Source organism: Watersipora subatra, chromosome 7 (genome assembly GCF_963576615.1).
Source record: "Watersipora subatra chromosome 7, tzWatSuba1.1, whole genome shotgun sequence".
NCBI lineage: Eukaryota > Metazoa > Bryozoa > Gymnolaemata > Cheilostomatida > Watersiporidae > Watersipora > Watersipora subatra.
In genome coordinates, this window is record NC_088714.1 from 56155983 (window position 1) to 56228071 (window position 72089).

Genomic DNA, 72089 nt, shown 5'->3' on the forward strand with positions numbered 1-72089 from the left:
TGATGAAAATCATATAAATTGCTAGTCTGTGCTGCGAGAAGGGCGAGGCATTTGACAAAGGGCAGATATTAGCATACTTAACTGTTTGTCACACACTGCAGTTAGTATTGTCCTGTTTTCCCCACTGATAGACTTTCATTTTGTCTTTACATCTTAAACCAAAGATTTGACAAGTTTATGTCTAGTTTGAATAAAAATTATAAAGTGCAGCTCACAAATACAACATTGTTTAATTTTAATTCAAGTTTTAGTAGTAGTTAAAGGTTTGATCTAGATAGCTGAAACAGTAATGTTAACACATATGATGTTAACACATAACAGTGATGTTAACACATAGTTGTAATACTAGTAAGCTGATGAGATAAAAGAAAGTTGTGATGCCCCATTTATAAACCACACATATTTCTCTGCAAAAAATTAAATTGGTAATGATGGTATTTTATTTGGTCAAACCCGAAGTCTGCATAATAAATTTTGTTTAACTTTTTTTAGGTTACATTTCTTTTAGCAAAAAATGTAAACTAGCTCAGTGGCTATAAGCCGCAGTGTACTTTTAATTTCAACTGTCAGCCAGTTTATAATTGCAGTTTTTTCCTTGATTCCATCTTTTTTCTTATACAAGCAATACTCATGCGTTTGTTGAATATAAATACTGACAACCATTATTTGTTTGGTCTAATTTAAAATGGGTCATGTACGGACATTGAAAAAGTCCAAACATTTAAACTGAGCACTGTACAGAAATGCACATTAAAGAGCTTATATTGTCTTGCGCGAGTACTTTTACGCTACAATATTGCATGATATGAATATACAGTATACATGATAGAATAAAATGTGGTTGCACTTGCAAAAGGGTGCAGTATAATATTAATAAGAGTAATAATAACAAACAGAAATTACTGTGAAACACTGCATTGTTTAAAGTTGTCATTCTCCTGACAAATACCGCTGTGTCAGACAATGTGTCAACCGTACTCTGAATGTTGTCCAGACGATTTAAAGTCTGGAAAAATAAAACACAAAAAAGAGGGTAGGTTGAAGCTAAAAACTCGTTAATACAGAATTTTTTGTGAAAAACTTAGCTTAGCTATCAACTAGTAGCACCTTTTAAGTCTTCACTGCTATACACTATGTATAATGATAAATACATTACCATGAGTCTGATAATGTTTAATTTCTGTCTTGTACAGGTGTAAACACACTAACACGCTTTCTTTTTGGTATCTGAAGGTGATATCAGCTCGAGTCTCTCTCATCCTAATTTGCTCTACTTTTAGGAAAGATACTTTAACATAGAATTCTTTAAGTTTCTAAACCCTCTAATTAGTTTATGTTTTGTAAAAACTTCGAGTCACTGCGTCATAGCTGCAAAGAAATGTTTATTAACAGTTTTATCAAAATAGTGATAGATGATCGACTGTTGTACAATCTGAAAAATGCTAAATGCAAATATACTTTTGTAAAATTTACCTCCTAGGAAAAGTTTACTGAAATGCAGATAATGGTGCATCATTATGTTTTGCTCTAAAAGAATATGGATAATTAACAAATATTAATAAAAAGTGCAACAAATAATAATTTTTTGTTTTATTGATTTGTAATTTTCGGCCACTTAATTTTGCATCTGTTCATTGAGGTTAATATTCTCCAAAATTTATGCTCATCTTTTTTAAACAAGTCACAAAACAGCAAGCGAACGACATTCTGTTAATTTTTCTCTAGTGAAGACATGTAGAAGTAGGTTAGTGACTGCTTGAGTAGTCGCCAATGAAATTAAGTACAGTACATCTGTCTAAACGTGTGTTTAAATGTGCATTTTTCTGTTTTGCCTGGAGCATTTGCCCATGCGAGAGTCCTAGCAAATCTAAAATATGGGCCCCATGCGAGAGTCCTAGCAAATCTAAAATATGGGCCCCATGCGAAAGTACTAGCGAATCTAGAGTATGTGCTCCATGCGAAAGTACTAGCGAATCTAGAGTATGTGCCCATGCGAAAGTACTAGCGAATCTAGAGTATGTGCCCATGCGAAAGTGCTAGCGAATCTAGAGTATGTGCCCATGCGAAAGTACTAGCGAATAGAATATTTTTTAAATTTAATAAAGAGTTCAGTAGTAGTTAAAGGTTTGATCTAGGAAGTTAGCTAAAACAGTGATGTTAACAGATAGTTATAATACTAGTGAGCTGATGAGCTGAAAGCAGAGTTGTGATGCATTAATTATAAAGCACGCATATTTCTCTTAAATAATGAATGATGGTATAAGATGAATTATAAGTTACTGGGTTTATACCTTAGCTAAATTGCTAAATGCCGCTACTTTGTTCATCATTTTAGTCATATACAACGGTGGTTTGATAGATACAGATAGCTTTCTTAAAAGTTCAAATACTATTATGATACGTGCATAATTTTTGAGAGCTATGTTCTTTTAGGTGTTTTCTTCACAATTATATATTTTTTAAATAATTTTGAAGCTATACATTTTAGAGACTATTTTAAAATGGTTACTCCTTTTAAAATTTGCTGAAATGTTGAACTTAACTTGAACTTGATTAAAAGGATCTTTACTTATTGAGTCGGTTTTATAACTTCTATAATATTCATACTTTGTCGTATGACCTGACAACAAATAGGTAATGTTATATTTAAAACCACACTAATGTTAAATCTTTTTGGTTATATGCAGATACAAAGAAAAATTTGGTTTCCCATTTGTCATCTGCGCTCGAAAAAACGTCGTTTCAACAATATTTAACGGAATGAAGGCCAGGCTGGAGAGAGACAAGGATTTAGAGATAGCCACTGCTCTTGCAGAGATTCAAAACATTTGTTGGTTAAGACTAAATGATATAGTGAAAGATGAATCTGCAATTCAAGCTGTCTATTAAGCAGATAAAAAAGCACTTGACTCTGCATACATATGCTATAAACCTAAACTTTGCTTTACAATATTAGCAACTTTGTAGTGTTTTAGCTCACACATTGGTTCAAATCTGCATCAAAGGCAACTATGTTTATTTAGGTTGATAACTTCTTTTGCTTTTTTGTTGCTACAATTTAATGCTTTTCTGCAATATTATTAAAAGATAACACTACATTATTATTATATAACAACAGTCTTCCATAATGTCTAATGACTTCGTACATAACTTTACTAACAGTGCAGTCTAAATTGGTAGCCTCAGTTCTCATTTAAAAGACTGCATGACTAAGGTTTTTGTTAAACTGGATTCATTGTATGCGCAGCGTGAACTAAATCTTTAGTATAGTGCATTGTGCAAAAACATGAATAGCTGTTAGATAAGAAACTCGTTTGTAAGTCTTTGTTTGTTTTTTCCAATACATTTATTTATTTTTTATTCTTCACGTTGCTGTTTACAGTCACCTTTGTGTGATTTTGAGACTTAGTGTTAAAGTCAGCACTCGTATTTTAACAAAGACGGCTATTTGTAATATCTTTAAAGCTGTCATTTCTTTTTCTGTTCGCTCAACTTGGTATTTTTATCTGTAATCTATATTATTGGCACATAAATTTTCAATTGCTTCAATACAGTTTTTTGATCGATTAATTACTTTGACAGAATAAATAAAGTAGTCACTGGTTACTTTCAAATATGCAATCGGAGATGGATAAAGAATGAAAAACATGACCTCATAGTCCACCCAATGAGCAAAATAATGTTTTGCTTTATGAGCTCAGAGTGTCAATGATAACTATGTTATCGACTTGCTCATGCTCAAATGATATCTCATTTATTCACCAAAAGGGCATTTTCATAAAATAATTGCACAATGTTACACTGTCGTAGACTCATTGTCTAGCAAGACTCTACCTCAGTCACCATGTTGTAAAATATTCTTTTTTTCTCTATGGCAGTTTTCAGGTTTGCTATCAACCCAGGCTAGCGAAAATGATGCCAGTAGATAGCGATGATTGAATAGATGTACATGTAAATTTTTGTTTGATGACATTTACTTATTATCTGAACTGCTGTGAAGTCTTGGTTTGCCATTTCAGCTTGCTGATATAAATGATGCGACTTAAAAATTGCTAATGCAGAATATTAATTTGTGACACGCTGTAAAAGGGTTTAAAAAAAGACTGACCAAGAAAGAGTAAGAGCAATCGAGATACTACCCGCCATCAGCCAATGAAATTGCCCAGCAACGCCAACCAACCCAAAGCATTCAGGACCGCCAAGGCGTTATCACAGGTGTGATCCTGTCACATTGGTTAAGGACAGGCTGTATAAGCAAGCAGTAATACTTCACCTTATGATGAAGGTGCCATCCAATGAGCTGGGCATCCAGGCACTTTGAGACACTCTGGGCATGCAATGAACAGCTCAATGCAACAGTGTGCACAATAAAAATATTTCTCTACAATCTCAATCCTCTATGAGATAAACTTCAACATAACTTTGTCACAAACTATGATTGTGAGTATTTACACCAAGTGTACTTTAGATTATTGCTTGTATAAGCAAAAAGAATGTCACAAAGAAAAAAAAAGACTTGTAAACAGGCTCACAGCTGAAACAAAAATTCAGCTGCTGCTTATAGCCACTGAGCTAGTTTAAATTCTTTGGCTAGGAAATTTAAATTTTAAACACTGTGGTCTGCGTCTTAGCTCACATAACAGAAGCCTCTTAAAAACCAATAGCTAAGTGGTTTGAAGTTTATCAAGCAGACCACAGATAGTGACAGCCTGTCAGACTATTTCACCCTGAGTTCATTGGCCAAGCTGAAAAAAATGATAAGGTCAGATGGTGGCAAAAAAGCAGTTCGTTTGCCTGTGTAACCAGGATAAAGAAGCATTAGCTTTAGTTAAGTACGTTGAACAATTTCAGATTAGCATCCTAGGCAAGGAACCTACATGTAGCTTGCTTACTGATTGTAAACCTGTATATCTCACTTTTAAAAGCCACCTTCCGAACCTGTAGTCCTTATAGAGCGGTAGGCATTACCAGCTTCATTTATAAAGCATATCGCACTGAATTGAATTCCGCTGGAGTGTTGTAATTTGAGCTCATTAGCCAAAGTCAACCTTAAGAATAAGGACAGGCATACTGCAGTCAAATTCCAAGTCAGATCACTTCATAATCACACACCTATGAAAACTAGTACAACTGAAACTATGACTTGAACTGTCTCAATTTATCTCCTAGCCGTCTCTAGCAGCTTCAAGAGTGATACTAGAAATTCAGGTATATTTCTATGTCAAAGGTCTGCCCAAGTGCATGTTGGACAGAGCAGCATGATCTGAAGCGGATATTACACAGAGTAGAGATTAACATACTCATTGACTGATGAATCACTGCACTAGCTGGGATGAAGTTTAACCTGTCTTGTCCTGTCATTAAACTGGTGATTTCTCTTGTCAACTGTGAGCTGCTAGCAATACAAAGCTATTAGCTCATTAAATCATTTATCTTACAGTATTCATGAAGTAGAACAGACTGGAAATGTTGGTTTAGACTAAATTAAACCCAGTTGTTGTCTCAGTAAAAAATAACTTTAATAACTTTTTTATTTAAACTAAACCGGTTATCTGTTACTGAGACAATAACTGGTTTCAATTTAGGCTAAACCAGTTATCCGTTCCTGAAACAATAACTGGTTTTTGCTTTCGGCTAAACCGGTTATCTGTTACTGAGACAATAAATGGTTTTTATTTAGGCTTAACCGGTTATCTGTTACTGAGACAATAACTGGTTTTTATTTGGGCTTAACCGGTTATCTGTCTTACTGAGACAATAACTGGTTTTTTTTGGGCTAAACCGGTTATCTGTTACTGAAACAATAACTGGCTTTTGCTTTCGGCTAAACCGGTTATCTGTTATTGAGACAATAACTGGTTTTTATTTAGGCTTAACCGGTTATCTGTCTTACTGAGACAATAACTGGTTTTTTTTGGGCTAAACCGGTTATCTGTTACTGAGACAATAATTGGTTTTAATTTAGGCTAAACTGGTTATCTGTTACTGAGACAATAACTGGTTTTTATTTGGACTAAACTGGTTATCTGTTACTGAAACAGTAACTGGTTTTTGCTTTAGGCTAAACCGGTTACTGAGACAATAACTGGTTTTTATTTAGGCTAAACCGGTTATCTGTTACTGAGACAAAAACTGGCTTTTATTGAGGCTGAACCGGTTATCTGTTACTGAAAACAATACCTGGTTTTTATTTAGGCTATAACTCTGTTTCAACTTTAATGTTTGCTACCAATATAGATAATTGGTAGCAAACATTTATGGAGACAAGGGTAAGTATGGTGAATATAGCGAGCCTAGTACCCACACAGTCTAAACTAAAAACAAGTAAAAATGATTCTAATGATTACTACAGTTGTGATAGTAATTTATGAACCACTTATAATAAACGCTTTAATTGTTATTAATTTATACTTTGTAAAATACTTATTAGATGAATTATGGCCATGGAAGCATTAGCTTTGGTTAAGTGAAAAATCTTTACTTAACTTAATATCTTTCACTGATATGCATATCAGTGAAAAACAAGGATGTTTGACACTTGATCCTGTTAAATGCCAACCGATATCAGTCTTTTTCAATCAAGTTTTGGTATAACATAAAGCACATGAATGGTGTATCTGAACATTACGGCAAAACTACAGTAAAAAAAGCTTACATTTGTGGACAAAATTGATCAAATTTAACATGTATTTTGGAAATTATGAAAGTGTACTGACTTCACACTTATGGGTTCGGCATAAAGTCTGGTGCAAATAAAAATTTCACTTCAAACTTCAAGCGAGATAATATATTTGAGTAAATTACACTGTGCATTTTGCAATCACGTGTTAAAGACTGGCTCTTTAAGGCTACAATGGTTCTTTTATATATAAACTATAATGGTATGATTGATGTCAAAACATAAACATTGCCAAACACAACTTCATATATGTGACACACAACATTAGCCAAAACATACATTTTATCTTTTAGACACAAGTGACACAACCACAGTTTAAAGACAGATAAATCATAACGTTGGTTTCGAGAATAAACCTTGAAAACAGACACAGGATGAGATTGTTCATTTTAGGCAGAGTCCATAGCAATGCATGTCAGCAATGAATGTCATTTTAAATCAATCCTTAAACATTGCATAGCTTGTGTAAATGAGGGGCTTTTCTGGAAATGTAATTGCAATGCTGCTATGACGAGATAATGGTTGTCAAATAGATTTCTAGCGTGCAATCGCAGGGACTGACATATTCAGGTCAACACCGACGAGCTGTTAAGAATGAGTCATTCTTCTTTGAGATATCTTCATATTTTACACCTTCCTTTTTTGAAAAAGTTGGAAGGAATGAGTCACTGAAAGATATTTGGGCGGGAAGAACACAGCTTCAAAAGGAAAAACAGAACATACATTCTTCAGAATTCAGAATTCCACAGAATCCTTCACAAAAAAACAAAACATTAAAGTTTGGCTACTCTCTCCTATAATTTTTTTCTAGTTCATGTGATGTTTGATGCATTATGTGTCAACATCTGCTTTGGCGCCGGTGTGTTTAATGAGTATCACAAAAGTTCGGATCTCTCATATACCATGTTGTCGATAACACGTTAGTTGTGGTGCTCTTATGTAATTTTGCCTAGCAATGGATAAAGATATAACATAATGTGCAGTAATCCTAGTGAATCTATAAATAAACATACAAATGAGTAGCTCCAAACTAGATAAAACTTTACTCTACTGTTCAGGTTTCCAATTATTGCTAGTACAATAAAAAAGTACTTCTGTTTGTTCTAGATGCAACAGCCTCTTTTATGTATAATCTTTTCAAATGGATAATAAGTAGCATATCAATTAATATTACAATGCCTTGTTGGAAGAAGGAGAGGTTACGTAAAGAAAACTTGCAGCAAGCATCAGTTACTTAAAATAAGGCTGCTGCTTGACCGAGTTAAATGTAACATACACAGCTGCAAAAAAAAAGAAACATAAACAACTTAACTGAATTGCTGTTCAGTAGTGATGATCTAAAGGAAGATAAGCCGTATTCCTAGAAGAGTGGCGTACGCATCAGCTTCCACTGTCAACATGCGACACTGTTAGCAGACAACGATGGAGGCGTAAAAATTACTCCATTCACACGCGCCATGAAGCTTGTTAGTAAAGCTACAATAGAAAGTGGAAGGGGGAGGGGGGTAAAACCAAATCAGTGTGCTAAGTTCTAGTAAACTTGAAGTCTATAGTTTAGTGGCTGCTGTTTTTGAAGGCTCATTTTGAGTATTTGCTAAACAGATGAAATTTGTTACTGCTATTGTTAAATTTAATTGTTTGATTCTTTTTTTAAAGAAAGCAAAGATATGCTAACCAAATCAAAAAAGAAAATAGGCTCAAATTACTATTATCAATGTTCCAAAAACAATTAGGAAATGGTTGGTTTTACAGGGAGTACAACTATTGTCTGGCTTGAATGTGGTATCCGTGAGTACGCTTGTCAGGGTCAGAAGCCGATGGTGTTTTGGTATCCCCATCACTATGCTTAACTGAGTTGTAAGTTGGTCGTTGAAAGCCTTTGGTCAGTAAAGGCCTGCTCTTCATAAGTGTCAGAAACAAGTATGCTAGTCAGAACAGATAGGACAACTAGGAAGCCGGCTCTTCTTGAGCTATCAGGTGTGCTTGCATTCATTCTTGACAATGGTAATAAATGCAATTTACCAGTGGATTAGTATAAGAAAAATGTGTCCATGTGTCCTATTGTCTATTCCTAGCATCAAATGACAGTAGCATTTAGGTCTAACGGATAGCCTGGCTCTTATTAGCATACAATGTATTTTGATTGCACTGCACTGGTATATAAACTTCTCCTATGCAATTGACCACATTTCCACTTACTGACCTAATAGCTCAAACTGTTTCTTTCATTTTAAACCTTAACCAAAAATAATCACAAAGGGATTTTGTATGGTAGAAAATTGAGCTCCACTATTGATAAGGATTGATGCAAGAAGTTAAGACACACAAGAAATTGCACAATGCTGGCTGTTTTAACTGAGAAAGGTGAGTAAGACGACTTGGGCGGCGACTTCTTGCAATCCTTCTAACAAGTGAGCCTGATGGCCTGCTGGTATTACTTAGAGATGCCGGGTTTGTGTGGCATATTGCTGGTTTGTAGTTTCTACCTGAATGCATTTGTGGTGCTGACTGCAAAACTTTAAGCTTTTTGATTTTATTAGTATGAATTATTCATAGATCAGACAATTGAGATTTAACAGTTTGTTTCTCTACATACATTTCATCAATTTTCCTAATCACCGTTTCAGGAGCGATACTGTCAGGTGGTATGTAGGGTGGCAATGATTGCAACATAGGAGCGCGGGTGCGCAATGAAGACCACAGAGATATCGCTGGCGTGTGCCTAAACACACTCGAGCGATTTACCAGCAAACGGTAATGCGGGCACGCTCACAAACTGCCAATAAAGCTCTGTATCATCAGTTTATTCTGAGTGGTCAATAAATTTAAGTCAATATGACGCTTTCTAGACAACGATGTAAAGAACTTTCATTTTTGTTATTAGGCCTATCTTGTTTTTACGGATTGTACACTACATGAAGGGCAAAGAAAAAAATGATTTTTGTATTCTTAACAGTAATATTTTACGATTTTTATATAATTTAATTTTTAGTAAGTTTTTTTAATATAAATATTTGTCATTCTCAAGATGGTCAACCTGCACAATGATTGACTCCCAAATGTTGGTTTTCAACTGTTTTTTTTGTAATTTTGGTGTGTTTAGTTGTACAGGACTGGGTGTGCTTTTATTGAATCTATGACTAATTCAGTGTGCATTTTGATGATGTTTCAATTGTAATAAAATAGCCAAATGTGGTTGCTGTCCATTGGTAAACATCGCTGCAAAAAGAATTACCAGTCGTAGAGTTGAATTCTGGGAAAAACCAACTGATCGAAATCGCTCTGCATGAGCTTGCTGAGCGAGTTCTAGCGCTGATTAGCGCCTTGGAGCGTGATATTGCACTAAATACCTTCTCATGCGTTTGCGCCTTGAGCGTTTCAGTTTGAGCTACTTGAACTGCAACTGTCTCAGCATTATTGGCCTTCTCAGCAGTTTCACAAAGGTCATCAAGCTCTGACAATTCAAGAATAGCTTTGTTTTCAGCATCTTTAAAACATGTAATTTCGTACTGAAATGCTATCTCATCATAACTGTTCTCAATTATAACATTTGTAGAACATGCAAAACAGTACAATTATCAATTGGCTCTGTTTTATTTTCAGTAGACACATTATCCTGATTATTATTACTGTAAGCAACAGATGAGACAGGGTTAGTGGCATGGAATTCGTAAGGTGTTTGTCCCATTTCCACGGAGGTGACATCCATAGGTAACCAGAAATTGGTGGCTGCTGCCTCAGTGGTTCCCATAATTGAGATGAGTGGCTATTAGATTAGAAAGCACCTGTTTGTGGTTTTTTACTCTGAAAATGACTTATTGCAAAACCTCTGTTTGCGCTAAAGTAATTTTTTGTATTCGGTTTTCGAATATGGCATTGGAAAAACAAATGGTTTTCATCTCCACATTCAAGTTATTTTATGCTACGCTAATAGCGGCTTACAAAAGTTTTGGCAGAGATTTTCCTGCCAAAGCTAGCACGCTTTTTCGAATTTTTGGTCTCAAGCCTTTTCTAAAATGAAGTAGCACAAATTGGCTTTCTTTTTATTCTTTACCTTGGCTCACGATTTTTTTAAAATCTTTTGTAATACTGTTTCACGGTTTTACCGTTTCACTTTCACCCTGTTAAATTAAAAAGATTTTTATAGTCACCTGCTCGGCTCCCTGTAAAGTGATTAGCTTATTTTTTAACAAAAATTTTAATGTACCATAATTAACAGGTTCGCCTTTTTCTCTTACAATTTTTCATCAATATGTAGTAGCCAAATCATTTAGACAAACTGACAAAATTACAGCGTACTCAGTTTCATGAACATCTTTTAGTACGCAACACATTTCAAATTTCTTGATAAACGTTTCAAAAGCTCTGTTAATCGATTTACCTGTAAAGAACAAGTCAAATTTTACCTGCTTTTCTTTATACTGGCTGACATAGTATTAAGATTGTGCTTACCTCTACTTTTTTTAAGCCTATGGAAAGAAACTCTTGTGCCGGTTGGCTCCTTCCTGTCTTCATAATTTTCTCGGAAACCATGGAAAGCAGAGCTTGTTATAGCTAGCTCCCCCCTGGCTTCATAACTGTCTCAGAATCTACGGAGAGGAGAGCTTGCTAGTGGTGACTCCTTCCTGTCCATATTCTCAACTTTCTCCGCCAAAGACGCTAGCATATCCTCCAAACCTCTGGTCCGCTCATCCAACTGGCATTCTACAACGTCTGCAAGCATCCTGCATGTCTCATCTGCATACAGGCGGGCATATTCATGTCTTTTTTTCAACCCTTTTCTCTAATGCTTATATGCAAGCTATGCAATGTTTAAGGGTTTACTGTATTTATATTGACAGTCATTACTGTTATACTTGTGTTATAAGTAGTAATACTTGCAAAGAGCTTAGCATTTTGGTTTGGTGGTAGGAATAATTATATTTTATTAAACACAGAGCAGCACTTATATATCAATGGTGGTATAACAGGAAGTATTTATAAATAGTAAGGTGACATCATGGAGTAGTAAACAATGAATCATTTGCATACGGAAGGTATGCTGACAAGGTATATAGACAGCACATAAAATGATACAGTGTTATTAACAACACTACAACCCTTTCCTTTTTTAGATAATAGACATATACGATAAAGTGCTGAATCAAGTCTTCGGTAAAACACATGCATAAAATATTACAAACTAGTCTCAGTACTTTTATAATCATAGTTTGAATATATCAGCGTGCACATAAGCAAATAACAATATTGCAAAATAGTACTGAGTACGGTGATGGTTGAGGTGAAAGAAGTGCAGTATAGCTTATGCAGAACCAGGATGCCCCAATGCGTGAACTACATAATCTTCAAATAGTTCTGGCAAATTACGAACACGCTGCAGCGTGTTCAACGCTTTCATGAAAGTGTTGAACTGGTATTCCACCACTGCGTATGTCCCTGTTGGCCATTTCAGAACCCTGGGTATTTTTGGCTATAGATTCTAAAGTATTAGCAATAACCTTCACAAACGTTACATTACATCTTGTTGCTTTTCCATACTCATCTTGACAAACAATGTCTGAGCCCAACTTAGCAATTACTTTTTGTTGTTCTGATGAAAAATTAGCATCTAGCTTTTCCTTTTTCTTTTGTCTAAGTAAAACTGAGTCACCTACTTCAATCGAAAGTTCTTTTGCACCCCTGATTTTATCTGCACATTCTTCAGCCCTAAGCTTGCTTGTTTCATTGTTCTCTCTAGCATTTTCATCCACAGATGAATCTACTTCAACCTCAAGAGATGGTAGTTTTGTAAACATATCTTTACCAAAAAGCAAAGTGTATAGTGCTACACCTGTGCTAGCATGTGGAGTCGATCTATACGCTACCAAAAACCTTCTCCGCTCAGCCCCTAAGTATAACCTGTTATAGTGAGCAAAGTTCAACACCCTGACTAGTGTTCTATTGACCCCTCCCGACTTCACCTTTAGCTTGAGGCAACAACAGACTGGTTGACAACCATATGATGTTATTTGATCTTAGATAGTTTTGAAATTCACTAGAAAAAAACTAGGGACCATAATGAGTTCTTAAAATGTTGGGAAACCCCATCCTAGAAAATACTGTGTCCATGAATACTATGAAATTAGCAGTACTAGTCGACCCTAGCATAGCAGTTTCAAGGAACCTGCTGTAATAATCAATCAAGACAATGCTGTGCTTTCCATTTGGTAGAGGTCCCAGCAAGTCTACACACAAGAATGACCACACTGCAGTAAGAAATTTAGTCACAGACAAAGGAAGGGATGGATTAGGAGCGCTAACCTGAAGGTAATCTATACATGACCTATGACATATTTTGTTTGCGTCCCTATCTATTCCTGGCCACTACACTTTGGAGCTCAGTCTTTGGTTATTTTTTTACATATCCTTGGTGTCCCTCATGTCCTAAGTTAAGTACTTGTTTCCTAAGCTAGACTGGCATTACAACTCTGTTGCCTTTTTTTACATGGCCCCCTTCTAACCTAGACAAAGTTTTCTGGATAATTTACTGAAACTGCTAAGCGCCAGAGTTAGCCCCATGCTCAATTGTTTGTAACAGTACAAACCGTATGGCGTCACAAAAGTTGTGATGTCTATTGAACTTTCATCTAAGAAAATTTAGTGAAAGCCTTGTTTTAAATCTAACTTAGAAAAAACTTTGGTCCCTTGTAAACTTACCAACATTTCCTTTACTGTTGGTATTGGTGACGTTTGCGAAGTATGGCTTTATTTGCTTGCCTCATGTCAAACGTTCGTCGACTTTTTCCAGAATTCTGCTGAATAGCTACTAAGGAACTTACCCAGGAAGTGCCCGACCCTTCAACGCGTTCAATGATATCATTTGCCAGCAGCTTGTCTAGCTTCTTTTTTACTTTACCTCTCAAACCAAATGGCAATCTACACACCGGTTGGGCAAGTGGTTCTACATTTCTACCTACCTAAAGTTTGACTTTAACCCCTTTCAGTTTACCCACACCTTTGAAAATATTAGAGTACTTAAATATGATGTCATCATCAGCGACCACAGAATTCAAACAATCGCTACTGACAGATAACAAACCCAACCGCACATCAGTGTTATAACTCATCAGGCATTTAGCTTGACCGTTGAAAACAAAAAATGTGGTCATCACCTCAGACTTTCCATGTGAAATACTGGCCTCAAACTTGCCTAGAAAATCTAATTTTGACCTAGTGCCAAATGCAAACAATTCTTTATCAGCTTGTGTTAGCTTTACCATATGGTTGGTTTAATTGTAAGCAAAAATGTCTATAATATTGCCACAAGCACCAGTTTCGATAATGAATGAAACTGCCTCACCTTCAATTAGCACCTTGCATCGTGGCATCTTGTGTTTGCTAATCTGGTTCACAGTATACAATCCGTCTGCATCAAAGTTGCTGCTAATTACTTCAGCATTGTTGTTGTTGTCCACTCGTCGTTGCTGAGTCGAGGGCTTAGCAAGCGTTCCTTTACATAACTTAGATTTGGCATAATGTCCTATTTTATGGCGCATGTTACATGTCTTAGATCTAATCGTACATTGCTGACAACTTTCAATATGACCAAACTGAAAACATCTGTAGCATGTGGTTTCTTGCTGTGATTTTATGTTCGTCACAGGCTTCTCTTTACCATTGGGCTTGAAATTCTTTTTGTAGTGCTGTCTCACTGCACCTGGTTACTCATTAATGAGATAACTTCAAATTTCTCATCCAACTCCACTTGTGTACCAGCCTCTAGCACTGACTTCAACTTCTACTGCTCGCTCATTGGCACAAGAGCAATCCTGTCTCGAATTGGCTTGCTATTGGCTCCAATTCTAAACTGTTCTAGCAGGTTTTCTTCTAAGCGATCACCGAACTGGCAGTTCCTAGCTCCACTCTTGAGCTTCACCAAGAAATCATTGACAGACTCGTGTCCAGACCTTCTTAACTACCTGAACTTGGCACGTTCTACCATTTTGTTGTGTGTGCCCCCATAATGATGCTGTAAGACCTCCACTGATGATTGGTAGTTCAATTCTCGTGGCTTCTTAGGGAAAACAAGGTCCTTTAATGCCTCATATTTTGACTCAGATAGCCCAAACTACATGTATAAGTATATGTACCTTCATATGTTCTAATGTTTTCCTAAACAAGAAGTAGCTTTCTAGTCTGTCCAAGAATGGCTCTATCTTCCCTTCAAACACTGGAGGTTGACTCGGATTCTGAGTTGTCATTGTTATCCTCGTCACCAATTGTTTTACTTGTGTTGTAGGTAATAATTATTATATTTGCAGAGAGCTTAGCACGTTGGTCTGGTGGTAGGAATAATTACATTTTATCAAACTCATAGCAGCACTTATATATCAATGGTGGTATAACACAATGTATATATAATTAGTAAGGTGACATCATCGAGTAGTAAACAATGAATCATTTGCATAGGGAAGGTATGCTGACAAGATAAATAAACAGCACAAAATTATTCAGCGTTATTGACAACACTACAATTGCTAACATGAATTGCTATAAACTTGGTCTAAAATAAACAATCTCATCCTGTGTTTGCCCTCAAGGTTTATTCTCGAAACCGATGTTATAATACATCTGTTTGCGGACTGTGGTCATGTCATTTATGTCTAAAAAGTACATGAATATTTTTGGCTAATTTTGTGTGTCACATATACCAAGTTGTGTTTGGCAATGTTTATGTTCTGACATCAATCATGTAAATGAGTGGCTTTATTGGAAATGTTATCGCAATGTGACTATGACGCTATAATGGTTGTCAAATAAAATTAATGTCTAACGGCTGCAATAGTTTGGACTGACTTATTCAGGTCAACACCGACGAGTCATTGGGAATAAATCATTCTTCTTCTTTGAGATATTTTCATCTCTTACAAAATATGTAAACCCTACATGTCATAAAACTACATTTACTTAAACCTGAATTGGTGACCTTCAAAGTACTGTAGTAGTAGCATCTTAGTATTTTGTTGGTCTCATCTGCATACAGGCGGGTATCTTCTTCTTTTTTTCTACCCTTTTCTCTAATGCCTATGCAAGATATGCAATGTTTAAGGATTTATTTATGTTGACAGTCATTGCTAACATGCATTGCTATGAAGTCTGTCTAAAATGAAAAATCTCATCCTGCGTTTGCCTTCAAGGTTTATTCTCAAAACAAATGTTATACTACATCTGTTTGCGGACTGTGGTCATGTCATTTATGTCTAAAGAGTAACATGAATATTTTTGGCTAATGACGTGTGTCACATATACCGAGTTGCGTTTGGCAATGTTTATGTTCTGACATCAATCATGTAAAGGAGTGGCTATTTTGGAAATGTTATCGCAATGTGAGTATGACATTATATTGATTGTCAAATAAAATTAAAGTCTAACAGCTGCAATAGTTAGAACTGACTTATTCAGGTCAACACCAATGAGTCATTAGGAATAAATCATTCGTCTTCTTTGAGATATCCAAGAACTTTGGCGACCCAGAAAATACTTTACAAAAAATATGACTGCATGATGAGCTTTATTTTTTCAACTTTATATTACAATAGTTGTACAGTACCAAGAGAATTTAAGTGTCGTGTTGATAGCATCAATGGTATCATCGATTAAAGTCATAACAGAAAACTGTTTAATTGATGTTAAAAATTATATAGTTTTTTACATTACAAATAATATGACTAAGTGCTTCATTTTGAAATCTACGCTCTAATGTCATGTGTGCAGTTTTCTCTTTTAAACTCACAGAACTGCTTCTGATGATATTAAAAATATTGTGTATGATTGAATAATAGCAAGCCTATATTATATCTGCATGTAGATACCAATGAGATAAAAAGGAATTTAGATGGTAGTAAATCATATGTAGGTCAAAAGAATAGATGTAGAGACACTTTGGGATGCAACCAGCATATTGCTTTCTAGTCTAGTCTCTATACTTAGATTAGACTTAGTTTTATTAGATACATTAGCTGATATAACATTTTGGAGATAAAATTAGAAAATATTACAGTGCTCAAGCTCTTTTCAGACAATATGAGAAGTTGTCTTCTTAGGGAAAGCAAATGTGAAACACAACCCTAAAACTTATTGAGTTGAGGGTAGTTTGGTGACAGGTTACGTATGAAAACAAATCCAGATTGGCGGATTTAACATAGCTCAAAGGTCTGGTTAGCTATATTCAGATGAAACAATCTGTTAACACCATGTAGAAAGCTATCTTTCAAGTAGAATAGCTAAATTGTGACTAATTGGAAATATCAGTTTTCATGTGGCGACTCGAATGTACATGCATATTTATCTACAGCTCAGCAAACAACTGCAGTCTAGACCAGTCAATTGAGGATGTATAAAAACAATTGTGTGATTTTGTTTACAAAGCGCTAGTCCAAGTTCCTAAATGCTTCAACCAATCAAGGTCTAACTTTGAAGTAAAGATCGTTGGCTAGCAGTACGTACGCGCACAAACATTTTAGTTGTTCATTTACTCAAGCACTGATAACATTTAGTGGAACTAGTGAGAAACTTGACTTTGAAGGACAAATTCCGGTCACACTTTGCTAAAATACTTTACATTTCAAGTCTATAAGCCTATAGCAAAATGATATTATCAACAACAGTGAAAAGAGATGCAAAGGAAAAAGTCTTTTATCAGCCTCAATAGAGGTTTAGCTTTATTTAATACTATTTCTGAGAAACATTTGACTATCTGTCTCTATGCATTAGTTTACGTGTAGGATTATATGTTGGTATGAGTATATAATTACGCATCTGTATACGCATGCGTATGCATATATGTATATAATAAATGTATGTATATATATGTATATGTATTATTTTTATATATATATTTATATATATATTTTTTATATATATATGCAGCTCTATACATATGGGTATATATGTGTATTCAAATACATGTGCGTATAACTTTTAAACTTAATATCTTAAGAAAAGTATTTTTGTGCAGTTCAAGTAAAGTGAAAAAAAACATTGAGTACATAGAAGTGTGTGTATAACAAAAGTTAATGTTGCAGCAAAAGCTCGTTGTATTCAAAGTTTTGATGAATGATACTGGTACTTCTCGATACTGATGTAAAAATGTGTAAAAATGAGATATCGGCTTTTGTTGTTTGAAACTTTGTTTGACCGAATAGAGAGAGAACATAGTCCTATTGACATTGACAATTCCTACTTTAGAGAATAAAATTGCCTATGTAGAAAGCTTTAGCACTTACAGATTCTATGAAACGACCATTCAGATGAAACGACAGATTTGAAAATTACAGATTAAAAAAAGGATGTAATGGTAATAAAACTGGCTTTTAAAAAAATAAACAAAATGTAAAAAGTAATATTAGCTAATAAACTTGTTGACTCTCAACATACAGTTTTAATTTATTTTAGAGTTGGCATCGTAATGTCGTACAGAAGGGTATAGAAACCCATAGTAATTATCTAATGCAAACTACGCCTGGTAAAAGTCTTTCAAGTTTTACATACATACTGCACATATTAACAGTTATTGACACAATAACACGTTAATCTTAGTGACTATAGCTACCTACAGTAACTTTAGTATATTTATTGTATTTAGTAGCTATGATCTGCAATAAAATGTGACATTCCAGTGTACCATGTGCAGTACGTACCGCAGGGAGTTCTTACCTTTGAGACAGATGTTACAATAAGGTATAATATAAACTTGGAATTTAACTTAAATTGATTTATTTTAATAAACTCAAACTTGAAGCTAAGTTTTGTTATTTATTTTACTAAACTTCAACGTTGTGTTTTACAAAATTTTATCACTTTCCTGTTTCCAGTTTGTTTTCACTACAACTAATAACAAATAATGTTGAACTGAGAGGTAGCAAGCACAGTATCTCATTCATGCGTTGTGGGAGGAATTTTGACAAATAGCATATTAGAAACTTTGTTATTCTGACGTAATCAGCAAATCGAATGCCAAATTGGAATTTTGATATAAATATTCGCTGATATCATATGGCAAAAAAATTTGTATGATAAAGGTGAAAAAACATCGTGTTCCCCATTGTAAGACAAAAATTTTGTATAACAGTGTTTTCGCAAATCAAAGGCTCACCATGTAATAAAAAGTGAACATTTAGCGTGTTCCATCCAAAGAGGATATAAAGTATGTAATTAGAGCAACAGAAAAGATAAGTACAACTTAGCCTTGTGGTTGTGCGCTTGTTTATAGACTTGCGAATTTAATTTCGCGAAATCAAAACTAGTACAAAGGAAATTTTTCATTGCTATAGCTTTTCGCTATAACTGGACCGATGAACGTCAAATGACAGACAAACACTGAGATATATATATATATATATATATATATATATATATATATATATATATATATATATATATATATATATATATATATATTATTATACATATACATAACATTATATATATTATATATATGTATAATAATATATATTTAAACTTGGTTATATTTTCGTCAAAACCTTTGGATTGCCATTCTACTAACATCTCTTTTGGCAAATCCATTCAAGTTCATTGTTTATATAAATAAACAGTGAATGGCTTTTAGAAGCATTGCTATACAGTTTTTTGTGACAAGGGTTTAGTGCTGCAGTTATGTATAAACTTTTACAATGCTCCTATCATGTACTATCTATTGATTATCAACAGAAATGTGTGTTGATTGGTTATTGGCTGGGATCACAACTTGCGTAAAGCTAAATAATCCTGCCTACTATAGAGCTAATGTTAAGGTTCAAACACACCAGCCGATTTTATTGCGAGCATCATGAGGAAGGCGGAGACATCGCTGGCATGTGCCAAAACGCACTTGAACGATTCACTAGCAAACGATATCGTGGACACGCTCAAAAACTTCCTATAAAACTCTCTATCTATAGTTTCTTTGGAGTTGTTAATAAATTTAGGTAAGTCAATATGGCGCTGTCTAGGTAACAGCGTAAACAACTTCCGCTTTTATTAACAAACCTATCTCACTTTCACGGATTGTACACTACAAAAAGGCATAAGAAAAAACGATTCTTGTGTTTTTAACTGTAATATTTTACGATTTTTATGTATATTTTATTTCGTAGTAGTTTTTATATTTAATATATTAAATATTCACCATTGTCAAGATGATCAACTTGCGCAACGATTGACTGTGAATGTTGGTTTTCAACTCAGTTTTTTGTAATACTTGTTTGTTATGGTGTACAAGACTGGAGGCGCTATTATTAAATTTATGAACAATTCAGTGTTCATTTTGATAATGTTTCAAATGCAACAAAATAGCGAATTATTGCTGCTGTACCTTGGTGAACATCGATAAAAAATAATTACCCACCATAAAATTGCCTTTTGAGAAAAACCAACCAATCAAATTGCATCTCTCCCGCGATAAAGTTGTGTAGAGAAAGTCTAGCGTTATTGCTCTGCAGGAGCTAGCTGAGCAAGTTCTATCGCAGATTAGCACCAAGCAGCGCAATATCTCGCTAAATATTGCCCAGTGTGTTTTCACCTTTAGTGATATTAAACTAGCTTCTTGTAGAGATGAGAAATAGGCTTATGTAGGCGGAGCCTATTCTTTAATGTAGTATTAATTTCAAATGGATTGACAGTTAGCTTCGTCTTCGCTGAACCGCTCCAGTTATTTTACTTTGTTTTCGCTCGAGCAGTTTGTAGGTGAAGATGTTAACAATTTCAGACGTGAATGAGTTCAGCTATGAACAGTTTGTAGATACTTTCAAGAATATAATAGAGAAATGTCCAATTGCTGCTGGTAGCATATATGAAGACAGGCCGTTCAGAAGTGTATCGTGTCTTCAGGCATCTGTCAGAGGTTTCTTGAAAGATCTTCCTTATAACGGTGGGTTTGTTATTTTCAACCTTAATAAAAATTGTATAAAATTTTTTTAAATATATTTGTGCTTATATGAATCTCGTTAAAAGGAAACTTTTCCTTATAATTATAAGCTTTTCAGTTCATAATGTAAAGTTTGAGCAAATAGTTGATGGTTCACAAAACAAGTTTTAATATAAAAGGTTTAAATGTTTAACAAACACCAAAAAACTGCAACCCGTAACCTAAGAATCATCAGGTGTATACATTCTATTTGCGTGTTTCTACAATAGAGTAACAACAGAACCTGTTGCAATTATTTACTTGTACAGTTACCGTATCCGTATATATTACATCTCTCTTTACATTATCTCATACATTTGTTTAATTGAAAGGTCTCACCATTTTCAATATTTCCATATCAGTTATTTCGGCTCTTTAATAGTTCAACAGCATTAAACATACAATACACATTCTCTTGCTTACTCACGCTATTCCTTGTAGCATGTCATAAATACTGATTTGATCAGAAAGAGTGAGAATAGGAAAGAGAAAACATTCAAACTTAAATTGTTCTCTGCAACTGGATATGTTTCTAGTTGTCGAGGGTACCTTGCCAGTGGACTCAGACATGTCCAGCCATAATCACAGAGCCATTGTTTGTGCAGCAATAGTTTTTAAAAACACGCACAGCCTCTGCTTGCAGTAAGCTAAGCAGAAATAATATTTGATCTTTTGGGATTTGCTCACTCACAAACACACAAACACATGAAGAACCAAATTTTGAAGTCAGGATGTAAAATCACTCGTAAAAAAGAATGTTCAATTAAAGAGCAGCTCAAGTGTTATTGAATAGTAAAACTTCAACTAATCAATTACAAACAAATATATAACATATGTGGTAGAAAACATAAAAAGTTATAACTTTTCTGTATTCGTATTTTGAGTTGTTTGACTAATAACCTAATGTTACCTTGCAGCTAAAATTGGATTAATCAGATGTAATCATGACCTGGTTGGAAAACTCGCTACTGCTGGACTTTTGAGCAAAGAATCAACTCTGGAGCATAGAGCAGCAGGCCTTGAGAGTCTTTCGACAGAAGAAAAAGCTATGATGGATAAGCTGAACTCAAAGTATATGCATACCTCTAACTGTTGGTCTTATTGTCTACTTCTCATTTAGCTGAACATAAGTGATTAGCTGCCAAAAAAAATTATTGCTGTTTGCGAGACTCAATATTGGACAAGTTTAACCTTGGTGTCAATTAAAACTGTAAGCTCTAGTTAATAAATAGATAAAACGAATACATCTATTGAATAGTGATGAAAATCATAAAAATTGCTAGTCTGTGCTGCGAGAAGGGCCATGCATTTGACAAAGGGCAGAGATTAGCATACTTATCCGTTTGTCACTCACCGCAATCTATATTGTACTGTTTTTTCTACTGATTTCTGTTTATTTTGTCCTTACATCCTAAACCAAAGATTTGACAAGTTTGTGTCTAGTTTAAATGCAAATTAAAAAGGGTAGCTCAAAATTATAAAATTGTTTAACTTTAATTAAGAGCTCAGTGGTAATTAAAGGTTTGATCTAGGAAGTTAGCTAAAACAGTGATGTTAACACATAGTTATAATACTAGTGAGCTGATGAGCTAAAAGCAGAGTTGTGATGAACTATTTATAAAGCATGCATATTTATCTTAAACAATGAATGATGTTATATGATGAATTGTATGTTACTGTGTTTATACCTTAGCAAAATTGCTACAATGCTGCTACCTTGTTTATCTTTTTCGTCATATATGAGGGCGATTCGATAGTTTCTTTATAAGTTAAAATACTATTGTGATATATGCATGTTTTTTACAATTATGTTCTTTAAGAATTGTTTTCACATTGTAAGATTTTTTAATAATTTTAAAGCTATACTTTTTTGGAGACTATTTCAAACTGACTGCCCTTCCTAAAATTTGCTCATATGTTAAAATCAACTCCAACTTGAGCTAGACTAAAAAGACCTTTAATTATTGAGTCGATCTCGTAACGTTTGTGATATTTATAATTAGCCGTATAACCTGACGACAACTTGGTAATGTTATATTCAAAACCACGCTAATGTTAAATTATTTTTGTTACATGCAGATACAAAGCAAAATTTGGTTTCCCGTTTGTCATCTGCTCTCGAAAAAACGATGTCTCGACAATACTGAATGGAATGGAGGCCAGGCTGGAGAGAGACAAAGATTCAGAGATAGCCACTACACTTGCAGAGATTGAAAATATTTGTTGGTTAAGACTAAGTGATATAGTAAAAGATTAATCAGGGATTCAAGCTTTCTACCAAGCAAATGAAAAAGTACTTCTCTCTGTATACATTTGCTATAAACCTACGCTTTGCTTCACAATATTAGCAGCTTTGTTGTGTTGTACCGTGTATGTTGGCTCAAATCTGCGTCGAAAAAACCTCGTTTTGCCAGGTTGATAACTTCTTTTACTTTTTCTGTTGCTACAATTTAATGCTTTTCTGCAATGCTATTAGAATACAACACCACATTATGATTCTATAACAACAGTCTTCCATAATTTCTAATGACTTTGTACATAATTCTACTAACAGTGCAGTCTAAATCGGTAGCCTCAGTTCTCATTTAAAAGACTGCATGGCTAAGGTTTTTGCTAAACTGGATTCATTGTATGCAGAGTGTGAACTAAACCTTTACTAGTGCACTGTGCAAAAACATAAATAGATGTTAAATTAGAAACTCACTTGTAAGTCTTTGTTCCTTTTGCAAAACATTTAGTTATTTTTTATTCTACGCGTTGCTGCTCACAGTCACCTTTGTGTGATTTTGAGACTTGTTGTTAAAGTCAGCACTCACAGCTTAACAAAGACGGCTGTTTAAAATATCTTTAAAGCTGACATGTCTCTATTTTGTATTTTTTATCTGTAATCTATATTATTGGCACATTAATTTTCAATTGCTTTAATACAGTTTTTTTATTCATTAATTACTTTGACACAATAAATAAAGTTATTACTGGTTACTTTCAAATATGCAATCAGAGATGGATAAAGAATGAGAAACGTGACCATAGTCTACCCAATGAGCAAAATAATGTTTTGCTTTATGTGATCAGAGTGTCATTGATAACTATGTTATCGACTTGCTCAAGCTCAAATGATACCTCATTTATTCACCAAAAGGGCATTTTCATAAAATAAGTGCACAATTTTAGTGTCGTTGACTCATTGTCTAGCAAGACTCTACTTTAGTCATCAGGTTGTAAAATTTTTCTTCCTTTCTATGGCAGTTTTCGGGTCTGCCAGCGACTCAGGCCAGCGAGCATGATGTGAGTAGATAGCGGTGATTAAATAGATGTACATGTAGATTGTTGTTTAATGACATTTACTTATTATCTGAACTGCTGTGAAGTCTTGGTTTGCCATTCCAGCTTGCAGATATTTATGAGTAACTTAAAAATTGCTAATGCAGAGTAATATTTGTGACAAACTGTAAAAGGGTTCCAAAAGACTGACCAAGAAAGAGTAACAGCAATCGAGACACTACCTGCCACCATCGGCGGATGAAATCCCCCAGCAACGCCAACCAATCCAAAGCATTGATGACCACCAAGACGTTATCACAGGTATGATCCGATCACATTGGTTGAGGACAGGCTGTATAAACAAGCAGTAATATGTCACCTTTGGATGAAGGTGCCATCCAATGAGCTGGGCATCCAGGCACTTTGAGACTGGGCATGCAATGAGCAGCTCAATGCAACAGTGTGCGCAATGAAAAGATTCTCTATAATCTCAATCCTCTATGAGATAAACTTCAACATAACTTTGTCACAAACTATGATTGTGAGTATTTACACCAAACATACTTTAGATTATTGCTTGTATAAGCTAAAAGATGGCACGAAGGAAAAAAAGCAATTAAAAACTGGTTCACAGCTGAATTTAAAAGTCTACTGCTGCTTATAGCCACTGAGCTAGTTTACATTCCTTTGCTGGAAAACTTAAATTTAAAACACTGGCCGACACTGTGGTCTGCGTCTTAGCTCACATAACAGGAGCCTCTTAAAACCCATTAGCAAAGTGGTTTAAAATTCATCATGCAGACCACAGATGGTGACAGCCCATCACAGTATTTCACTTTGAGTTCATTGGCCAAGCTGACAAAATTGATAAGGCCAGATGGTGGCAAACAAAGCAGTTCATTGGTATGCGTAACCAGACCAAAGAAGCATTAGCTTTAGCTAAGCACATTGAACAATTTCAGTTTCGAGGTCATTGGCCAGAGTCAACCTTAAGGATAAGGACAAGCAAACTGCAGTCAAATTTCAAATCAGGTCACTTCATAATCACACACCTATGAAAACTAGTACAACTGAAACAATGGCTTGAACTGTCTCAATTTATCTACTAGCCGCCTCTAGCAGCTTCAAGATTGATACTAGAAGTTCAGGTATATTTCTATATCAAAGGTCTGTCCAAGTGCATGTTAGACGCCCAACATGATGTGAAGCGGATATTACACAGAGTAGAGATTAACATACTTATTTACTGATAAATCACTACAATAGCTGGGATCAAGAATTAACCTGTCTTGCCCAGTCATTGAACTGGTGACTATCCCTGTCAACTGTGAGCTGCTAGCAATGCATTGCCGCTAGCTCATTGAATCATTTATCTTACAGAATTCATGTAATGGAACAGAATGGAAATTTTGGTTTAGACTAAATTAAACTCAGTTGTTTTCTCAGTAATAAATAACTGGTTTTTATTTAGGCTAAATCAGTTATCTGTTACTCAGGCAATAACTGGTTTTAGTTTTAGCGATAAATCTATTTCAACTTAAATTTTTGCTACCAATTTAGATAATCGGTAGCAAACATTTATGGCGACAAGGGTAAGTATGGTGAATATAGCGAGCCTAGTACCAACACAGTCTGAAGTTGACAGACAGACAAATCATAGCGTTAGTATTGAGAATCAACCTTGAAGGCAACCGCAGGTTAAAATTGATTATTTTAGCCAGATTTCATAGCAATGCATGTCAGCAATGGCTGTAATTCAAAATAAATCCTTAAACATGTTGGAAATATCTTGTCAGGTATATGCTGACTAACTGATTTATTTGCATTTCTACCAGAATATATATGCACATCGGATGTAAAAACAATAGTTTGACAATAACAGATTAACCTGGGTTCAAGTAAGGTCAAGAAAGCACATTGATGACTTGTGGCTCATGTAAACATTGACCTCATCTATGAGTCAGTTAATGTCCATTGAATTACTTCCTGTCCAACAAAACATTGTATAGCTTGTGTAACAGTGTGGTCACCACAACAACTCTTGCAGTTAAAAGCACACTTATTGTAAAAACAGCATTGGCTTATACATGTTCCTATGCATAATTGATAGGACGCGCTAATATCCAATGAGACTAGCACAAGATACAAAAAGGTAGCATGTCAGATATAATATTATAATATTTTTGTTACCGACATGAGAAGTCAGAGATTGCACAAGTCAAATGGATCAGATCAGTTGATCAGTTGCCTAACAACAGTATAGATTGGCATGAAGACGAAACCATTAAATAGTCAGTCAGCTGGATGACAGTGGTGGTTATTGCGGGGCTGATATCGAAAGTTTAATTCAGTATGCAGCAGCGATGTAGGACAACGACATTGAACTATTCTATGTAAAGTTGTTATATATTATTACTAGCTGTGCTACCAGGTGTTGCCCGGGTAATAAAGAAGTCTTTGAACAGAAAATTGATTTGTATTTAACATAAAACAGCATTTGCCATTATAACTTTCAAACTACATATCATGAAAGAAGTGTTTTGTGTAGTTGAAATAAATTAAGATGGAAACTAAAAACAACTGTTAAGGTGTTCAAACTTGGTCAAACAACTGTAACTTTCAAACTTCACATCATGAAGAAAAAGTTTTGTAAGAGACAACTAAATTAAAAATAAATAAAATAATGTAAATGTTTGCAAAGCACTGTAAATTTAGAACTTCATAACTTTCAGCAAAGTATATTTTTTAGTAACATACAATGAAGCCTCGGTTCAAAAACCGAGTTGTTCAAGATCCGAGCAAACTTTTCCCAATGGAATGAATATAAGTAAATTTTAATCCATTCCAAGACGATAAATCAACATAAATAAAGTATTTTACACCATAAACCGTAGGTATACTGCATACTATAAATAAAAACGAGTAGATATAAATTGTGCTTAATTTTAATAAAAGGTTTTTTATTCATGATTATGAAAAAAAAAATTAAACACTCCGTGGGCTTTGCTCTAAAACATCAAAAACATTAAAGTTTAAGATACAATGACCAAAATTGCAAAAATTGATAATAAAACAGCAGCAAAATACAACAGACAGTTACATCAAAAAGCGTGGAAAAAGGAAAATATAAACAACAATGACACATTTACTTCACACCTTTGAAGAGGAATCACTCTCCAAAACAATTTAGGGTAGCTCGACTGGAGGGGTTATCTCTCTAGCAAATCTAGTCAATAAAGCTTTTTGTCCCAGATGGTTCCTCCCTTTTTGTAAAAAATTTAGAAAGCGTAAATTGCTTTTCTGATGGTTTACAAATGTTTGTATGCTGTTTCCCGAGCTGTTCCAACTTCCATGGGCATGCTCTCAAATTTATGTTGGAGGTCTGAGACGAACAGATCTCAAAATCTTTGGTTGAAAACTGAGTTGGTCAAGAACTGAAGTGTCTAAGAGCCGAGGTTCTACTGTATAGAATCAGTACACAAGTGGCCAAATTTTAAGTTCAAGATAAATTATTGTCGATATCGTGGGGCCGAATAACTTAGCCGTAACGAAAAAGGAATAATAATATATGCAACCCAAATTTTGCATATACTTGGGTCCCAAAATATTTCTGAACAGAAGCATCATAACCCGTGGATGCAAGGCTAAAATAATTAAAATGCACACGGTGTAGCCGTTATATGAAAACGGTGAATGTGGTGGAGCGTCCAGATTAGAAACATGTTGATGCATTCGTCGTGAGTTCAAGCCCATCAGAATGCAAAATTTCAATATCAAGATTTTAGGATTTATAGCCGGAATGTAGACAAACGACAGAAGACAGACAACATACTTTGAGAAATATAAACAAAGATGTGGATGAGTAAATCTACATAATGATATACAGGCTTTTTGGTTAAGGTTAAACAATACTAAAAGAAGAAGCATATTTCTTCTTTAGTTTTAGTTATTTATTTTAATTAATTTATTTTTTATACAACGGTTTTCTTCTAGCTACTGATTAAAATATCCTATGGCAAATGGATAGGTCTAGCATGAAACAGCTCATAGGTCAAGTACAGTAGCTGACAAATAAGGTGCAAGTGGTGGCTACCAACCTAATTATGGAAGCAATTTACCATTTAGCTATTATCCAGAAAGAATGTCAAAATCTGTCAAGTATTCCTTTGAATAAATTAACTTAATTTAGTCCTGAGTAGTCTTGACGCATGGAATTTGTTGCCATCTGTTTCACTAGAGTGTTGAGAGTTCACTGACAGGTCAGGCAATTTGGAATTGATCTGCATCTGTAGGTTGATGTTTTCGATCTTATTGTTGAAGAAGGTGGGAAACCAAACTGACAGCGAATTCAGCTGACATTAGGAATTATGTGCTCTCTACACACATGAATTTTAACAGTTGACTTGCAACAAATTTCACGTTACAGATATTTGGTATCAAAAAGTTCACCATGTCTTACTCTGCTGTGTTATAGGTGCAAAATATGTGGAAATGTGATTACAAGCTTTTAAAAGCTCTCAAACGAATACTTAATCGCAGCCATCCCGAAAACGTGTATAGGTTGGAATGGAATTTTAAACATGATGTGCTTCTGCTTACACTTTCATGCAACCTCATTTGCCAAGCGTTTTTCCCAAATATACTTAATGCATTCAATAAAACCATGCTTATTGTCCTTATGCGTTTATTTCATTATTATTGTATTGCTGTTACTTTGAGCACTGGTATCTCAAAACCTAGCCTGAAAATTAGTTTAATTTTTAAATTTTAGCTTGAAGGAATGCATATTATTATATGAAAAAAGGTGTGGAGCCTGTTGGTCAGCTGTGCTAGTTGAAAAAGATGCTGCAGAAATTTTTCGTGCCACTCAGCAGGAAGTCTAGCTCACATGGTCAGATTACGACTAGATGATTAGACAAGCCAAAATGGAGCTGTGAAGTAGTAAGCATCTACACATAAATTTAATAAAGGCTTTCGATAAGAACCCGAAGCGTTTATCATAAGAATAATGCTACGAGAAATTTTATATTGCACCTTTTATTGGCTTTTCAATTCACATGACAACATCACGTATCAAAACAACAACCCTGTCGAGTGGGGTATGTCATTGAAATAAAAAGATTCTAACCTACGTCGTTTTCGTGATGGCTGCGATTAACTGTTCATTTTTTAGCGTTCAAGAGCTTGTAATCACATTTCCACATGTTTTGCACCTACAACACAACAGAGTAAGACATGGTGAATCTTTTGATACCAAATAACTGTAATGTGAATTTTGTTGCAAGTCAACATTTAAGGACCAACTGAGACTGATATTTAACCCAGATTATCACATCACTCAAATAATTAATCACAAATAAGCCAATTTGTAGGAACCCAATCCATGTCATTGCAAACAATTAAAATGACTTTACTTTCTTCAAAATTTGTCAAAATATTTCCTTCATTGCTAAATTCAGGTTTTATATACATGTATTTAATCATGTGCTACCCTTTTTCCAGCTTCATGCTGCTGCTCCCTTACTTTACTAAAAAGCAATTACTCTAACAATCTTACTGACCACGGTCTCACTCAACTTACACCAGATTCTTATAAACCCTATATATTTATCAGTCTCAATGGAAATCCCAATCTAACCAAGATAACCATTCCAAGCGATCTAAGAGTAATTTTCTCTAATCCACAGCTAATTACATGCACTACGCTTGGTATGAATACCTAGCTATTTCATAATCATCAATTGTATATAACAAACCTATGACAAATACATGCCATCTCCGTGATAAAAGAGTTGTGTTTACTTTGATTTACAATAAACTACAAATCATTATTAGCCACATCCTTTTCCTGCAATATAATAATTTTAAGTAAACACCTCATTTTCTCACCGCTGTGAATAAATCTGCAAGCTATAATAATGATATAACAAAGCTTTAGAAGAACTGGTAAAAATAGTACTGATAAACTAATTTGTTTTATTTTTAGCTGATTCTCCAGTTGATTCTATCTCTACCACTACAACCACTGTTGCTGATTATGCTAACATTCAAAAATACTAGCAACCTTACTACTAAAAATTTACCTACTACTTTAGCAATCAACTCCACTACCAATAACTTCGCTTTCTCTCTGCATAATTATAGTTACCGCTATCATATTAATATACTGAATTTGTTCAGAAGGGCGAAATCGCAATCAAAAGCTTATAAATAATCCATTAATCACCTTTGGGCAGTTATCACATGTTTCTGCAATAAGTGACAGCGAGGCCATAACTCCAATCTGACTGCTTAATAATATTTTTCTTTATTTTTTGTCAAACATTATTATTAAATAGCATTTAGTTATTACTGTTTCTAACACGTACCTATTAACTACAAGTTTATTTAGTTACTTAGTTTCTAAATAATAAATATTTATATACCTAGCCTATGCACACTTTAAATAATAGCAATATAAGTATACAAAGTGTTTTACAACTAGTGAAAGGTATATCATTACACAATATAATTCCCGTGACCAAGTACATTAGCAGGTATTCATATGCCAAGTTTCAATTTAGATGTGAGATCGCAAAATGTATGTGTGTTTAAACTGTTCAGTGTCTGAGTTAGAGATGTGGTCGATTTTCTGATTTCGCTGATTGCAAATATCATCAATTGCTTGATAGTGCTCACCTTGCTTTACTGATACATATTGAGGTATGACTGTTTCATCTAGCATTGGGGGTTTGCAATTCTTAAGTCGTTGACCATGCTTAACAAACTCAACTCCTGCAGGTGCTCCCGCAGTACCCATGACATGGGTGTGTGTGCGTGCGTGCGTGCATGTGTGTGTGTGTGTGTGTATGTATAACCCATGGTATGTATGTATAACCCTATATATATACATATATATGTATATATATTCCACAGGCAATTCAACTCCTCCTGGGACGCCATATATACTAAATATATGCCAATGCGGACTAAAATCTTAGTCCAACCGCGTCTGATGAGTGCATAATAAAGCACGAAACAAATTTGTAGCGCAATTACTAAAAGTTGAATTTCTTCTTAATATTTTTTTCAAATATATATACATATATATCTCAGTGTTTGTCTGTCATTTGACGTTCGTCAGTCCAGTTATAGCAAAAAGCTATAGCGATGAAAAATCCCCCTTGTACTAGGTTTGATTTCGCGACATTAAAATCGCAAGTCTATCAACAAGCGCGCAACCACAAGGCTAAGTTGTACTTATCTTTTCTGTTGCTCTAATTACATACTTTATATCCTCTTTGAATGGAACACACTAAATGTTCACTTGTTATTACAAGGTGTGCCCTTGATTAGCGATGACACTGATATACAATTCTTTGTCTTGCAATGTGGAACACGATGTTTTTTCACCCTCGCCATACAACATTTTTTCGCCATATGATAACAGCAAAAAATTATCTTAAAATTCAAATTTGGCAATCGACTTGCTGATTACATCAGATTAACAAAGTTTTCAATATGCTATTTGTCAAAATTCCTCTCACAATGCATGAATGAGATACTGTGCTTGCTACCTCTCAGTTCAACATTATTTGTTATTAGTTATAGTGGAAATGAAACTGGAAATAAGAAAGTTATAAAACCTTTCTCGAAGACAAAGTTGAAGTTTATTAAAATACATAATAAAACTTAGCTTTAAGTATGTGTTTAGTAAGAAAACTCCATTTAAGTTAAATTTCAAATTTACATTATATACCTACCGCTTTCTCAAAAGTCAGAACTCCCTACGGTATGTACTGCACATGGTACACTAGAATGTCACATTCTATTGCAGATCATAACTACTAAATACACTAAATATACTAAAGTTACTGTAGGTAACTATAGTCACTAAGGTTAACATGTTATTGTGTCAATAACTTTTAATATGTACAGTAGCCTACATATGTAAAACTTCTAAGATTTTTACCAAGCGTAGTTTGCGTTAGATAATTACAATGAGTTTCTATACCCTTATGTACGACATTTTCGCATTACGATGCCAACACCAGAAAAAATTAAAACTGTATGGCGAGGGTCAACATGTCTATTGGCTAATATTACTTCTTGCATTTTGTTTTATCTTTTGAATCTTTTAAAAGCCAACTTTATTACCATGACATTCTTTTTTAATGTGTAATTTTCAAATCTGTTGTTTCAATTTCAAACGTGACATTACACTCACATTTCTTGTTTAGTAGAATCTGTAAATGCTAAAAGCTTTCTACGTAGGCAATTTTATTCTCTGAAGTAGGAATTGTCTCTATGTTCTCTTTCTATTCGGTCAAACAAAGTATCAAACAACAAAAGCATTTTTACAAATTTTAACACCAGTATCAAGAGGTACCAGTATCATCTATCAAAACTTTGAATACAACGAGCTTCTGCTGCAGCAATAACCTTTTTTATACACACTTCTATGTACTCAATGTTTATTTTTTTTTCAATTTACGTGAACTGCACAAAAATACTTTTCTTATGATATGAAGTTTAAAAGTTATACAAATATGTATTTGAATACATATATATACACATATGTATAGAACTGCAAATATATATATATATTCGTATATCTACATGCATACATATATGCATACATAGGCGTTTATGTATTTGTGTATGTGTAGGACCATGTACATGTATAAGTATATGCACACACATAGGCATATATTAGTTGCTAGAGGTCTTACCATAACTTATGCATTGCTGCCGCTATTGAGGCTAAGTCATAAATAAAAGATTTGAAAAAATATACCTTCCAATGTGGCAGCCCTATCATAACAAACCATCTGAATGGACTCAGAAGCTGTAACAAAAGTCTTTCATGCAGGTTTATCCTCTCTTTAAAAAATTCTGAGTAGCCTTAAGGAGCTCATAACTCTGCCAGTGTACAGCGGCATGATATACAAACAGCTAAATCATAGTTGCATATTTGTCATCTCTATGCAAACACTAGTTAGATTCTTGTGGTCCAGAGGTTAATGCAGTTTAACCACTACCGCACAAAGAGACTATGTTTCACGGTGGGTGATAATGATGTGGTAAAAAGTGTCCGACCTTGCCCGGTTAATTTACTGAAACAATATCTCATTATAATATCAGTATGGTAGGTAAACTGTTTTACCACAAAAACAGCTTTTCCAAAAAGACTAACAGCAAGTAACCTACAATGTGACCTCTCTCATACTTGTGACAATATCAAGACTATTGCGTAACTTTTTCTTGAAGCTCAGTGTTTCAATATATGATTGATATGAAAAGGGGTTCATATAATTTAATATACCTAATATTGGCTTTACTATACTGTCGCATTGAATTTTATTATATAATGACATCTGACTAGACAGTGAGTAGACTAAACTATTACTGTCCTGAATGTATCATTAACATGCTTACACTCATTATCTAAAACAGTTTGCTAACAAATTTTTTAGCTTAATAATATTTATCCAAAGCTCTATATTTTCAGTTCATTGTAGTTTTTGGGCTATAATTTACTATGATAAGAGCAATTTCCATCCGTCTGTCGGTTCATCTGTCTATCTGTCTGTTTGTTTGTACCTCTGACCAAAGCTAGAGTTATACGTTAGAATAAAATATCACTTTCAATGGGAGTCAAACTTATGACCAACACACTAAAACCTGCATCAATCAACCACCTCTCAGTACTTCAAAATCATTGTGCAGCTACAATTACTCTATGTGCTTTTGACTCAAATAAGAAAAAAATGCATTTATAAACTGACTAGCAGCTGAAACTAAAAGTACACTGAGGCTTATAGCCACTGACCTAGTTTAAATTTCTTTGCTAGAAAATTAAAAATAAGTCATAACAGACATTTGGAAGAAACTGACAAAAACTAAAGATGAAAAGACTAATGAGGTAAATCAGAATACTAGTAAGATAAAAACAGTATTACATGAAAAGATAATAATAGTGAATATAAAACAACAATTTTCCAGCTTATTCTTTTGACATAAAAGCTCTGATATTAACATACCTTTTTGTTTGCTATACACTGGAATTATGATTAGATTGTTGATCAGAGCTAAATATTTTTAAAATATGAGTGTCTGATGAATCTGAACTAATAAAGTGTAAAAATTAACCAAAACGTGAATATTAAAAAATACAATGTAATTAACTTGGTAACTGATTTGAAAGATTAATAGAGTCAGCTTTTATATACAGCAGCTGTAGTTCAGCAGTTAGTAGGCCTACACTTGCATACCAACAGCCAAACAGTAGGTCAGTGGTTCGAATCTCCGACGAACCCTTGGTGGTGCTAGGAAGGGCATTCAGCCACATTTGGCCCTGAGTTGTTGCTTTTGTTTGTCGTCATACCAAAAATCCTGAAAAAGTGTTAACAAAGCTGTGTGATTGTTTGTTCCTTCATTCCAAAAATAATCACCTTGCCTATGAGCCAAACTATACATGATCAGCATCTTATGTGTCACAATACCCAGTTGTACACTCCAACTAAAAATAGAAAATTCTAAACTTTTGGCTCAATGGTGTACACTATTAGTTACAATTTAAATATAAAAAGAAACAATTCTGTATTTTTTCATATAGGAATTGTTCCAAGTGAATGTTTATTAGTTAAATAGTAATAGTAGACTTCTGGTCAATTTGCTTTTGTACCACCTCATGTAACAAACTGCTTTTTTGTTCATAAAACAGGCAAGGCGAGCGTATTCATATCTATACTTGTATATGTATCTGCATAAGTATTTGTACCGGTATATATATATATCTGTATTTGTACCTAGAAACAAATCTGGTCCGTAATCCCACGGCCAAATGAGCGGAGCAAAGTTTGAGAGTTTTTATGATAAATGCATGTGCACACAACTTACGAAAATTATTCATCAACAATGAGACAAACCCTTGTTTTGAAATCTCATCAACAAATTTAACCATCGTTTTCTAGGGTCGTTATAGTATAATAACAATACAAAACACATACAAACCTATTTAAATATGTTACTAAGTCTTTGTAAACCGTCGTTATTATCTTAAAACTTACCCATCTGATCGGATTATACACAAATAAACAGATTTATTTGGACGAAAATTGCCACAAAACGCTTGAAAAGCTCGGTTTAATAAAAGTTATGACCGAAAATTGAAACGCCAATAAAGCCGTGCGACAGATAGTAGAACTATTTAGCGGTGCGCATTTCACTAGAAAATCTTGCTAATTTCACCAGTCTATGGCCTTGTTTACTTGTAATCAAATTTATTCGAAGGTTTCTGTAATAAACGTAGACCGTTTGAGGCGTAGACCGATTTACAGATACGAATTTGTGGTACACAGTTTATTAGCCTCTGTTTTTTTTTGTCCAATCACCGAAGGTTTCATTGAACTATTTACAACGTTAACCGAAATTCTTTACAACTTATGTACAAGCTAGGGCCGAACTACATGTATGCCCCTTTATGACGAGGCATTCTTCTCGATCTAGCATGGGGTTTGACAATACACAAGAGTCAAGGTCTTACCACGGCTAAAGCTGTCATTGATATAGGCCACCACGTAATGACCGCTGGAATATCGTTTGTTGCTCTCTCTCGAGTTCGAAACATCAATGACTTACTTGTTAACAACTTCGCTAGGGAGTGCATCACTCGATTAGCTATCAATGACCAAATCTTACAACGCAAGAGAGAGGAGACTAGACTGCGCGACATTTAACAGATACTGTATAGCCTACTTATAACAGATATTGTAATATCAACAATTAACCAATTACTTGTATACCTGGTTTCAACCCAACATTACCTCAAAAATAAACTGTTAGTTGCACCTGTTTAGAGTCGTGCTCCCTCAAATTTATTTTATATCATCTCAAACAAGTCTCATTCACACTATACTCTGTCAATTCCTGCTGAGAACTACTTTTTCAACAATCAACAGTACCCTTTCTTTTTTCCATTATCACTTTGGTTGTGGGCTGTATGACAATGGAATTTCTAGTTTTTAAAATGATAAGGAAAAGTCAAGGCTACTAAAATAATGTATACTTGTACATTGTTGTTCTGCTAGCACAGCTCAAAGCTGATTCTTACGCTCCATAAAACTTTGAAGTATCGGCACCTTATGTAAATAAAAATCAAGATTCTGCAGAAAAACTAACACCATTCAAATGCAAAGAAACTGGAGAAGCTTGTGCTAGCTCATGTAGCCACCCAAACTCACAGTAAGAACTGTAAGCTATGTAATATGCTTAGCTTTGGCATGAAGATAAGCTTCAAATGTGCTTGTTTGACATCTTACATCAAGATGTACATAACCTTTTTATTTTTGTTGAAAAATGTTAAACATACATGCATACATGGAGTACAATGTTGCAGCTTGTTGCATACAATATGAGAATTTGTCTTCTTAGAGAAAGCAAAAATGTTACACAACCCTAAAAATCTATTGAGTTGGGCAGTTACTTCTTTATTGGTTAAGTATTGAAATGTGGAGCCAAAATCATTAGCGAGTCAGTTCTCATTTTGCCTCCTAGACCACGATGGTATTCTCATGCAGCAAAACACCTGTAGGGCTAGGCTCAGTGACTTATGTTCAAATAAAATTGCGTAGCTGATTGTCACATAAAAATATCTGTGATCGAAGCCGTTTTGAAAGTGTTGATCTTTACCTGTACAGTGCATTTCGGGAATGTTTTGGATGTGGCTGCTTGTGAAAGTTAAACAGCGCTAAAGCCATGCGTTGGCCATTGACAACTAATAGCGGTACATAGCGCTTTGGTTCCTATTTCACTTATGATAACCTTGTGATCCTGCCACTGATGCTTGCTGCCTATATGGGAACCAGGCTTTAGTAGGTCTAAAAAGTCTTAAACATCACGATGAGCAATCTGCGAAACAATCTATTAACAACATGTTGATAAGCCGACTCAATTGATAACGCTGCTATTGTTGTTTAGCTTATTTTAATATTACATTTATATTCTCACAGAAATGTATGTTTATTTTTTGCATTTTCTGAAAATGTTCTATGCCACACTCTCACTTTTTAAACTGTGTTCATACTGAAATCAGCGTTTATTAACCTGAGCATCTAGGAAAAGGAGGCTAAGATAAGGCTGATGAAATATTAGGTAACTAATAAGAACTATCATTATAAACCTTCTTGCTCGAAAATAACCAGCTGAAACAACAAAGCTAGATCATCAATGCTACCAATAAACTAGAGGACCGAATTGTGTAAACAGCTACACTAGGATCAGTTTAGAATGCCTCTGTTTATCTTGGCATCGTTAATAGCAGAGCCTTCAGTTATTTTGAACCCTAGTGACCTCTGAAATTATTTTCCCATTAGAAGAGCAATGAATGCGGGAGAGCCTAGTACTGATGGCTGAGTTGGCTTGTGTCTTAAACAACTGGTCATAGTTCAACTATACAATGGCTTCCCTTATTTTACTGACTCTCTCCTCCTTTTTGGTAAGTCAACTAAAACGCTATGATTAATTGGCATCATGTGGCATTGTAAGCATTCTTACCATCAATTCTAGTGACTGAAATGCTATATTTGAAGGAAACAGTTTGATAGTTACAAAGCCTTTTTTAGCTAAGTTTTAACTTTGCTGTGTTGTTGCTAAAGGGTAAAGTAACATTATTTTAGACTTGGTGCTTGTGGAAATACTTTTGTAAATGAGATGTTTTGTGAAATTCCATCATTAGCTCTTATAAAAACCATGCCACTTATACAGCCATATCTCAACTTACGAATGCCCCAAAATATGAGAAAATTGAGCTACGAGCAAAACTTTTAACAGGCTAATAATGCCTTTGAGATATGAGAAACCTTTAAGGTACGAGCATTTGAGTTGGTTCACAATGAGATTAAATGGCCAAGTATGTGAGAGACCACTTTTGATAACAGCATAGCTTAGTCTTTCTTGTCAAATCAGGTTAAAAATGTTTAAATTAAGTAAGCTAAAAGTTATAGCAAAAGCGAGGCAAAAAGAGCCAAACCAGACCCAAATAATAAAAACTAAGACTGCGGAAAAATTAAAATTAAGTTTAGTAAAAGATTAAAACTTAGCTTTAATTGTGTGTTTAGTAAGCTAAATTCATCTAAATTCCAAGTTTAATGTTACAGTACATTAGGTAGCCTCACAAAAGTCTAGTGTATTGAACTCATCACTGTCCAGCCTCTCTCACACCACCAAGTTAAGAACTCCATGCAGTACTGCAAATAATTTATGTAACATTTTATTGCAAATCATAACCACCAAATAAGTAATTGTTCCATTTTGTGAGCACAAATACTGAATTGCAACAATTAAAACACATTTTCCATCATAATATCTTGTTTATAGGTAGTTTTTAATATTATGGGTAGAGATTAAATTATATTTAGTTATCTTATATAGAAAACATTGCATTGAGATATGAGCGCACTGACATACAAGCTCTGTCCAGGAAAGTATTAAGCTCATATTTCCTTCAGTTTCAGCCAGATAACTTGTAGCTTGTGTATAGATTTTCAATGTAGAGTGCTAAACGGCATTCACAAAAAAAATTCTTGAAGGTGTTCATTGAGAGAAAGTATTTGAAAGAACATTTTTGAGCTTGTAATCAGGTGAATGCTCGGGAGGCTGGTTCAAAGGAACCAGATGGCGTTTTGAACCCAAATATCTTTAGGCCTAATGACCTGATAGAAAGCACGGATCATATGCGGGTGATACTTGGATAACATTGGCCAAAAGTGTGGACACAGGTAGTGTTTACACAGACTAGTGCACACTGTGCTAAATTGGAATTTATTAAAAGGGTTGAGAATGACAAAAACTGTACTTTATAGTTATATATTTAGCATGATATAAAAGTAATAAATCCAATGTTATATAAATTTTTTCTTCATATTTTCCATATTGCGGATCATACTTGATAAACATAAACTTCTGGTGATTTGTTTCTGGTGATTTGTTGAATTTTCTGGTCTTTTGTTTATTTGACTCGATGAGTCAAATACTTTGAAATAGTAATCCTATGATAGCCCTGTTACCCATGTCTATTGGTCATTTTATGTGAAGGTAACATTCATCTGTAGTAATGATATATATATTTGTATGTACATGTGCGGTGACTTTAAAAGCTGAATGCGCATTGTACATACTGCATGCATATAGCTTACATAATGTACATTTTTATAACATTGTACATTTGTACAATGCACTAATAATTATTATATAAACTTCAAACGTAACCCAGGGAATGGCGTTTACTGTAGCAGACTCACATACTTTTATGACAAGTTGAATAATGTTTATACTGTAACCTGATCTGCACCTGATAACCGTTAGCAATAAAACTTGCCAGTGGGTATCCAAGCTATCAAAAGAGTTAATGAATAGAATGAATTAAACAATTTTTTAAATTGATAACCTTCTCATACAAGAGTTTATAACACGATAGTTACAGATTTGCATCTCTTAGTGAATCACAGTGTTAAAATACTGATCAGCTTGACATTCTAATCACTGAGAATGCAACATCTCATATATGCACCCCAAAAACAGAAGATAAAGCTGTTTTCCTATTTTAGTGCAGCTGAAAATGAGAAAATTTTGAAATATTTAAATAAGTTTGATAAAATAACAAAACTAATTCAATTAATAATCTTGTGTACTTTTATGCTTTGTACAAACATATTGGTTGACAAAATACAATTAGCATTGCAATTGCATAGCATAGCAACTGCAACAGCATAGAATAATAGTAACTACATAGCATTTTGCTACCGTAATAGCAATATAGTTTGGCTATTTTGATAAACCTCTGGAAACAGTAGCGCTAAACCTTTTTATATTGTCTAACAAGAGAGTTAGGTAAAATATTACCTATTAGATTTTGTCTGTTATCATTATTGGTCTACAGATTCATGTAAAAGTCTCAAGCAACAGAAGCAGTGCTGCACTATTGTGTTGCTCAAGGTGTTAAATTTTGAAGTTGAATAGATGATTGCTGGCATAACTACGTTTATATTGTGAAAACTGCATTTGCTATTGACCTCCCATAGAACTTTAAATGATTACCAATGGTTTTACAGGAAAATTACTCTTGATTAAAAAAATTGACTCTTTGGCGATGGTTTTTGTACATTGCAAAAAACTTTGCTGCTCTCAAGCCTATTCTAAAGGTAACAAATGTATATGATGCATAAAGCAGCCATCTATGCTCCTGTAAAACACTGCTGTGCTACTATTAATAGAAAATGTGGCCAACCTAGAAATCATATTACATAGAAGTACACATCATTTATTATTCAAATTCTTGCTAACAGATCACAAGCAGAAAAAGTTTTCAAACCTTGAATCAAATCACTAATTAAAATTTGGTGTTCATTTCAAAGTTTAAGATTAGTGGTTACGTAAAGGTTTTTATTAACAATAAATGTCTTGGCTAAAACAGAGAATCATGAGAAAGTTAGTTAAAATGTGTTGATCAGTACTGCAGCCTTTAGAACACAACTGTCATAAGTATTATCTCTTTCTGTTTAGATTGTTTAGAATGCTACAAAAATTCTTTCTAGTTTACGCCATGGAATTTTTTTGAGAGCAATGTTGATTACGGGTTTGCTAAGTTAAATCAGTTTGTCTACCATCTTTTACGGTAGAGTGAGTATTACGCTGCCTTTAAAAGAAGACAACAAGTGAGTTGACTATATGTAAGTTAGACTCGCTTATTCAAATTATGGTACTGATAAAAGGAAAGACAGTTTGTTTAACAATCAAGATAAAAACAACAGAGTAGCGCAGAAAGTAAAAGTTGAAGGTGTGCTTTAAACCCTGGCTGTTTTTTTCAATGTGTGTCAGTAACCCTGGGTAATCTCTCCAATGATCTGAAGTTTTTAAACTTTTACTAAATTTATCACAATGTGCTCATAATACAATAAGGTTTGGTAAAAAACTAGCAAAAATTTTTGGCAACCCACAGCAAATGTCATCAAACAGAAAAAAACAGTACTTCACCATTGTTCAGGCTAAAACTATAAAAAGTTTGTATGACTTTACAAAACTCATAAAAACATTTACAGTAGCAGCATATTCATTTAGCACTTGTTCTTCATCATTTCATGACTCAAAATATACTGGAAAATTCTAGCTAGCATCATAAAATTCTTTATTTACATCACAATCATTTATGACCTACCAACAAACGATTTGTTTGCGATATTGTTCTAATAAAATTTGTTATTAAAAGAAAGGAAGTAGGTAAAGATATTTAAAAACTGTTACAAATGAAAGTGAAATTTCTGATCTAACATCTTATGCAAGAATCAATTTGATTGGTTTACGCAGTTACTTAGAAATAGATTTTTTAAACAAAGCCAAGTGAAAGCCGGAAACCGGCCATTGGAGATTCTGACACACCCTCTGCAATGCTGTAAAACCAGCCGTTAAGGTTCAAAGGGTTAATGAAGGCCAAAACAGTTATTACTAACAGTCACTTTGGTGAGGAGATCAATCCAATGACAGTCACGTTGGTGAGGAGATCAATCCAATAACAGTCACTTTGGTGAGGAGATCAATCCAATGACAGTCACTTTGGTGAGGAGATCAATCCAATGACAGTCACATTGGTGAGGAGATCAATCCAATGACAGTCACTTTGGTGAGGAGATCCATCCAATGACAGTCACATTGGTGAGGAGATCAATCCAATGACAGTCACTTTGGTGAGGAGATCAATCCAATGACAGTCACATTGGTGAGGAGATCAATCCAATGACAGTCACTTTGGTGAGGAGATCCATCCAATGACAGTCACATTGGTGAGGAGATCAATCCAATGACAGTCACTTTGGTGAGGAGATCCATCCAATGACAGTCACTTTGGTGAGGCGATCAATCCAATGACAGTCACTTTGGTGAGGAGATCAATCCAATGACAGTCACTTTGGTGAGGAGATCAATCCAATGACAGTCACATTGGTGAGGAGATCAATCCAATGACAGTCACTTTGGTGAGGAGATCAATCCAATGACAGTCACTTTGGTGAGGAGATCAATCCAATGACAGTCACTTTGGTGAGGAGATCAATCCAATGACAGTCACTTTGGTGAGGAGATCAATCCAATGACAGTCACTTTGGTGAGGAGATCCATCTAATGACAGTCACTTTGATGAGGAGATCCATCCAATGACAGTATTAAAATGTCACTACAAGTTTTTAGTGATTCACCTTGAATATAAAAGTTGCCTTCAAATTCACATAAATTAAATTTTAAATTTGCATTTTTGCACCTTGGCCATTCTACTTACTCTAAGGTGCAGCACTGATGCTTGTACTAATAATTTTTCAAGTAAGATACGGTTGGAGAGGTCATGACAAAGTATAATTTTGACTGAGTTAAGTGGTTTGAACAATTTTTATTTTGCAACCTTCGTCTAGATAAATCGACGAAAATTAGTATAGAACTATATTGTTTGTTTATGAGCTTACTGCTTCACATTTGTGAAACTTAATTACTAAAACTGCAGTTACTTCATTTTTATAGAAAACTAAGTAAGAATTAAAAAAAGCAATTCAGTTTAACTGTATTTTAAAGTGAATATTTTTTCAATTCTAACCCAAATGTAACTAGAAGTGAGCAAGCAAAGATTTCAAATTATTTAAATGCTACCTATTGTTAAATTCTGAGGACCTGCCAACAACATGATCTAAACTAAAAGTTTTTACAAAGTATATAAAAAATATACTAGGCTGAAAAAATTACAGTTTGAACAGGAAGTGAGGTTTCAATGTCAAGCTATCTGTTGTTATCATTTTGCTGAACGGTTTGAAGGTATTCAGAACAGATTAATTTATTTGATAATGTCTTAGATTTATATTTAAAACCGATATTTACTGTTTTACTAAATTTTCATGTTTGTCAATTAATATTAATACCCTTAGCTACTAAGTCAGTTTAATATTCTGACTGAAAAACTAAAGGAAAGGTCTGATTTATAATAATAATTGCTCAGCTAGTTGAGGTAAGTTAGAACTTAAGAACTGTAGCGAACAGCTAGTGTTGTCAATAACAATGAATCATTTTATGACCTGTTTATTTATTTTGTCAGCATACCTTCCCTATACAAATGATTCATGGTTTACTACTGGATGATGCCAACCTTACTATTTATAAATCTTTTCCGTTATACCACTATCGATATATAAGTGCTGCTCTGTGTTTGATAAAACATAATTATTCCTACCAACGGACTATCATGCAAGCTCTCTGCAGATATAGCAATTATTACCTATAATAAAATTATAACAAGTAGGTTTTCAGTTAAAAATATACTTTTATGATTAAACTAAGTCAGCTGTAAAATCAATCAAATTAAATGTTTTTAATAAAAAATCTAAAAGCTTGTTATTTTATGCGCTTTGAAGCAACTGTACACAGTATTCCTGCTTATCTATTTTCAAGAAATCTTTTTTCTCTCATCACATTTTCACATATTTTTACTGCAGGTATTCACCCAATCCTATTGGCAATGCGCTGCCAGTGGTTGCAATAACTCGCTATCTGTACGGCGTGATGGATACACTGAAACTAAACTTCTGTATTCTCTAGCTACTAATCATATTACTCACATGGAAAATGACAAAAGGGATACTACGGGCTATATTTTGTTGACCCTTCACTCAATCTACACACTCGCAAGAAACAGAAACCAAACAGCTATCGAAGCAAACCCATTTATCAGTTCTCTTGACCAAGCTACAGCATTTGTTCAACTAGATGAACAAAAACTTGTAATCATAGAAAGCAAAAGGAACTGCATTCTATTGCATGACAGACGGAATGCAATAACAATGACACTTGCCGGCAAGTGTCATACCTCAGGACATGAAAATGACTTATTCCTTCAATCTTCGTTTAATAAGCCGATAGATGTGACCACATTAGATAAAACAAAACTTTTAATAGCTGATTACTATAACCATGCTGTTAGAGTGTTAAATTTTGCCAACCAAACAGTCTCAACTTCTGTGGTTTTTCGCAATGATTTTCCTCGAGGGTTAGCCGTAAGCTTAGATAGACTGACTCTCTATGTAACTACTACAATGCAACTATTATCAGTGCGACTGATGGACTTATCAATAACCGTACTCCATTGGCAAAACTCTCTGTCAGTTGATTTTTTTGGACAAATGCGCGCAAGCATACTGTGGAAACCAGCAAAGATTTTGAGGATATCTGAACGTCGACTCTTAGTGGCTGACTATAGAAGCATAAAACTACTAGACCTTAGCGCGCAAACCTACACAACTCTGCGTCCGTCTTTTAGCCCAACGTCTATAACAATTCTTAAAAGCTGTCAAGGACTTGTGGTAGGAGAAAAGACTGGCAAACTCACCTACCTTAAGTTTTCAGGTAAATTTATGATTCTTACTTTTAAAGAGAAAGTTTTTACAGCTGAGGAAATGTGGTGCTCTGATTTGTTATAAAATGAATGTGTGGTTTTATACATTACAACTGTGAAGTTGAATCCACTTTTTCATAGATGAAACATCGTTAGAAAGATACCATTTAATACTATCACTGCTAGTACTATTACTCCTAGTACTACTACTACCACTACTACTGCTACTAGCACCACAACTTCTATTACTTCTGTACCAATACTGCTACTAGTGCTACTACTATTAATATTGTTACTACTACCACTAGTATTGGTAGTAGTTGATACTACCAAAACCACTACTAGTAGTGTTAACTACTACTACTACTACTGCTACCACTTCCACTGTTACTAATACCACTACTACTACCTCTACTACTACTACTATTAATACTACTACTACTACAATGCTATTACTAATACCACTACTACTACCATGCACCTCTACTACTGCTACTGCTACAGCTACTGCTACTGCTACTACTACTACTACTACTACTACTACTACTACTACTACTACTAATAGTGCTACTACTACACGCTTATACTTGTTATTTTATCATTTTTACACTGATCTTTTGTAGTTATAATAATGGCTATTCTACCTTCATGTAACATAAAAACAGACGCATATGTTTAATGGTAATTTCAACAATTTGGTTGCACTTGAACCCTATAAATATGCTACCACAGTAATTAGCTGAAAATCCTGATTTGGACGAGATCAAGAATTTTAAGCTCATAGCAATTTTAATGCTAATTCAATCTAGCTCTTACCAACTTTATGTTAATAATCTGCAAACTATGTATCATAATTATCTTCCATTTAAAGTGATTAAGTTTTCAACTCGCTAAACCCTGACATGAATAGTTAGCATAATTTATTATTTCACAAGCCATTGAATATTAAACCTTTGAAATTTTTGCTCAAATTTAATAAAATTCAATACATTCTATCCTTAACAAACTCAAGCACAACATAATGATTCTAATACAATTGTCATTAAGATAAAGTATGAAACAATGTGACAAGCTGGTTATTGAGCATATAAATTTTCTACTTGTGCCAATACTATTATTATTGCCTATTTACTGACAAAAACAGGGATTTGTTAGAAAAACAGCATTTCAAATCTAAAAATAAACAAAAACTTCGCAGGTATTTCTGTCATAAAAAACAACACAACCGAAACTAGTCAATCAAAGGCACTTTGTAAGTTTATTTTTAGGTTTGTGTGCCTTTGTATGGAGCTACTAGTTATTTGTTTTTGATGAGTTGTCATGCACCAGTTACGATATTTCAAAGCCTTTTTATGAAGTTCTTAGATAAGTCAGAGGTCAATTGTAACTTTATACATACATTCTTTTAAATCTGGAAAACTAATTTGATTACGGTCAGGCATGTGTTTGCCTGCAGAGCTGATCATGTATGTTTACAAAATATTATCTCTTTGTTTGTTTTAAGCAAGATTCATCCTCCCACAGGTAATATAACTGAGCCTGCCCTGAATACAGTGTTTCCTATCACAACGAAAAGACCTAGTTGGAGCATTACGCAATACTTGAAAAATTGGCTAAGAAGTTGGTCTCTTGAGCCAAAAAGCAGTACAGATCAACAAGCAGCAAATCTGACTTTGGCTACTCCATCCACACTTTTAGCTCTGACTTCAGAATCTATTCAGCAATCAACTGGAATCACCAGCAAAACAAAAAGTCACGCTACAGTCACCAAGATTTACAGCCGCACCATTCTTCCAATCTTATCACCGCCTAAACAAAACACCTCACTGTCAGCGAGATCTCGTCAGTTTGCCACTAAAGCTTATTTCTATTTTACAACAGCAAGTTTCAGCACCTCAACCATACAGAATCATGAAACTTTAAGTTGGGATGCTCGTAATGATGAAGTTACTTTTTCATCAGAACCTAGTCAACAACTTTCTTCAGTGAAGGCAGACTTTAGCTATTCAACAACACCTAAAAATGAAATTATAAATTGGAATGCTAGCAGCATTAGAGTTAATGCTTTATCAGAACCAAGTCAGCCACCTCCGAATATGACAACAACGCCTGAAAATGAACTGTTCAGATGGAATACTATCAGTGGTCACGTTACTGCTTCACAAAATACAGTAAATTGGAATACTAGTAGCATTAGAGTTAATGCATTATCAGAAACACGTCAGCAACTTCCAATTATGACAACAACGCCTGAAAATGAACTGTCCACATGGAATACTATCAGTGGTCACTTTACTGCTTCACAAAATACAGTAAATTGGAATACTAGTAGCATTAGAGTTAATGCTTTATCAGAAACACGTCAGCAACTTCCAATTATGACAACAACGCCTGAAAATAAACTTTCTACATGGAATACTATCAGTGGCCAAATCACTGCTTCACAAAATACAGTAAATTGGAATACTAGCAGCATTAGAGTTAATGCTTTATCAGAAACACGTCATCAACTTCCAATTATGACAACAACGCCTGAAAATGAACTGTCCACATGGAATACTATCAGTGGCCAAAATACTGCTTCACCAAATACAATAAATTGGAATATTAGCAGCATTAGAGTTAATGCTTCATCAGAACCAAGTCAGCAACCTCCGAATATGACAACAACCCCTGAAAATGAACTGTCCAATTGGAATACTATCAGTGGTCACTTTACATCTTCACCAAATACAGATCATGAACTTGCTGCTGTGGATAAATCCGCTGTTAACAAAGGTGGACCTTTTACTCTTACTATCAAAGCTGCTCAAATTCATAACAACTTAACCACTTCTGATGCATTAAACATACCAACCTCAGCAAATCCGACAGCAGCAACAGTGAGGATGATTCAAAGCAAGTCTAAGGCTTCATTATTAACTACTGAAAACTTTACTTCATCAAGTACATTCTCATATAAAACTTCTCATACATTTTATTCAAATCAAACAACCAAGTTAACCATTTTGGCACAAAAATCAACAATCTCAAATGTTAAGCCAATAGAATCACACAACACCAGTGACAGCTCTCCTTTGATTGGACTCACAACTACCCATCAGATGTCAAAAGAAATTCATGCTTCTTCTGATGTCTCTAAAGCAATGTTTTTGATGGCAGAAAGAAAATATCCAGCAAGCACTGCCACGCTGTTCCAAGTAATAACAAGACGCCTAAATGAGTCAGAAGACCATGTCAGTGCATCGTCAGATTTGAATAATGTGACTGCTTCAACTCCAATCTCAGCAAAAGGTTTACAAAATTTTGGAAAAGTTTCTGGATTTGTTTTTAATGGGTTTACAACAACCAGTCAGATCCTAACTAAGTTGACCAAACAAAACAAAGCAATTACGTCTAAACCAAGTAACAGGATAACTTCATCAATTACCACCGATGAACCAAACACAGCTGAACTTATAAACTTGACTAGTGGTTTTTATACTGAAGCTACCACAGATTCCAAGTCTGACGCTAGAAGCAATTCTTCTGAAGATTTATTTTTAAAATATTATACAGAATCATCTCAAAATGCAACGAAGCCAAGAACCACTTTACAAAACAAACTCAAAGAAGCTGCTACTTTTTCTTTGTATGAAAAAAATTGGAAATCCACAAATACACCAGTTTTCGAGCGTGTCAATTTAACGCAGCCAGAAAAGAACACTTCTCATCCTATTGGAGAAAAACCATCAATGTATTCTCAGGCTCATTATGAAGTTCTATCACATACCTCTATAAGTCAACCAACAAAATCCTATAGCCAGTCAAAGCTGACACATCCAGCAGGTACATTTAAAGACCTTCAGAGTACAGTTACAAAAGACCTGCCATATGTTAATAATGTTTCGACAGAAGTAAACACAAAATCTCAGAGTATTGACAAGCCAGTATCCGTATCGACAGATTCAGAAGTATGGCACGATAACATTTCAACAATGAGTTCAATCTCTTTGAAAAACACTGTTCATAGTACCGACTCTAAAGCTAATATTTCTTTTACAACATCTACTTTTAATGGAAGCTCTACTAGCAGCCTCATGTCTGCTACAACCATTTTAACCAGTCTAATTACAAATGAACGAAAACCGAAAACCAAGGAATATACTAAAGCAGAATATTTAGCACCCACCACTTTACCAATGCGGACATCAAACTTTTACTTTTCGCTTAAGAATTCTGCTCTGGATGAGTCTTCAGTTAAGTTACCAGAGTCTTCTACTCACAACGTAGCATTTCAAACAAGCAGCGCCGTAACAGAACGACTGCTTTCTAGCACGATTTCACGGAGTAGCCCATCAGTGACCGTTACAACTGAGTCGTCTATAGCACCAAGCCGTAACACTGCTCAAGCTGATAAGCCTGACGCCCCTACAAAAAGGGGCATTACGCCCACCTTCCCTTCTACTACTACTACGAACCAACTGATTGTGGTAATGAACTCAGACAATTCTAACCTGAGTGAGTATAAGCTTTTTTCCTAAATATTAAATCTCATGCCTCAAAAGGTTTTCATGAATTGCTTTGTGCTTCAGCAAGGCGCTTAAAGTTGCACAATGATCGCAACAGGACGTTTTTCAATGCTTTCAGCAAAACTGCGTTTTCTTAAGCTGTTTCTATTTTGAATATTTTGCATTCTTAATTTTTGGTACAACTTCTATCTTTATAATTTTTTTTAAAACATTTTTCTTTCATTTTTTTTGCTGTTCCTTCACTTTAAATGCTGCTTTCTTTTGTATGTTTGTTTTTGTTCTATGCTCTTCTTATTCCTGATTTTGAATAACTTCAACTAAAATAATTTTTATTACTAAAATTCAAAGCTACAAGTTCTACAATATAGCTTACTTTGTTGGTAGAAACTATTGCAAACGTCGATAATTTGGTGACAAAATCTGTTGTTTAGTGTAAACAATATTCAACAAAATGATTTTTGCCTTTGTGAATGTTAACAGTTTTTCTTGTTTGTTTTGTTTTTCTTGTTATGTTTTAAAGGCAACATTAAAAAGGTGGTAAGGTCAACTAAATTCTTCTCAATTGCCCTTAGCCTAGTATCATCGTCTTTAAAAAGGTTTATGAAAAACTAGCCTATAAAATCTTTACGAACAACCTTTTTGACCAAGTAAGGTTTATTTGCCAATTTCTACAAGCTGTTCATCTCTTTTAAATGTGGTATTACAATGTACTTGTTTTATATTTAATAGACGTCACAACTCTGGCATCTGTCGCAGTGGTTGTTCTTGGACTGATTATAATTACTGTCTTGGTTCTAGTAGTCTTTGTCTGCAAGAGAAATCCAGGCCAACGATGGTAAGCAAAAGTTTAATTAGTTTAACTTTACATGTTATTGTTTACAAATAAGACTTCCTGGGTTGTCGCTACTTGAATGCTTTTAGGAAATTTTTAAAACTGCAAAGTTTTCAAATTAGAATTTTCTATAGAATTGACTAACTTTTTGATTTGTTTAACTTACTTAGGAAGCTAACAATAACTTAATTTTGCTCTCATAAATAAAAATCTTTTGCAAAATGTTAGTAATGACTTCAAAATATGAAATGTATTTGGCAGTCTTAATTGCTTTCGAAAAATTTAGAGCCATGAATGCCGAAATTGTGAATGCACAATGTATGTAGGCATTGCAGCAAACCAGCACAAAAATATGTTGAATTTTGTTTTAATGTATAAAAAGTTGTTAAAAGTTTAGGTCTTTAGTAGAAGCTTTGAAAAATTCTTGTGAATTTGGATTTGAATGCCCTTCTAAACTTTATTAATACATTTAACAATGCTGTATATACAAATTCATTGCACTGATTCATATGTTTGCTGCAGTTTTAAGGGCAAACTGGCCTTTTATAAACAGTAGAAGCTAAGTTACGAGCCTCTTTTCATTTTAAGTGTTGTTTATATAATGGTCAGCTAATGATAAATTAGAATTTAAATAATGATACAGCACACTAAAAATATTCAAATTTATAGAGTAGTCAATAATGTTTTATCAAATCTCAAAAATAAATTTACTAAAGCAAGTGAGGTATACAAACAATAATTAAAATAATTGCATCAACCAAATTAGAAGCATTTAAATAAATTTGTTTAGAATGGTAAGCTTCTATGCTGGCGCTACGAGGTTCCAATTCTCTCCACTTTTAGTTTTGTCCCTAGTGTGTTCTAACTTAAAACCTTTTTATCAACTGCTAAATTGCTTGATATCCGCATAAAAACCAAATTTATTTAGCAGAGCTAGTATCTTTCAATCGCGTTAAATAATTTTTTTTGGAAAAGAAGATGAGCTACTATAAATGGGTACTGCTTGCATGTGTGTGCTAAGCATAAAAAATAGCTTTCTAATAGTAAAACAGACTATTGAGTGTTTGCCTTTCTAAAGCTAAAAATTGGTTGCTATTATAGAACATGGTATATGATTTGAATAATTTAAAAAATGACTATTTAATCTCGAAAGTTTTGGGGTTCGTTTTGAGGGAACTGAAATGTTTCGGCACTCGTGGTTAAATTAGGTATCAGCGAGAGTCCAATGGTATAGCTCTGCTGTTGTAGCTGGCACACTCCCTCACAAGATGATCTCTCTATAGAAGCCAGAACAAGCAACACTCGACCCAGAAAGAATACTGCTAGGTCAGTCACATCAGAGAGAGCGGAAGAAAATATATGTGAGTATTACTTCTATAAAAGCCTCTACCTACAAAAATATTATCCTGATATGGACTTTATCCTGCAAAGGACCTCATCCTGATAAAGACCTTATCCTGATAAGAAATATATTCTGATAAGAAGTTTGTCTTGACAAGGATCCTAATGACTAAGTGTTTCGATTCTGCGATCCTTTTGGCTCACATGTTTTAAAGATGATATTTCTAATCCAGCTATAGCGCTGCTAAATTTGTTTGATTATGGCTGTTGCAGCCAATCACTAAATAGTTGGTGAGCCTGATGTGACAGAAAAGTCAATTACTGAATAAACTGGTTTGCTGATTTTAAAACATTTATTAACAAATCAAGCAGAAGTAATCACGACTAAAACATGTGATAAACTAGTGAAGCGCTATAAATCTTATACATGTAGTTTCCTCTGATTCGCTGACAGTACATTGAATAATGACCCAGATATCTATAAATACGTGTAAGTGTTGCTGGATGAGCTGTCAAAGATTACAAGCCAATAAGTAAGAATGGATTATCGCCATAGGTCACTAGGGAACTTGGTCTATTTAGAAGGAAAAACTAACTTCAATCAGTACGCAGTTTTAATATTGCCCTCAGATGTTACTCTGCCTCACCAATGCCTGGTGTAGCTCAGAGTCGCATGTAGTGCTGTGCCCTGCTATGCGAACTCATGCAGGTGTGCAATTGATATGAACCACCATAGGTATGAAATTGCAGAATGACGCAACTAAATCACCGCACAGGCTCCACAAAAGCATTGTCCTCACGGTCACGCATAGTCGTTGGCTTGCTACACTAAGTAAAGCCTGGTTCCCATATCAATTGCGAGACCCCGGCGCTAATCTTGGTCAGCAAAACGCTTGCTACGCTAAACGCGGCGGCTTCTGTTCACATAAAGCTTCATCGCTAATAACCGCATGAAAATGTTCGCTTGCCATGCCGTTTCAATAATGGTGACCTTCCCTGTACAGTGCATTTCGGTAAAGTTTTGCCTGCGACTTTTTGTGAAATTGAAACAACGCTAGATTCTCGCGGTGACCGCATGCAACTACTGGTGGTACTAGGTGGTACCCGGCGAGTAGGTTCCCATTTCACCGCAATAGCTTGCGATGCTGCCGCGAGTGCTTTGGGGAGTATATGAGAACCAGGCTTTAGGACTGATGTGAATTGAGTGCACAGCAAAATATCAGGCTCATTATGTCCCTTCCAGTAGAAAGTAAATGCAAGTTGAGTAGCTACCAAACGCACAAGTAATGATAATTCATTTTTAGGTTGTAATAGTTGCATAACTGTGATTGTAGGGTGCATGCAGAATAGCTTGCATGGCAGCACGATGCGACATTGGTCTGAACCAGACCTAACAATGAATGTTTGCCTAAAGTCTAAAATAACTTTATCTTGTAAACTTCAATTAACTAAGCTATTTGGCAGACCTTAGGCAATCGTCTATAGTATATCAGCAGGCCATTATATGACCAATTGTCACATTTCAAAAAGCTGAAAAATAAAGTCTTGTATAGCTTTTGACTCACATAACCTTAATGCCTGTGAAATATTACCTACAGTGACACCATATGCTACATACATTGAGGTCATATGTTACCTGTGATGAAGCTAAATGTTACTTTTGGCAAAGTAATTTTCTACCACTGATGAAACTATTCACTATCTGTAATATAAAACTTATGTTACATGCAATAATACTACAGGTTATACATAGTGAAACCATAATGCTACTTGAGGCAAGGTCATGTGTGACCTGTAGTAAAGCTACATGTTATCTGCGCTGAAGTAATGTGTTACATTTAGCGAATCAAATTCTTGCCTGTAGTAAAGCTATTTGTTGTCTTTTGCCTGCTTTGTTTCCTTTGTATCAGCCAAAGCATTTGTTGCCTGTTGCGATGTCCTATCTTGTCTGCAGAGAAAACATATGCTACCTGTAAAAAAGTCTTGTATTACCCGTGACAATGCCGTGTGTTAAGACTGGTTTCCATATGACAGTGCAATGATCGTGCGCAGCCCAGTGATCGTGCGCAATGCATTGCTTGAGCTGCGATGCAGTGTTTCCATAACACGCGTAGGCGCCATGCTTGCATTGGACAGGGCGGGTAATTTCCATACTTTTTCGTACGGGAAACCAATTTTTTCGGAAAACAGCCATCCATTTGAATTGCGGGATAGGTTGAAAAGATCGAGCGGTGTATTGTGAGATACATCATCGCTTGCACCTGTCGCAAAGATCCATTCTTTTGGATCCTTGTGATCAGCGTACGCACCTCGCGCGATCGTCATGCATTGATGTTTTCACATCACAGCTGCCCCACGCACGACGTCGTGCGCCTTGTTGCGCGCCTTGCACTGTCATATGGAAACCAGGTTTTACTAATCATGATTTTTCTATGAGAACTTTCATAGCGCTTTATGTAACTTGGTAAAGTTATATGTTATCTGACTTGTGTTAAATGTAGTGAAGCCATTTATTGCTGTAGTAAAACTATATGCCATGTGTACCATCTTCACAATAATAACAGAAGATGTTTTTGACAGATGCTGAAATTGACTACAGCACCGTTACTTCCCCCTTAGCCGAGGAACCATATTCAATTCCAATTCCAAGAGGCAGTCCTCCAGAACCTCCAGCTCGACCACCTAGCCTTGGACTGCAGCAAGCATTTCCACACTTAGTCAAAGCACAAGAGCAACAACAACACGTAAATTTGGAAGAACATAGAACTTTAGAATCAGCTGCTATAGCAGCAACAAACTTGTGCTACAGCGTAAGAAATTCACCTTCTACAGAGGCTGGTTTACCAGACTGAACATGTATTTGTTTTAGTTACTAACTTATAAAACAAAATTGTGATGCTAGTTGCTGTCTACCAAGTAGCAGTATAATTGAATCACCAATCAATAACTGTTGACGCTACGAGATGCTCAAAGCTTTCTGGACTTGCGGATATCACATTTCCATGTAACCTTGATAGAATAATAAAAACTGGTTGTGACTTGATCTCTGAATCTTAATTTTTAAAACTAGTGCTGAGCAACACAGCAAAATGTATATTAAGATTGCAACATATAAATAATAGTCTAACAACATAATAAATAACAACAACCACGGAGGAGCAGTGATTTAGTGGTTAGTACGCTGGCATATAATCTGTAGGTCAGTGGTTTGAATCCCAGAAGAACCACCAGTGGTGTTAGGAAGGACATCTAGCCACAATTGCGCATATGAATCCTATGCAATAGATGCTCACAGTGTAGTTAGTTCCAGGATAAATCTGGTTTGGAATAAAGTGCTGTACATGCGGCAGAAAGAGAACATATTTTTGCATCAAAGAGGAAATGCTACAGCATTTTTGCATTTAAAAGCAGTATGACAGTCGCAAGGTTTCTGGGTTTTTGCTAAAAATCTTCTAGTACAGACAATTTCATTTTAATATGGGTTTGTTTCCTCATGAAAGAAGGGAGCAGCTGTAGTTCAGTGGTTAGTGCACAAAGTGGTTAGTGGTTCAAATCACAAAAGGACCATCGGTGGTGATAGGAAGGGCATTCAACCACAATTGCTCATAGGTATCTCATGCAGATGGCCACAGTATCACTATGTTTCCAAGATGCCCATGATGCACAGGTTTGAGCCAATCCACAAGAGATCCACATCATGGAAACAGCAAAATTTCTCAAGTGATACGAGTTTTGAGGTTTGCAAATCTTTATCGAGTGTTTCATGCTTGATGATGAAAACAGCGCTTCGAATGATGCGCATTAAAATATCGCGCAAGCTATTCCATTCTGAACATCTTCACACTTCAGTGTCTTTTGTTCTATTTGAGGAGCTGTTATTGTTATTGGAGCAGTTATTATTCAACAAGCTAATGTTTCAAATGCTGCCAAGCGTGACAAGACTGTATTGCTACTTGTTGACCTGTGGGGTCAATAATTAGCGATGCAGTTCAGTCTTTTTACCAAAGCACTAGCGCTAAATGTGGGTGGTGGGAATGTTCGTTGAAACACTTACAATGTAGTTGCAAAGTAACTCAAATTACGCACAATTCCAAATGCGCATCATTCACGTCATGCAAGCACAGTGTATATGTAGTTCTGGAATAAATTTGGTTCCAAAAAAGTGCCATCCATGCAGCAGAGAGAGAATAAATTTTGAAAAAAAAAAAAAAAAAAAAAGCATAGGCTTACCTGAGATTTATTTATTTGACAGGATAGCTGGTTTAGACTAAAACATAGTGAGGTACAATTTATCAAACAGAATACTTCCTAGCATGGCTTATGTTGGCTCATATGTAAAACACCATTCTATAAAGAATGATTGTTTGTTTGTTTGTTTATTTTCATCTATAATATAACCACAAAAAATAATATGAAGAGTGTTTTTAACAGTATAAAAAGACAAGAGAAATAGAAAAAAAAACAAAAAAATGTCACTCCAAGGAAGGTGATGATGAGGTCCCTGTGCGCAATAGCAAGGCTAATCAAGGCGCGGAACCTGGAAGTAGAGTCAGCAGAAGTACTGTATGTCTAGTTGGTTTAGTCGTCTGGTTGTCTGAGGTAGCGCTTCAGTTCATTTTTGAAAGAATTAGCATTTACAATTTTACGCAGTGTAACCGGTAGTAGATTCCATAGCAATGACTCTTGATAATCCAAACAATATTGACCAGCTTTTGATTTAAACCATGGTATTTTTAGGTTTATGTGTGTTTGACGAGTAGTTAAATGTGTTATCGTCCTGTTATTGTTTGTTTCGTAAAATGTGTTGTGTGCTTTTATCAGTACTTTGTATTTGTATAACTTTTTGATAGTTAAAATTCTATTTAGGTTGAATAGCGGATTAGCAGAAAAATCATAAGCTTTTTTGTTAATTATTCTGAGTAAACGGTTTTGAAAAACTGTAATTTTGTTTAAATAGCAGTCTGGAGCATTTCCCCATGTCTCAACACAACACGAGAGTTTGGAATTGATGAAGGAATTGTACAGAATTAGCAAAACATCCTTAGAGAGGTACTGAGACAATCGAAAAAACAACCCAGCATAAGGTCTAAAGTCTTTTAACAGTTTGGATATATGATTGCTCCAATTCAGCTGAGGGTCAATAAGTAATCCCAAAAAATTTTTATTGTCAGATTTATTTATTGCATGACCATTAATTAGTAGGGGTTGTTCATTAAAGTGGTACGAGTTCTGTGGGTTTTTTAATAAAATGTAGCAAGTTTTGTTGAAATTAATTGTTAGTTTATTTTGGTTGCACCAACTCTGAAAGGTTTTTAGGTCTTTATTTATCAAATGCATTTGCTTGTGAAGGTTTTTGGATTCAAAAAAAAGATTAGTATCATCTGCATACATTATTGGTGAAAGTACTTTTAATTGACATGCTAAGTCATTAATATAGATTAGAAACGAAGTTGAACCCAATACAGATCCTTGAGGAACACCACATTTTATAGTTTGTGGTGTTGAAAGGGTAGTATTTATTTTTGTTCTTTGACTCCGATCTTTTAGGTAGTTTTCTATCCATTTAATAGCTGTTAATTTGAAACCAATAGACTTAAATTTTAATAACAATATATCATGGTCAACATTATCAAATGCTTTGCTGAAATCTATAAATATACCAAGAACACAATTTCCCTTGTTAAAAGCTTGGAATGTTTTGCTTGTAAAGGAAATAATTGCATCTCTTGTTCCAATACCTTTTTTAAAACCAAATTGATTAGAGTATAGAATGTTATTGCGTTCAAGATAGTCCATGATTTGGAAATTTATAAGTTTTTCTGTGATTTTGCTAAATATCATAAGAACTGAGATAGGCCTATAATTTTCACATTTATTTATGTTTTCTTTTTTATACAGAGGGTTAATTCTTGCAATTTTCATACCGTCTGGAATAATTTGTGTAGTTATGCTTTTGTTTATGATGCGGGAGAGTATACAGCTTAAAGAAGTAGCATTGCGTTTAATAACTTTGCTTGTAATACCATCTAAGCCAGCAGCTTTCTTTTCGCTTAAAGAATTTATTGTGTCTATAATCTTTTGGCTGGTAACTGGATGTAATTCAAAGCTTGGATTGTAATCGGGTAGTCTGTAGCTCAAAATTTCAGTTGGAAGCTTTTTTGCTAGTGAGGGTCCAACGTTAGTAAAATATGTATTTAGTTCATTAGCTATTTCTATATCTGAACATAATAAATTGGAAGCGTTAAAAATAGCTTCAAGTTGGGTTGGCAAATTTTTGATGTTGATTTGTTCAATATTTGTGTGTTAATTACTACCCAAGTTTCTGAAACATTGGAGCAATTGTTAAAACTGTCCTTGAAATAAGAAAATTTTGCATTCTTCAATTCGGTTGACAGTTGATTCTTGAATTTGTTGTATTTAAATTTAAATTTTGTATTAAGAGGAGACTTAAATAACTGGCGGTAAATATTGTAGTTTAATATTGTATTTATAACTATTTATAGTTTTAAACTTTGGTTATAATTAAATTATTTATAATTTATAATTATAATGAATCTATATGACTTCTATGTACAAAACCATAGGAGTACAGACAAACATTTGGAATAGCGTTATTGTTACGATGCACCTTAAGCCAGGGATATACAAGTATGCAAACAGGTGTCACAAATTTATGTGGAAGGGGGCATTGATGCTCTAATTTATGCAAATTTATGTACAAATATGTATGCAAGTATGATTCCATTCAAAAATGCTCATGCACATTAATTATGCCCACATGCATGTCTTCAATGCATATTGTGTATGCATATACATAAGTATGTACACATGTATGTTATTAAATGTCTTTCTACCTGCATACAAGATACATACATTTGTACATACATACATGTATCCATAATCATGTGCATATGTATACACGTAAAAATGCAAGATGGCCATTTGTGCATATGTAGGTATGTATGCCTATCGGTATTGACTTTTTCTTGTATATGTGCATGCATACACATCCATATACAAGTACATAAATTATGCAGAAGTGTATATACATGTACTATAAGTGTATATAGTATAACCATATATATAACACAGTTTTAAAAAGGAAATCATTGTCCATTGCGGTTTGAATCATGCTAACTCACAGGTTTTGCTATTGGTCTATTGTATTTCATCATGAGTAGACAACTACTGTAAATTCATAAACAAGTGGCATGATGACAGCGGTAGGAGCAGATGGAAAAAGTTAAATCAGTCACGAGCTAATTGTGCAGGCCGGATTACTGTTACTCAGATGCCAGGCTCCTTTTGCACTACAGCAACAATTTACTGGAAACAGCCCAACTATATCTTTTACATGATGTGTGTTCACATCAGGCTGCCCTGCTTATCTAGTAAAGCAGAAGTTGCTTCACTACTAAATGAAGGAAAGATAATTACTATCCTAAAAGCCAATACTCTGACTATTTGTATTGTAAATTGTTCATGTGTTAATGAGTTCAGTATCTGTAAAATCGGAAAATGTCACAATGAGCAGTTAACCAAGTGCCATACATTTTTTAATTTTGTTAGCAGCACTGATGACAGCATTCAAAATATCTATAAAGAGTATTACGAGTTAGGCTTAGCATAGTTCTTATATAGAAATTTTTTGCAATTTTATTAGCTAAAATTGTTCTATTCATAGTTAATCATTTAATATTGTACTTAAGTGTGTATTTTGTATATTGAGGTAACTTGAACTTATAAAATAACATGTAATATCAATGCTTGCACAATGGACTAAAAACAACGTTAAACAAGCTTTGAAACTAAAGCTGCTGCAACAAGTTTTGCTTGATATAGGTAAAAAAATGTTTTACAATAATGTAATATAACATTTTCTGTCCAACTGTTTGCTAGAGAAACAATGACACACAACAAAACATTTCCTTCCATTTCTTTTGGTAAGCTTTGCATTTCAGCTTTACATCATGAAATGTGTAGGGATTATTTGTATCAAATGAAAGTTTTAACAAGTTTAACAAACAATGTTGGCAGGTTTGAAAAACTCTTTACCTACCTGCAAGATGCAAAACTCTTGCAAAGTAGTATGAGTATTAACTGGGCAAACACTCACCATTGTAGTATTCAAACATACTTAAAGCATCAAAAGGGGTCTGCCTATTAGAAAATTACTGTATTTTACTATTAAATCAACAGTTAATTGAGTAGTTTTTATGTAAACTTCATTTACTAAATTTTACAAAAAAGAACTTACGTGCAGCATAAAAGAGTGAAACAATGAAAAGGTGGAAAGGATTGTAATTTAAATAAAAAATAGATACTAGAAGGTCTATCAGGCTTCTGTAGCGAGCAGACAACTTTAAGAGCATCATTTTAAAACTTTTGATCAACCATCATAATAAATTGTTTTATTCAAATAGCTTGGATGTTAGACTAGCCACTGATTCATAATGAAACAAACATTTTTGTACAAAATACTGAGATAATTATAAGAAAATTGATGTAGCGATTCTATAGAAGTAAAACTTTTTAGCACATGATTCATCAGAGTTGTTTTGTAATTATCACAAATGGATAAGTACAGTCTTTTGAAAACTTATGTATACATAAATGATAATAAAACATTTCTTATATCCGCTCACAGTTAATCACATGTACACACAACAGTACCAATGCCGAGGTGTCTGCTAACACCAGCAATGCTTCACATCTACAAACTAACTTCTAAAATTTTTTAATGGCTATTAGTTCTGAGCTGAAAAGTTAAAGAGTCTGTAAGATATATACTAAAAAAATACCAAGCCATGTAAATTAGTAACTCATGAACTGAAAAAATTTAAACAAATGTCCACACTTACAGAGCATAAAGTTCATTGTAAAACTTATTGTAAACAATGTCAAGGACACATATTTCTAGCACTGGTCTAACGTTAGGCATTTAAAATGATCTTTAAGCAGACTAAGAAATTCTGATAGTATCAGTTTTGACTTGCATTAACATATGACTAACTATCATATAGATAGTTATTACTACCAGTAACTGTAACTTTAAGCAGCAATTTTGGAAGTTAGTTGCACATAGTGAAGCAAAACAGCAAAGTTAGTAAAGCTATGGTGAGGATGGCTCAATGATGCAATTGAATGAGGTTGCTCATGATACCAAGCTCAGTGAGGTTGGTATCATACAAATTCTATTTCTTAATTCAAAAATTTAATTGAAAATCGATTAAGTTTTTTATTTAGGCTTCTATTTGTTAGGTTGATTTGTGAACAAATGAAGCTGAGGCCAAAAACACAACCACAACTTCATTGTTACACTCGTGCGCTTTCATCACACAGCTATACACTTTAAAACCTTAAAACCTTGGAGAGTAAAAACTACTATTTTTTGTCATACTGGTATTTAAACAGTCAATGGTCATACTCACACTTTGAGCAAAGTTAAGCACTGTTTATAGCAGTTTACTTCACTTGAGAAGTTTTAAGATTTCACCAAATGCTTTTCATTAGTTAAATAACAGCGGAAGAAAAAATTTTCTTCTACTAACCTACAATGCGTTTTTATTTAAAATTTTTATGCATCTAGCAATAATTGTCAATGCTTCAAAATGTTGTGCTGCAAAACTAATCACAGTGAATTCTAAAGACTAAACTGGCTTTGTTTGAAAATCAGGTAGCAGTGAAAACATATAGACCATAAAAACATCAATTTTAAAACTCTATTAGAAAGATGAGAAGTTATGACAAAGCTTAATTTTTGGTTGGATTACACAGCAATAAAATGCCACTCTTACTATCACAGTGTTTTTATTTTTATTTATAGCTTTATGTTTCTAGACCCAGGTGGGTGATCTTGTTCTTATAGATCTATTAACATCAAATGAGACATTTGAAAAGAAGAAATTTTTACCAGAAAAACAAGTCGAGTCTGAGTTAACAACAAGTTGTCAAGTAGCAGTTCAGAATATGAATACTTGATTACTCATATTTTACAGAAACTGAACATCGTATTATCACTGGAACTCTGTTTTTAGTTTTTTACAATCAGCTTTGGGAGTGGTGCTTAATATAATCACTATATATACTAGCCATCAGCTTTGGTAAAAAGACAAGAAAGAAAGTCAAACTTCAGCTAATGAACCTTGCTGTTGCTGACCATTTTGTGCTATAAAGCAAGGGTAGCTTCTGTATTAGTGCTTTTCTAATTATGTAAAGGTTATAATAGTAATATGTGTAATAGCTAGATAAACCTTGCAGTTACCGATTGTCTGATGGCTGATGTTTAGCTTCTGGCTACACTCTTGTGGATGAGTTTTACAACAACAGTTTTACAGTGAAAGCAATTATTTCTTATTCAGCCGGCAACATAGCATGCAACACTGATTTGTCATGCATTAATCAGCTTTTCTAAAGTCAGGGGTGGATGTTAAGTTGAAAAAGTTGTCTGGTGCAGAATCCAAACTAGTGCTATTTAGCTTAGCAGGTCGATGCTCAAACGCTGGGACTAAACAACTGCCTTACAGTTTCAGAATAATTGTGCACATAGATATTCTCTGTTCTTTATTGGCAGACTTGACAATCTCTCACAGCATGCTAGACTCCCGGAGTATTAATATGATACAAGTTTAACATTTTAGGCTTACAAACTTTGTGGTATAGACTGCAAATATCTTTCACTAGTGTTACATGCTACAAATGTTTGAGCTTCGAAGATGTGGTTTTGATTGTAGGAATGAGGAGAATGTATTTACATGATACGAAGGAGTGGTCGCAGAACTCAGAAAAAATTGTCGCACAACTAGACGTTTTCTTTATTAGTCTATTGCGTTTTTAGCTACAACGGGGCGCATATTTTATATCGCGACTGACACTCGTAAAATGTGTCTAATGTCAAATGTCAATGTCAAAGCGTGTAAGAAATTTTTATTTTAAATTTGTAGTTAATATTTTTTATTTTAGAGATAATATTTTTAAACCACATGCATTTAAAACAGAGCAGCGTAGAGATGCTGTAAAGACGTCACTAATGAAAATCCAACCTCCGATTGCAAAGATTTGTGCAATAATACAAATATTGATGTTTACATCATACGCAGTACTTCGTTGTTGATACGATGTTTTCAAAAATACCTCCTTTGAAAGAGAGGTTTGAATCGTGATGAAGACTTAAAGATTTGAGGTTTTAAACCATTTGCATGCTACAAAGATGACAAATACGACAAAACTTCGTAGCATGTAACGCTAGTGTTTGACATCCTTGTGTGAGTCTCAAGCTCTATCTGAGGCTCTGTGACATGCATGCAAGTTCTCACTACAGGTTGTAGAAATTGGAGTCAATAAACCAAGTAAAGAGTGTATTTACTAACACTTTGAAAATAATACAGGAATACAAGCTGACGCAGCAAAACTTATATAAATATACAGCTCTTCAGATAAGCTTAGAGCTTTGCATATCATAAATAACTTGTATGCAACGATTTGCTAAATATTTGTTATAATAGAAAAACAAACTTGGTTTGCCTCGGTGATCAAAGGCCATGGTAGAGGATGAATTGTCACCATACGATTATGTACAATAACCCATTACCAGAATTTAAGAGCTGGTTTGTGGTAAGCCAAATTCTGATGTGGTCAGAATTGGTGAAGTATATTTGACACGTTGAAAAGCTAGTTAAATGACATTCTTGCCACTACAAAGAGCAGATATAGGAAGCTGAAACTGTACACCCAGCTTTAGCTGTTTGAAAATTTAATACCTGACCTTTACTACTTCATATGTTAAGGACCCTTTCAACACTGCTGGCTAGGTTCAATAGAGTGAAAAGCTAAAACTTACTAGCTAAAGCATGGTAGTCATCATTGAATCATAAAGAAACTTTTAATATAGTCTATATTAAAAACTGGTGATCTATATTGAATGCAACTTTTCTCTCTAACTTAATGGTAAATTAAAGATGCGATGAATTGCCCTAGCACTCCAAAGGATCTTGAACCTAATTGGGTCTACATACACATACTGTCTAAAAACAGACATGCATCTCAGCTTATACATGAACATGAACTAGCGAAATGCGATTAGCAGCTAGGTTAAAAATGAACTTGCTCAATATTTTTGTAGGTTTTAACAAAAAGTATCGATTATTTTCTTTCATTTGCAAATGTTTTTGAGGCTCAAAGTGGTCTGACTGCCAGAAAGTTACAAGATTAAAACTGATAAAACGTGGTCACCATAAAAATGCTCAGGAAATAAACCTGCACAAGGACATCACTAGTTGCTACCATTGTTATAGCTGGTTGTTGCATTCAAGGGGCAGCATTACGCGTCTCTGTTCTGTCGGTCTCTTTGCTAGGATACATGTAGATTATATGTAGATTATATACTAGCGAAGAGGTATATGTTTACAGGTCTTTTACAGATAAGCCCTATATATACATGTATCTATATATATGTTTCTCAAAGTTTGTGTGTGGGTATGTGGACACGCGTGTGGTTCCAACTATAGTTATTAAAATCTAGGAATAAAGTTTCTGTATCACATAAGATTTGATCTCAGACACACCGGTTTACCAGTCCTACACCCTACCAATTTAGCCACACAAGCTTAAGAGATTTGCTAAGCAATATATATATTGCTATACGGGAGTAAATACGCTAGGCTTTCGATCAGGACGCAAAGTCATGAGAAGCCGTAGCCCCTATTAACAAGCTTACTCAAACTACCCATTGGCAGTGTGCCAGGCTAATAACAAGTGGTAGGCAACTCTGCCTACATCTCATTGTTTATAAGCTGATTTTTAATACCTAGGCAACGCCGGATAGCACAGCTAGTGTATATATATTGGTATATATATAGGTATATATATATATAGGTATATATAATAGATAAGTGGTCAGGCCTACTGCTAACAGCACTCTACGCCGCTCTAAAAAGTGCGGAGTGTTATAACTAACTAGAATATTGGAATAGGTTAATGTTACTTATCTTTTTTCCAGATTGGTGCTTTACTCTGGGGTCACAACAGGGACCTTTCGTGACCCCAGAGTAAAACACCAATCTGGAAGAAAGATAAGTAACATTAACTTATGCCAACACTCTAGTTAGTGATATATATATATATATATATATATATCACTAACTAGAGTGTTGGCATAAGTTAATGTTACTTATCTTTCTTCCAGATTGGTGTTTTACTCTGGGGTCACGAAAGGTCCCTGTTGTGACCCCAGAGTGTATATATATATATATATAGCATCGAGAGAGCTATATATATAGCATATATAGAGCACCAGATAGTCTCTTTTGAAAGCAGAGATAGTAACGAAATACATGCATACGTAGATAAATAACTTTTCTCTTGCAACATCAGGACTATAGTTAATATTGCTAGTCCAATGCCAGCATCCACAAAAAATGTTGTAAAAACAGTGTAATAAAAGTAAAATATACATATACACGGGTTGAGTACTAGTGTATTAGGTAGAATAGGTGATATTGTTATTCAAATTCCAGTACAGTACTAGAGCATTAAGTAGTGTGGCTGATAGTGTTATTAGTATAGTTCAACTGCGTTTAACGTTAAACAACTTCATCAGATAGTCCAGTGCTCTGTGAACTTGGAGTAGCCTCTTCTTCAAAGTCTTCCAACTTGCCTCTTGGTTGGTGTTTAATTGATTTAGACTTTGGCAGTGTTCTCTTACACAAAGTTATGAAGTAATGCTGCAAAAACATATACGTGGTTGAAGTATGTAGCTTAGGAAACTGTGTAGCTTGTCTCTTGAAAAAATATTATATTTGTGAATTGAATGACTTTGTGATGAAGTCAGAAAATACTTTGTCATAAATCTTGTACTAAATGACAGAAGTAATATATTTTGATAAAAAGAACAAATAAGCAATTTTCCATATACTGAAAGATCATTTGGTAAAATGAGCAAAAAATAGTGTATTTTGCTTTTTGACTATTGTTTTAACTAGAAAATATTGGAATAAAATAACGTATCTGATAACAATAATACAATATAATAAAACAGTAATGAAAGTGAAACTGTTGTGTGCATGTTCTTTTATGCCATAACTACTATCCTTCTTTTGATGCTAACAAAAAAAATTGAAGAGAAAAAAACAAATATGCGTTACAAGTTTAAGATTTTGATCAATCTTATATCTTAAAACTCAAACTGAGTAACATTTTAGCTCTTTGGGTCAGGTTTTTGTTACAAACAAATGCCGACTTGCAATTTTTGGTAACAGTTTCACAATCTATATGCGACTTTTTGCTGCCAGGTAAACAGGTCATTAAACTTCACGAAAACTAGAGTTCATGAAAACTTGAAAATAATTTTTAACGGCATTCAAATATTTATCTATGGATTTAACAAGGCTATAAAGCTAAACACATCGTTGTAGTCATTATTAATTTGTTGCAGTACCTCTAGCTACACTCGAGTTACAAATCTGAAACAAAATTCATTACAGATAAGAAAATAATTATAAATAAAAACGTTTTTATTTACTTTTGTTGCAGTTATTTTAAACAGGACGATGACAGACATGCAACTCATTTTGAATGTTTAATTATGATACCAAACTCCAAATAGGCAATCATATGCTAGAGTACAAAAAGTTCTACATTGCTGAGTTAGCAATAAAAACTACTTGATATCATTTCTTTTTTTCAATGCTGGTAGCCTTAGTAAAAAATTGCTCTAGATCATGCAGAGCTATAAGAAACCTAACATTTGCATTTTTGGAGTTTTATATAACAAGACACATGTAAAAGATTATTTACCAAATATTTCTAATAAACTAAAAATCTCACAAAGTAATCGATTTAATGCTATTAAAGTTTTCATCCAGCTCAATATTTGAATGCTACCCTACAAGTAAATTGCATTTCTCATTTTAAGGAGCTACCGTTTAGTAAAAAAACTTTGCTATTTGATGTATATTGCTGCAGCATAAGGATTGAAAAAGAAATGCTAGTCATCAAAAATTGTTCTTTGCTCTAGTGAGACCCAACTTTGAATTTGAATATAGTGAACTATCTTGCATATAAGTTTAAAACTGGTACCCTATGTTCTTTTAGCTTTAATGCAACATCAGATACTTGTCAATATAACAAAGTACTTTTTGTTTTTTAAAAATTGGTAACAAGATTTTGTCCATAAAAAATTGTAAAAATTACATTATTTTTAGGACTATTGATTGACCTTGAAGTTTTTGCTGAAGATCAAGTACACAACTGGAGTAGAAAAAGCATTGGTGCCCATCAGCAGATATAAAATTATTTCGAGAATTTCATACGTCCGGAAGTTGTTTTCAAATAATGTATAACTGAACGATACAAATAATTTGAAAGGCAGCCAGGTGAAGAGAGTCAGCAGTGCGTCAGCAGCCAGCATAATCAACACCTACAACATATTCAGAAGTATATAAACAGGTTGTTTTAAAATGATATGATAATTGATAGTAATAAAGTTTTACAAGTTTTCAAAGCAAGTTTTCATACCTTTCCTAGAACTCTAGTTAGCCTTTTCATTTTTTATTATTCATAGTTTTTAAAAATACATGGTAAGATTATTAGTCTGGTAATCAGGCTGAGGCTCTATTTTATTGTCATTGCTCTTGCTATTAAAAGCAACTAACTAGTAGCTATACTGCCTGCATTAAATTCAAAAGTAACATTTAAACTTTTTAAGGTGTTTATTAATTTAATTATCACAAAAAGACAAATAAAAAATCCTAATGACAAGACAAAATAAAATAATATTTGACCATGAGTTTTTACGCAAAACATGCTATCAACAAAGCAATAGACAAACAAAAGGTAAATATATCAAGCTCCAATTTTTGCATTGGTTGAAAAAGCTCCACAATTAACTAGTATGTGGAGGGCTTTTAGTTTTTACTGAAAATGTAGGATGCAAATTAATCTATCACAAAAAATGCTACTTTTACAAATCAACAAAATTTACCAAAAAATAATCTCTGAGTTTCAAGATTAGAGCAACTACAAACTCACTTCTGAGAACGACTAAAATTCAAACAACTGATAGTCTCAAGTGCAAAACATCACTAAGATGTTCCCAACCTGTTGAGAGGATGCTTGTTGCTTGGTTGAAGCATTCTGTGTTATGCTATTTTGTCTTCTTAAGAATAACTTTACAAATATGGCTGTATATGATATAAGAATAACAGATACTGGCACTAAATACCACAGTAACAACACTGAACTTTGCTTCTGAGTCAAATTTGTTCTAGCACATATCAAATAGCGGTAGCCATCTACATGAAATTCAGTCAACCTTTGATACAAAAGCTCCTCTATTTCTGGCAAAGTTGTACAGAGCCAAATAAACATTATCATATATATTCTATGTAATTTTCTATAACGTTTTTCATACAGTGGGAATAATACAATAAATGCTCTTTCTATACTGATGACTGCATTGCAAATCAGTCCTGCATGTGATGTTGCATAATAAGTAAAGAAATAAAGTTTACACTGCAAACTTGTTGATAGAAAAAATTCATACTCATAAATGTAACCAGGAACAAGAAATAGAGCCATCAGACAATCAGCGACAGCAAGGTTTATCAGTTGAAGTTTGACTTTACTTCCAGTCCTTTTCCCAAAGCCGACAGCGAGTATAGTGATTATATTAAGTACTACTCCCATTGTTGATTGTAGAATCATAAGTCCAATGATAACATTAAATTCAGTCTCTGTGAAATACGAGTACTCATCTTCTGAACTGTTACTTGACAAGTTGGTTGTTAAGTCAGAACCAACTTTCTTTTCTGGTAAATAAGTTCTTCCTTTTTCCAAAGTGTGGTTTGATAGTAATAAATTCATCACTACCAGATTGATGGTCTAGTTACACTTATAACTGGTCTGGAAACAGTCTGGAAACACTTATAACAGTCTGGAAATACGCTTATAACTAAGCAAGGACTGTAGTGATAGCATGAGTGAATTCATTGTTCTATAAATCATCTAATGCCAGAGCTTGTTATGATCTTAAGTGAGAGCCTAAAAATTTTATTTTAATGTGAGTGGCTAACACCTCTAGATCTAAATATGGATATGAAGCATTCCTTTAGCTGTTAATCAGAACAAGATTACCTTGACTGAGTTTGTTACAGATGGTTTGGCAAGAGTGTATTCAAAACTTGCTAATTAGAGCTTGACACATAAAATGTGTAATAACATTATCTATTATATTGCTTTATCTGACAAGATAAACCTTTATTGGCATTATAATAATAATAATAATAATAATAATAATAATAATAATCAAAACATGATGTTTTTCATTATATGCTAAACAAGAGAAAACAGAACTCATTTAGAGTTACCATACCTTGTCAACTTGTTTAATCAATGCCTTACCTGAGCTGCTTATCTGATGTTAAACAAAATAAATGGACATGGCTATCCCTTTACATGACTAACAAAAATTTTAATGATCGCCTTGCTCATGATGGATTAGCGTTAACTAGCAAGTCAAATATTTTTTTATTTGATCAGCTTCACTGAAGAACTTTCTAGAACTACATGAGTCTTTCTAAAGAAGTGCAAACAATAAGCCTCAATAACACTGATCGTGTAATGTAAAAATAAAGTTTAGTTCATACCCTGTCCAACCTTATAGAAAAGTAGCCTAATGTTGGCGAGTGCCCAAAGTTTAGTTGTTTGAATATTTATGTAATTGTTAGTATATAACTAATGTACTTAGAACCTTAGTATCTGTATCCTGTGGTACACTAATATACAAAACTAGTCAGTTTGGAAGAAATTACTTTTATTTCTGTCTTTTTACCATATATGATGGCTATTCTAGTGCTTATATTAATTCCTACTCTCAAAGTTGATTGTAGAATTGAAATTCTAGTAATAACATAACATTCAGTATCCGAAAAATATGAGCATTCATATTCCGAACTTTTACTTGAATAATTAGTTTTTAACTCATAAGCAGTTTGACTTTTTGCTAGAAAAGCACTTCTTTCACAAAAGTCTCATTTGGTGTTAATAAGCTCTTAGTGTAGAGAGGATACAATTAGAAGTTAACAGTACAAGCTCTAAATTTTTTAACAAAACATTCTGAATATTCCATAAATTACAATTTGTTAGACTGTTTCATATTTTTAGAATTTTAATATATCAAACTTCAGTGTCCGTAGTCTGTAACTTATAACTTCTGCAAAGTTTTGAAGCAAAATTGATAGTCTTTGTAAAATTAGTTATAGTTGAAGTTGAAACAAAAGATTGTAAGATTTCGGTGTTCTGTGGCACTAAGACATATGGTATTAGCTGTTTTTGAAGATTAATAATCGTGCAACGAAATATTGCTTTAGCTGCCTAATTAATTCCACTAGTGGTCAGCAGGTGACAGACTTCATCCGACTAGCTATCAAGTTATGAGTTTGATTCTGCACTAAGTGGCTGAAGGTCAAAGAGAGAGTACTTAAATTCGAACAATGACTAGCATAGAAAAACTTTTTTCATTTTTGTAAAAACTCTTTAAAGAAAATTTGAATTTTCTCAGGGTTTGCCGGTAATAACAGCAAATGTTTTCATGCTTCTCTATTTCCATGTTTGCTAGATTTTTTACAGTTAATGCCGGTTTAGCCATTTCTCAACCTATGTTTGCTAAAATGACTTAATCCTGTAGTTGATCAGCATTCAAATGGCTTCTCTGAAAGTTGATTGTTTTGCTTAGTTTAGCAGCCATCTGAGAACTGCTAACACAAAAGAAAGCTCTTTATGGAAACAAAATTATACGAATGTCATAACATATAACCTAAACTAAAAACATTCTGTTGCTTAAAAATGAACCCCTAAAATATTGGTGCCCAGCTGATCATAGTCTAATTTTACACTTAAAAGATGGTTCCTTATGTGGATTTGTTTGAGGTTATTTGTCCAGGCAGTAAAAACCTATAAAGCATGCTGTGGTTGATGTAAAATTTGTAAGGAATATATAGAGACATTCATGGTGTGATTCTGCGTTCAAGTACTAATGAAATCACCACGTTAGAATTTTTGGCATTTGTTTTGAAGCCATTTGAATGTTGATCAACCTGCAGGAGTAGTTCATTGGGTAAAAATATGTCAGAAAAAGACTAAATGATTAGCAATAATAAATTCAGTAGGAGACATAAAATTTGAAAGACCTCGTTGTATATATGAGTCAGCAGTTTTGCTAGTGACTAGCTAAAGAGGTAAGTTTGCAGCTGCCTCGCAGTCATTATAAACTGGTTCTAGCAAAAAACGTTTGAGAGGCATGCCCTTAGCAAGTCAATAATATGCTTTTCTAACACAGAAGAATTTTTTAGAGTTAATTAATGATTCCGTATACCCATATAACTTGGGGTTAATTGATAAAATTACCCCAATTTTGCGACTACAACTATTGAGTGACCGCAAAGAGAACTCACTGAGAAGAGTGACTGCAACTCATACTTGGCACCCAAAGAAAAGTGCTAGTCTGTTACTCTAAATAAAGCAATTCCTAATTGTTCTGAAAGTTAATAAAATCTGACACATTTTCTAGAATATTTTATTAATTTGTTAAAAGAGATTCTTATCTTTAGCAGCTGATTTAAGATGTTTCTTGTGAATTGTATTGTAAAGAGCGATACTCAATCCAGCTGAGACCAATTCGGCATAAGACAGCCTGGTCTGAGCCAGCTCCGTGCAGGCCATATATAAAAAGGTAGGGCCTCATAGCAAAGATCTATATACAGCAGGCAAACAAAAAGCAGAGCCTGTTTGGGCTTGCCTATGAACAGTTGAATGCTTTATTCTGTAATCATAAACCTAGAAAATACATGCATTAAACTCAAAGCACAATGAGTTGTTCACTGATGTAGAGCTTGTAAAGGTGGCACACAAATCCTTTACAGTATAAAACTATTTGAGATCTATAGTCATAGAAGTTAAACCTTAAGATATGCGACATGTGGGTGTAAAAAGCATAGCCTAATGGAAATCGTAATAATTGAGTAATAACCCAATTCTGTTGTAAACTATAGCTCAACGAAATCTATCAAAATACTTAATGCTTCAGTAAAACCATGCTATTTCTCTTTAACCTCAGAATTAAGTTATTGCCGTATAACTTGGTAAATATGACTAAATAGCTATCAACTACGAAATCAATAACAAACATTGATTCGGATTGTGAGCATTTAAAATGGCTGTGAATGACTGTTATATGCTAATACGAACTTTCAATATAAAAATTATAACTGGCCCACAGTTCCTTGTTTAGGTTCATTGAAGAAAAATAAATTACATTGAGTATGATATATTAATATAGCATTAGCAATTACACAAAAATCCTGGAAGGCGGTCATATAATGCAAGTGATTGAGTGTCAGCTTGCCAAGCCAAAGGTCATTAGTTTGAATCCTGTACGAGGCAATTTTTTAACCTAACATTCACCCCTGCCTTAGAAAGTCTGATTAATGCATGACAAATTAGTGTTGCAGGATATGTTGGCTGAAAAGTGGAAAATAATTATATTTACTGTAAGATTGTTGTTGTAAAACTCATCCACAAAAGTATAACCAGAAACTAAACTTTAGCAAACAAACAATCGGTAACTGCAAGGTTTATCTAGCTATTACACATATTACTATATCCTTTAAAAAATTAGAAAAGCACTAATACAGAAGCTACCCTTGCTTTATAACCCCAAATGGTCAGCAACAACAAGGTTTATCAGCTGAAGTTTGACTTTCTTTCTTGTCTTTTTGCCAAAGCTGATAGTTAGTATAGTAATTATATTAAGTACCACTCCCAACGTTTATTGTAGTATCCGAGTTGCACTGACAACATAAAGTTCCATCACTGTCAAATACGTGTTGATTCCACTCTCATATTCTAAGCTGTGATTTGAAAAGTTGGTTGTTACCTCACAACCGACTTGTTTTTATGGTTAAAAGTTCTTCTGTTCTCAGATGTGTCAGCTGATGTTGGTGAATCCATAAGAACAAAATTGCCCAGCTTGTGTTTGAAAAATAAAACAGTAACTAAGCAATCAGAATACTGTAGTAGTAACAGGGCATTTCAGGTTATTGAACCATACATGCAAATTATGCTTT

The 72089-nt window shown here is 34.2% G+C and overlaps 3 protein-coding genes across 3 annotated transcripts in view; all 3 read left to right on the top strand.

Moving 5' to 3' along the window:
• Window positions 1-3541, top strand: part of LOC137400312 (2-oxo-4-hydroxy-4-carboxy-5-ureidoimidazoline decarboxylase-like) — a 5985-nt gene extending 2444 nt beyond the window's left edge. The window contains exon 4 of the mRNA XM_068086637.1: window positions 2688-3541. Within this exon, the coding sequence (XP_067942738.1) occupies window positions 2688-2889 (202 nt within the window). The 3' untranslated portion in view covers window positions 2890-3541. The remainder of the gene's footprint in view (window positions 1-2687) is intronic.
• Window positions 3542-20314: 16773 nt separating this feature from the next.
• LOC137400228 (2-oxo-4-hydroxy-4-carboxy-5-ureidoimidazoline decarboxylase-like) lies at window positions 20315-23426 on the top strand. The gene is made up of 3 exons (XM_068086556.1): window positions 20315-20585; window positions 21539-21692; window positions 22701-23426. Exons 1-3 carry the CDS (start codon window positions 20408-20410, stop codon window positions 22876-22878), a joined length of 510 nt encoding a protein of 169 aa, XP_067942657.1. The 5' UTR covers window positions 20315-20407; the 3' UTR covers window positions 22879-23426.
• A 20648-nt stretch (window positions 23427-44074) lies between these two features.
• On the top strand, window positions 44075-53953 carry LOC137400914 (serine-rich adhesin for platelets-like). The gene is made up of 5 exons (XM_068087253.1): window positions 44075-44297; window positions 45811-48786; window positions 49527-49632; window positions 50878-50990; window positions 53551-53953. Exons 1-5 carry the CDS (start codon window positions 44075-44077, stop codon window positions 53820-53822), a joined length of 3690 nt encoding a protein of 1229 aa, XP_067943354.1. The 3' UTR covers window positions 53823-53953.
• Window positions 53954-72089: the final 18136 nt, after the last annotated feature.

What these genes read in the sequence shown, in the direction of transcription:
- LOC137400228 (XM_068086556.1), top strand. Translation starts at nt 20,408, where the DNA reads ATGTTAACAATTTCAGACGTGAATGAGTTCAGCTATGAACAGTTTGTA. An exon ending in GAAAGATCTTCCTTATAACG is followed by an intron (nt 20,586 to 21,538) that starts GTGGGTTTGTTA and finishes GTTACCTTGCAG; the next exon opens with CTAAAATTGGATTAATCAGA. An exon ending in ATGGATAAGCTGAACTCAAA is followed by an intron (nt 21,693 to 22,700) that starts GTATATGCATAC and finishes TGTTACATGCAG; the next exon opens with ATACAAAGCAAAATTTGGTT.
- LOC137400914 (XM_068087253.1), top strand. Translation starts at nt 44,075, where the DNA reads ATGCGCGCAAGCATACTGTGGAAACCAGCAAAGATTTTGAGGATATCT. An exon ending in CACCTACCTTAAGTTTTCAG is followed by an intron (nt 44,298 to 45,810) that starts GTAAATTTATGA and finishes ATCCTCCCACAG; the next exon opens with GTAATATAACTGAGCCTGCC. An exon ending in CTCAGACAATTCTAACCTGA is followed by an intron (nt 48,787 to 49,526) that starts GTGAGTATAAGC and finishes TATATTTAATAG; the next exon opens with ACGTCACAACTCTGGCATCT.